The sequence below is a fragment of the Merops nubicus genome, unplaced genomic scaffold, assembly GCF_000691845.1.
Source record: "Merops nubicus isolate BGI_N331 unplaced genomic scaffold, ASM69184v1 scaffold1551, whole genome shotgun sequence".
NCBI classification, from domain to species: domain Eukaryota; kingdom Metazoa; phylum Chordata; class Aves; order Coraciiformes; family Meropidae; genus Merops; species Merops nubicus.
The window spans coordinates 8,809-80,897 of NW_008588784.1; the positions used below are offsets into that span (position 1 = coordinate 8,809).

Genomic DNA, 72,089 nt, shown 5'->3' on the forward strand with positions numbered 1-72,089 from the left:
GAGATCCCACTGAGAGGTGGCATTTGTGAACACCGTGCTCGTGCTTGCAAGCAGCTCCTCAGAGGAGTGGCTTTATGGAGAGAGAGGGAAAAAGTCACAGTCCTTTTGAAGATTGTGTCTCAATAGTTCAGGGCGTTGCTCAGGATGAGCTGAACAGCAGCACAAGCTACAAGGAAATGTTGTAGAGCTTTGTCTCCTAGGCTGTCACAGAGTGGCCAGGACAGGAGAGCCCACCAGGGTGTCAAATAGATGTGGCCCTCTCTTAGATTTACGTGGGAAGGTTTTGGTAGCCAGGGGACTATAGAGTTGGCTTCTGTGAGAAGCTGATAGAAGCTTCTCCTATGTGCAGTAAAGCCAATACCAGCCAGCTCCAAGGTGGACCCACCTCTGGCCAAGGCCACCAGCAATAGTGGGATAGAAATATTTAAGGGGAAAAAATATGTGGAACTATAGCTGGAAAAAAAAAAAGTGAGAAGGTGTGAAAGAAACAAGAAGTCTGCATACACCAAAGTCAGTGAAGAAAGAGGGGAGGAGGTGCTCCAGGTGCTGGAGCAGAGATTGCCCCACAACCCATGGAAGGTAACAGTGGAGCAGATATCCAGCTGAAGCCCAGGGAGGACCTCATGGCAGAGCAGGTGGATGCCCAAAGGAGGCTGTGACCCCATGGGAGGCCCATGCTGGAACAAGCTCCTGGCAGGACACGTGGACCCATGGGGAGAGGAGCCCACACTGGAGCAGGTTTGCTGGCAGGACTTGTGACCCGTGGGACATCCAAGCTGAGATGGTCTGTTCCTGAGGGACTGCTCCCTGTGGAAGCCACCCATGCAGGAGCAGTCTGTGAAGAACTGTGGCCTGTGGGAAGGACTCACACTGGAGCCAGGGAAGGGCGTGAGAAGTCCTCCCTCTGAGGAGGAAGGAGCAGCAAAAATAATATGTGATGAACTTACTGCAGCCTTGTTTCCCTGTCCCCTGCACTGCTGAGGGGGAGGAGGTAGAGAATTCAGGAGTGAAGTTGAGCCGGGGAAAAAAGGAGGGGTAGAGTGAAGGTGTTTTGAGATTTAGGTCTTTACTTCTCATTACCCTACTCTGATTTGATTGGCAATAAATTAAACTCATTTCCTCAAGTCGAGTTTGTTTTGCCCATGACAGTAATTGGTGAGTGATCTCTCCCTGTCCTTATCTCAACCCACGAGCCTTTCATTACATTTTCTCTCCCCTGTTCATCTGAGGGAAGTGACAGAGTGGCTTTGGGGGGCACGTGGCATTCAGCCAGGGTCAACCCACCACTGGCCGTTGAGCTGGGACAGCACTAAGTGGGTTGGCACTAACTGGGGAGGCTCCCAGAGCAACAGGGATCTTCGTTAGAAAAATTCCAGGCTTGAGGGTGTTGTGATTGAAAAATGGCAGTTGTTACATTAAGAAAGCATTTCTTTAATACAGGTATTTCTCAAAACATTTCAGTTATGTTTCACTCGGGTAGGAAGAATGTTTCTTCCTTTTTCATCCCCACTTTCAGTGGGTCAAGAGGAAGTAAAAAACGACTTTTGCTAATTATGAACAGGGCAAGGAAAAAGCTGAGAAAAGATTACAGAAAAATGTTCAAATGCCAAGTCCTCTTCAAAAATGGGACATCCAAAAAAAGCCAAGCAAGAACATTTTTGCGAAGTCTTTTAAACCAGCACTTGGACTAGGGGTGTCCTGATGCATAAAGGCCTGCAGGTATGTGCCAGAAACACTGGGGCAGACTATTAGCCACAGGTTGGTTAGGACCCTGCCACGGGCAGGTCCTACCTTTTCCAGCTGACATACCATGCCAGTAATAAGGCATCCTACAGTGCTGAAATAACCAGAACAGTGGAGACAAGGAAAGGAAGATGTTTCAGTGGCAGGATGCTTTCTATTTCATCTGAGCACTTAGTTCCAGATGCTTAACTGGGGTCCATCAGTACAGCACCACTGCAATCAGGAGAACAAACCCGATCAACAACATATGGAGAACCTAACAACAACTGACTTAAAAATACTCTTTAAGAGGAAAAGGAGGGTATTTTTGGCAGTAACTAAGCTCTTTTTGATTCTGGATAAAGTAACAAAGGAACCTATTCAAAACCCAAACATCTTAAGTCCAAACCCTTCAATAATGCTTAGCTGCTTTGTGCAGAAGCTGCATTGAACACCATTCCTCACGTGTCCTCACAAAACAGGGGCTGCACTTGTGGTCTTCTGCCATGCCACAGAGAACCAACAGGGCCAACCCCTGCCTAACTCTCAGTTAATCATGATTTAAGTCACTGACTGGGAAACTAGGCAGGAGGTTACATGTATACAAACATACAGTGGTTTAAACAAGGCAGGAACCAAGTCTGTTCTATAAAACCCTTCATCAGTTGAGCGTAATGGGAATTTTGCTGTGAATCATCCTATGTCTCAAGGAGAACTTGGTCAGGTCTTCTCTCCAGCGTGGTGGAGCAGAACTGACTCACCTCTACTGAATCATATATGTATATATCAATACTGAATTTTCTTGAAGCCAAAAGCAGGGGCAAGGCTAAGGAATCAGTTCCTCAGCACCTCAGTGATCACATGGCTGATACACTCTCCAGGTATGACTCAGCTGAAGAAGCAAGAGAACAATCTGCAACAAACCAATTGTATGGTAAAATCCTCATAATTTTTCTGTGTTTTGGCAACGCTCACGACAAATTTAGATTTTTCTTGACTTTCTCTTCATCTGAAATGAGTTGATGCATCTTTTCTCAGAAAATAATTTCTAGATTTTTGGATTGCTCATTGCACACCTTCAAAGCTCCACCTATGCAGCTTTCCTTCCATTTTGTACAGAGGGCTTTCTGCTTCTTGCCTGAGTGTGCAAGGGCTACAGATGTGGGAAGAGTGAAAAGCTTGCATTTCAAATCCAGAATTTGCTCTCTACAAATAGTCTTGATTGAACATTTCAAAAAGTGGTATTTTGGCAAGCATTAGTTCCCATAATTCTGTCCAGATGATTTTTGATCTGAACCTTAACAGAAGCATGTGAGATTATATTGTTTTGAGGCATCAGGAGAATGCTATTCAAAATGCCAAACTGCATCTGGGTGTATGCTGGTCTCAGTTCCTCAGCTGAGCTCTCGTGTTCACCTCTGCAGAAACAGCAACTGTCACTAGCAACAGTCACAGGAGATGCAACCCCCAGAGAGTCACACTGAGCAAAGAAGAATATCTAGGGCAGTGATGTAGCTTGTCTGGGTTGTGACGTTCCTCACAGATGCTTTAACATTGTTAAAAGGCCTCCTAAAGGAAGGTGACAGGCTATTCAGGTCTGCCATGAGTAAAATAGAGGAACAAGTAGCAATGGCAGGGAGGCTAATATAGTATTATATATTACAGTGACATGAAACACTCTAAGCAGGTCACTGGGAATGCTGGAACAGGAACATTCAACCTGAATTTTAGAAAATCATGTTCTGTGCTGTAATATGGGACAGAGCCACAAAACTGGCTTCAAACCAGTGAGGTGGAAAATGTTTTTGTGGTCTGGATGACAGTCTCATTTTCACAAGCTCATGGCTTGGTGGTCCCTCGGAGATGGGACATAGGAAACAAGGTCCATGAGATCAAAGGAGTGTCCATCTGAAGCCAGGGGTGGATTACTTTGAGCTGAGATAGAGATGTGATCCACTACTTAAAGTTTCTTAACAGAACTGCCAGGCCCTGTCTCTCTCAGAGGAAAAGAAGATGTATGCATGTGAACTTGTAAGGGGCAGCAGCAATCTGGCATTCTCTGAGCAAATTATACACACTGCAGGACTGCCAAATACAGATGGACCAAAGGGAGATGTCCAGATGTAGCTGCAGATGTCACAGGAAATTAAGCCATTCACTTGTGCTTGTGATTCAAGAGGTTCCATTTCTAGGTCAGATGACAGCTTAGTTGGCCATTACTGCAAACATCTCTGACTTTTCTTGAAGTTTTGTGCCTAGAACTCTTAAAAAAGGAAAGGACGAGTACCACTGTTATGGGAAGCACGTTGTAAAACCACGTGAAGAATTAACTTTATAAAGGTTAACGATGAACTGAGGCAGTAAGCTGTTAAAGGATGAGGTTCTCTAGTACTCAATAGAAAAGGTAAACTGAAGACAAGAGTTGCAACTATTTGTTGCCACTGTGAAAACCAATATTGCCAGTTTCGGGTACATAAAAATGTAAATATTTGTTCTAGTAGATACTATTACTATTTGTTGTCACTATGAAAGCCAATATTGCCAGTTTTGTGTATGTAAAAATGTAAATATTTGTTCTAGTAGATACTGTTATTATTGTTTGTGATGAATTAGATTTTTGAGTGAACCACCAGTAAAGTTTACTCATCTGTGCTGTTGTTGTGTTCTGTTAACAGTATCCTGGTATAGGTTTTAACTGTGGGTCACTGAGAGACAAAATGTTTGCTTAATAAATCAGATCAGCAAAGAATATAGAAACATTCTTTAATCAATGGTGCTGAAATGAATTTGTTTTAGAATTCAACCACCTCACTCTGTATAAATGTCTCTATTACTGCTTAAACTACTCAGTATGTCTCACGTGAGGACATTTCAAGTATATGGTAAAATCTGAAAGCTTAGAATGTGATATATTGGGGGAAAATTAGTATTTTAAATAAAAAAATGTTATCCATTTTCTGGCTATTTCAATACCAAAGAGAACAGTACTGCCCTCCAGAAGTAACATTACCTATTGCATTTATTTTAGTAGCTGGTTAACTAAGTATGGGTACAGAATGTGTGATAAGGTAGATCCCTAGGCAGTGAAAATGGACCTTTGATTTACTAGTGGAAAGAAAAAGAATCATTTTGTCAAAGCTTTGAAAAGGATGAGAGTAATTTTTAGGGAGAAATACTTGCACTTTTGTTAATTTTCTGCAAAGCTTCCATTTAGGTAAAAAATGATGAGTTTTCATCTTCTGAGTAAGCTTTTTGATCATTATTTGGTTAGTTGATAAAATCAGTCTATTGCCCATTTCCAGTTTTCTTTGTTTACTTGTGTCTATCTCTGTGTCTGGCATGAATCTAGTTCAACTCCTGCCAAAGAGTTGATCCTGATGAATGGCGTTTGTGCTGCTGTTTGGTCCAAACCCCCCTAACACATTTAGACTGATTACAGACTTCAGAGCCAAGAAATACTGATATATAGTCAGAACTGGAGAGAGAAGGGGGCAAAAGATTTTTGCTTGTACTTTGGAAATGTTGAAAAAGCTTTTCTAGCCTCATAACTTTGGCGAGAGAAATGTAGTGAAAGTGGGGGATGTTTACATCTCATTTTTGGAAGAGGTGAAGCTGATGAAGACTAATGGGGCTTCCCATGGCTGAGCTGATTAATCAGATGTCTGGAAGAATAGAAGCTGGGGTTCTTAATCTCTACTGCAAGTTTCTGTTTCTTCTGGAAATAACATTAAGCATAGTCTTGAAACATATCATCTGGAATAGCAAAAGCAGTGCCATGTTTTAGAAAGAAGCATCTTTTTTGAGAAATCTTATATTGATACTGGTCTCCTATAGAATTCTGTACTTCACTGGTATCACAACATGCATTTGTGATTGGTCCCTTAGGGGGATCTGCTCTCATGGGACAAACCCACCACAACAGCCTGAAACATGTGACACAGTTCTGCTTTCCCTGGCTTTCCACACACTCCTTGACTCTTCTGCTTGTGGGCCTTGGGGTGGCTTAAAAGAAAACAAGCTGGTAGGCACTGCTGTTTCTGGATGAGGCCACCACGGGTCTGAGGCTACGTGTCAGTCAAGGAAGGTTGCCAAGGCACTTTCTGGGAGGTGGTTTTGGGTAAACTCAAAAGGCTCTTGTTTAGTGATCTCCTTCTGTCTAGCTTTGGAACTGAACATGTTTCGAGGTTGCCCTTGCCCTGGGAGTGAATAACTGCTGAGGGTCAGAGGACAGTTAGCCACATTCTTTCCTGGGTCTCTGCGAGCAGTTCCTCATGCCATGAACTTTGGGCTTTCTGGCCACAGACCTTCAGTGTGTGACTGATACTGCTCCATAGTCTCCATGTCCAGAAGAGCTAAGGCATAAATCCCAGTGGTCAAACCTCTGCTCCAAGGTATTGGGAAGGGGAGAGTATATTTAATGACTCCTGGCTTTTCCTCTTAAAGGGGTATAAGTGACACAGTGCTGGTTTGGGATTTTGTTCTGGACTGGGTCACTTCTTGCTAACAGTTTCCTGTGCTGACTCAGGAGGCAGACTGCTTTGACAGGCCACCTTCACACCTTAACACTACTGCATCTGCCAACCAAGGGCAAGTGGTAGCCAGCAGTGGAGCACAGGAGTCTCCTCAGCAGCCCAAATGTAGCACAGGCTTTACCTAGTCAGGCTTCACTGGCTCAATTACACTAATCTGGTCCTGACCCAATATTCCCAACACTGCAGCTCAGTGTGTTTATTAGAAATGAGTTTTCAAAGGAATTTTATTGTTGCACTGAGACACAAAGAGGTGAAGATATGTGGCTTCTATTCTGCTCTCCATATCTGTGCCATAAAACATAGTGTTTGCTGTGCCTGTATTATTTGTGAGCTTGTAGTAGTACTTAGCTTCAGATTTGTTGAAATGTCCTGGAAATACAACTGCCTCATTAAGCTTTGGGGTAGATTTTTTATTTGTTGTTCCTGTTTTAAGTCAGAGGAGGCTTGAAGCAGCAAGGCTTGCCAAGGAACTAGGATTCCAATGCAACAAAAAGTCTCACTAAAGTGGCTGAGACAAAATGTAACTGGGAGAAATTTCCTAGTGGATGATCACTCCTGACATGAATCAACTTCTGTCTGAGGTCTGATGGGTTGGTCTGTTGTTTTCCATCTCAGGGAATTTTATACCTTCCTCAGAAGAAGATGGCACAGGTCGTTGTGGAGACAAGGGACTGGGCTGAGTGGACTCATATTGTGATGCAGCATAGGAAGTGCCACGTTTCAGCAGCAGAGAACTTTCTTTTACCAAAGGAGGATATTATTTGATGTTGATAAGGAGGAGAAATCTCTGCTTTCAAAGAACAATTCTTGAAAATGAATAAATATTGATTTTTAATTCTGTCTAAATATCTATAGTTAGACAAGGTAATCAATATAGGCTACTATGATATTAGCTTAATGAGCTAAAATTTGTTACTGCTGGGTTCATAAGGAAGACTTCATTTCTTTGGCAGAGGTGAGATGAATTAGCCTGAGAAAAATTATGCAGGAGTGAGTTTCTCACCTTAACCTGACAGAGGGAAAGACCTTTATAGCATTTCAATAAAAAGAGTGACCTATTCCAGGCTTTTAGGCTAAGCCCTCAGAAGAGACAGACTTTAAATCCCCCTCTCAATGAACCCAGCAATAGTTTGGTTCACCTAGCCCAAGGCACTGCACTGCTTTCCAGCAGTGAAGAAAAGGAGGCGTGCAGAGCCCATCCTCACAAGCTGGTGTTTTTTTCTTAAACACTGAATTAAATCTAAAAGTAATTTTCTACCTTAGCCAGTTTCAGCCACAACTACAGCTACTTCTGTATGCCAGGACAAAGTTTTAAATCATGGCCTGTATTTTTGGGTTGCTTGAAATTCAGACTGAAGCTAAGTTTGCTTCAGAGACTGCTGCCAGCTGACTGCTGGGCATCGATGATGGTTCATGTTCAGTTCCAGACATGAAAGTTCATGAAGTTTCTGACAGCTACTACCCTCCATGTCTAATGAAAACTGAGGAAGTAATCAGTCTTTTTTGTGATTCTGCTATCCTGCATTACCTAACCTGGATTTTAGGCAGCCTCATGATGAGTAACAGGGAAGAAAATAAATAATTTTTCAGCTTCTTGTTGTGCTTCACTTGAACACAAGCAGGACGGAGCACAAAGCCTCCTAACAGCTGCACAGCTCCGTCACCCTGAGGGGCAGGAGGCTGCCAAATCTGAGCCCTCTCCTCGCCCACTGCCTGCTGCACCCTCTGCTCCAGGGAGGTGCTCTGGGGTTTGGATCCCACAGGGCTCTGGTGCTGGCTCCTGCAGCAGCCTGTGCATGCTGCAGCAGCTGACAGCGAATCCCTGAGGCAGAAGGCTTCATTGCATCAAATACTGAAATGGAGACTGCAGCACGCCCTCCCTGCTTTGCTCCTGCCCAGATTTAACACCCAGAAAACCTCCTTCTCTGCCTCTTTGCTGCAGTCTTGGAAGTGGCACTCGCAGCAGAGCTGCTTACTGTGGAGACTGCAGCGCCTTCTGGTTTGCTGGAGCTTGGGGATGTTGCTGAGGATGAGGAGGTGACCACCTTGGAAAAAAGGATTTGTGGGTCCAGCTGTGAGTGGTGGGATAGGGGGAAGGCATCCCACTGATTCTGTTCTGGAGCAGGAGAACCCAGCAAGGGCTGTGGCAAGTGCTGCAGAAAACGTGAAGCTCACGATGGGTTTGCAATGGTCCCTCTGAGGAGGAAGGTGCTCCTTTCTCTGGCAGCCATCCAGCTCCAAAGTGTAATAAACCTCCAAAATGGATGATTTTTGTTTAAAAATAGAGCATGCCCCTCCCACAAGATCCTTAAATAAATCTCTTGCTCCTATTCTTTTCAGCTCAAGGTCACCTGGAAGTGCAGTTTTTTTCACTGGCTTTCTTGGTTGGCTGGTATTTCAGCACGTGAGGGAGGAGACCAGAGAGTGTGGGGGCTGTGACCACAGCAGTGCTTGCTGTCTTTGCCCATTGCAGGTTGTATCTGCACTAAGCCTGGGGCATTTTGGACAACAGTCTGGCTGTCAGTCACAGGCCTCCACGCTTACAGGGACTGAAATACAGTTACAAAGCTCTCTTAAGCCATTAACTAATTTAAGTGACATAAATATTCTTTATTTTTTTCCCTCAACAATGTTGTTTGGTTTCTGTTTTTTTTTTTTTTTTTTTTTTTTCATTTGCTTGAATAAGGAGCTTTTAGTCTACCAGATGTGTCCAGGGTAGATGTCCTTGATGTGCTCTTTAGCTGCATTTTCAAAGCTTAAAAGGGTAACTTTATGTAAATCTGTGGTCTTCAATTTACCCTTGGGTAAAGAGTGGAGGCAGCAGCTGCACTACTAGATCTCTTGCACTGCATGGATTTTCTGATGTGTGTCACTTGGTTTCATGAAGGAAGAGTCATCTCCTTCTTTTTATTCACTTATTGAGAAAAAAGTGTGAGCACCATGAAAGCAGTTCAGTCTGAAATAGCTGAACTGGGCAATGCTGCTTACAGAAAACAAATTCTGTATCAGGCATAGAATTGTTCCCACATTATTCTTAGGTCAAGGATGAAGACCTGCTGGTTCTTCATCCAGGAATTTAGATTACATAAAATGCACAAGAAAAAAAAATACTGCCTTAGATTTAAATTTGATTCAAGTGAAGTTCATGCCTCATCCTGCTGTCTTTACTTACAGGAGTAGTATTTATAAATATATAGTGAAGCATGTCAATATTCTTGATTGGAACTTATTTTACTAATGAATGACTTCGTTAGCAAGTATTGTTCTTGTCTTCAAAATATCCTCATTTCTAAAAATCCTCAAATGTACATTTGCAGGAGGGATAGAGGCAAGAGCTCTCCAAACTAAAACCAGCTGAAAAAATAAAGGGGTTTTGGCTGATATTGAAAGATCAGAGCATTTTTACCCAAACCTGAAAAGGTGGCTCTCTACTGAGGGGTCTCAGAGGAGAGACACATTTGCTGTTTCAACTCCAGCAAAACCCTTGGGTGCACCAGCTGCCTGAACACTGAGCACCTGGACACTTAAAAGTGTAAAAGCCCCTTGTAGGGTAGAGTTACCTGATGTTACAATGCCTGATTTCACAGGCCACAGTTTGGCCAACTCCTAACTCCTCATCTGGGGACATCACCAGAAGCGACCTACCACAGCTGAGCATGGCTTTTGGGAGGATGTCTGCTGCCATTCCTCTTCCTTAGGCACTTCTTCTGTGTCAGAGATCAGGCTGGGCCAAATGCACTCAGCATTATGAGCTGTGTGCCCCCAGCTCGGTCTCATCATGGGCTTTGCCCTGTGGTCCTTGTCATGCTGCAGCTTCATCAGTGACCATGCCTCTTGCTCCTGCTCTGCTGGGGTCTGAGTCTGGGTGACTCATCTCTGCAATGCTCTGGAGGCAGCACTGCTGATAGTCACTTGTCCTTGGGACAAGTTGTGCTTCCCTACGTGCTTCCATACACAGGACTGGAAGAGCAGACTGTCTCAGCTGAAACACTGAGTTTCTCTGGATTTGTGCTCAGGTGAATGGAAGCAAATGTGCCAAAATAAATGAGATCCTTGTGAAAGTAGAGGTTGGAAGCCAAATCCTGGGTTTCTGATGTAAATTGAGTACTGTTTTGATATTTAGAAGAATCAAATTGGCTGTCACTATTCATCCACTGCAAGGATTATTTTATTCCTTCAGTTTGGCATGGCTCTTTATGAAGCTTCTAGTCTTAAAGGCCCAAAGTCGTCCCATGTAGGTCCCAGAGATGGCAGAAAAAAAGCTTAGGGATTTAAATGAAAAAAGAATTAGAGCTTTCACCACCAGGCAGTGAGGCAAAATCCCCCTGCCTTCGGCTGTGTAGCCCACACTCTGCTCCCCAGCTTGGAATCTGGAGCCACAGGATATTGACAGTGAGACTGTGGGAATATCCAAGCACAGTTCTGGGGAAATCCTCTGTTTGCTGAATTCTGAAACTTGTTCCTGACCAGACTGTGATTGCTCTCAAACACCAGCTATTAATTGTTTGTTGGTTTGTTTGTTTGGGTTTTTTTACACATGCTGTAGCCAAAGAAGCCTCTTGGCCGTGCTGTGTGTAGACTTTGACATGTGATCCTCAACCTACGTAGCTCCAGGTGTGCTTTTGTGCCTTAGATAAATATAAGGCAACCTGGGTTTATGCTTTTGTTTAGGGTTTTTTTTCTGAGTCCTGTTCTCTCCAACAGAAACGCTCCTGTGCTACAATAATGAACGTGCCCTTTTGCTGTTGGCAGTGGTTGTACCTGTGTACCTCAGAGATCTGTGCATTAAGTATCCAGACTTTCAGTAGGAATCCCCATATAGCTCTGTGTTGCAAATCGTTAGCACCTCAGCTTCCCAGCAGCCAGGCTGCTGAGCCCTAGAACCAGTCGGTTGTCATCTGTTTTATTTACATGATCAAATTTAATCTCGAGTTTTAGTGCTCAGCAGAGCTCTGTAAATCTCATGTAGCTCCACAGGAGTGCCCCCCACAACACACTACCCCACCCCAGCTCATGTCTTTCCTGAACCTTTCCCTTATGGATTATATCACAGCCTATTTCAGTAAACCCCTCCCTTAAGGAAAATGTGAAGAGCAGCAAGGAAAAGGGGGAGCTTTAGCAAAATGCTTTAACTTTTGGCTTTTCATCTGTGGATTGCTGGGATTCAACCACGAACGAAGCAACTAACACCCAGGGAAGGGGCAACATTCCCACAAGGAACTGGAAAACTTTCTGCTCCCAAGGGAATGGTTAGAAAGCAAACCAGCCCACTTTACGTGCCCTTGCAGGCTTTAATTCCTTCACAAACACGCTCAAACTGAATAAAAAGAACTAGCTAAATAAAAATCCCTGCGCAGAGAGAAAGATTTTGATCCTCTGTTAAAACAGTTTGAGCGGAAAGGATTTTGCAGCCTCTCTGTTAATCTGCTGCTCACGTGGTTGAAAGCGATGCCCTTGAGGCACCATCTCCCCTGTTGTTGAAGTGATTGGTCAACAAAAAAAGAAAGGAGGAAAAAAAAGAATAGAAGTTGTGCTCTTGTATTAGTACAGCTAAATCCTCGCCTGCAAGTCTGGGTAATCTTCACTGGAGGAGCGTGGTGGGGTCTTTCTTCATCAGCCTGTGAAGGCTGAAATGGACTTCAGAAGGAAGGGAGGTTTCTAAGGCAGCTTTGTGAGCCTGTAATAAATAATGAGGAGTTCTCATACCCTGCACCAGGGAAAGCCAGTGTGCATGTGTGCCCTTGGCCTCTTCAACTTTATATTACTGAGTCCTGGGAAGTGAGTAGCAGCCAGGAATTAGTTGTAGGTGTGAATCAGAAAGCAGCAGTGGCCTTTGAAAATGAGTGAATAAGTTTTGCATATCCGTGGGGTGCTATTATGTATTCCTGTGGCTAATATAATTTGTTACTTAGCCTAGAAATGTCAGATGCTTTCAATATCTCACTTGCACAACTCTAAGTGCATTGTAAATTTACATCTTAAACAGTTGTTCCAAATGTATTGGTTTTGGTATAAACACTCACCAGTAAATGAATAGTGGATATGACACTAGGATCTCCCCATTTAATCTCCCAGTTGTGCCCAGTGAAGGGAGGATCCAGATCCTCTCCACTGTCTGCAGTACTGAAGGGTTTTTGGGGGTGGGTCTGGGCTGGCCAAGGGTCCAGCCTTATTTCAGAGAGATGAGCTGTTTAGTAGCAGCAGAATTTTTTGTTGTTGTAACTCTGTAAAGGAGCCTTGAAATAATAAAATTTAGATCTGTAAAAGTTTTATTGGCTTAAAATGGGGTTCTAAGGCCCTTCTGCATTTTCAAAACCTGCTCTGCTGTGTCCTTGTATTGTGCCAGCTGCATTTTACCTACTGACACGTGTATCACCTATATATAGACAGAGAAGGAGGGTAGATAAAAGCTAAGTAGGGTCCTTTCTTTTTATAATGTGGCTGTAGTTATTTATTTTTCTTTCTTGAAGGAAAGTAACTTTTTCAAAGCTCATGGACTTTCTTCAGCTTGAAATCCTACTTCCACAGTTTAAGTTCCCAGAGGAGACTAAAGCTCAGAGTAGAGCTGAGTGGAGCTGGGGGTAGGGCTGGGCTGCCTTGGATGTGGCAGAAAGTGAGCCCTGAGCCAAGAGCATGGCTGTTGGTCTGCAAAACACAAGACATCCCCAGGGGTAACCCAGAGCAGTCTTGGAAAGGTCAAACCTATTTTTTTATGCTTGTCCATTATTAAAGCTCCATTGCCTTAGCAAAGATCCATTGGCAGTAGTGGGGAGGTACGGATGGTCTCCTCAGCTCCCTTCAGACACATTTTGGATACAAGTTCCTTGAGCTGATGGGGCTTTGGCTCAGGTCTATGATCTCTTGTGCCTTTTCTGTTTTACTTACGGTGATACATTTCCACCTGACATTGCCCTCACCACAAATTGCTGCATACACAAGGGAAAAACCTGATGCTGGCAAGCTCCCTTCCTTCTAACTACCCACTTCCAATGCCGTATGATTTAATGGACAGAAGGATAGACAGACAGACAGGTTGATATATGGATAATGAAATTGTTTCTTTACAGATAAGGCTCTCTAATTTTAAAAAGAAAATAATGTGAATAATCAGTGATAACCACGACTCTCAAAGACAATGAGATCTTTTCCTTAACATATATTTTCCTGCACCTCAAAGCTGAAAAAAAATCACCCTTCTTCAGTTAAAATTCCCATTCTACAAATAAGAGCACCAGCCCAGTTTCATAACGCTTATGTTTTGTCAGCTGCTGATTTGACTCTGGCGACTTAGTTAAAGAAGATTTCTGCTAAAAATATATCAGTCCATTCTCTGAAACACAGCCAGACTTTCCCCATCAGGCAGCAATGGAAGGAAAGGATATTAGAAATATAAGGAATTGCTTTGTTTACTGCAAATACTTGTCAATAGGGGAAAGTTCTCTATTTACATTCCTAACACTCTCATGATCACAGCGCATAGAATTTTGTTCCTCTATTTAGATGTTTATAAGTAGTAATGGCTGCATTAATTGTCCTGCGTTAATTGTCTTGCATTAATTTCTGTTAAAGTCACAGCTGCATAAACCAGAAGCTACACTGCCAACTGTTGCTGGGAGGAAGTGTCCTTTGGCATTGCACCTGTGCCTCAGTGCCCACACAAATGCACTGAAAGCCACTAAGACCTGCCCACAAAAGCCACAGAGAAGCCACAGCCCTTTGGCCCAGGAGCCAAGTGTGTGCATTCTCCTCTGCCAAAGCAACTCTGCACTTACAAGGTGTCAGTGCTGGTGTAAGGGCAAAAAGAGCATGGAACTAAGGCTGAATGCTGGACTGCAAGGAAATCTTGCAAATACAAACCACGCAGAAGGAAATGAAATGTTGTCTGGTTCAGTCTTCTGACAGCCCATGACAAACACCACCAGGGGAACACATTATTCCTGCCTATTGCTTTGCAATCAAAGCTACTGCAGCATTGATGTCAATGGTGTTAACTGTGTCACTGCCAATCTTTTAAACTAAAATATTGAGTGATTTGTTCTTCTGCCACAAAATCTGTTTCCATATTTGCTCGTCCACCAAAGTCATCACCATACTAAGTTTGTAAAAGTGCTAATTACACCCACAGCTTTTCCTACCCAGTCCTAAAAGCATCAGAATTAGTAAAGGATGGCACCTATTTTTAACAGGACACTGAGGAATTTCATAGCTGTTTTAATGACCGAGTTACTAATTTCTCCATTCAATTAATTTAAAAGGTAATTTTCAAATTAAATAAAGCTACCACAAAATTTCACCCTGACTTGCAAAATTCCACAAAATGGAGCAGAAATTAGCTCTACTTTGTGACAGAGGCCAGTACAAACATGGTCTCTTTTCTTCTTGTAATCTTCGTGGGTTTCCTTTCAGTCATCCATTTAGCCTAAAAAAAAAGCTTTCTCTAGTTTGTGGGTTTCCTTTTCATCATCCATTTAGCTAAAAAAAGCCTTTCTTCAGTTGTCTGTCTGCTTTCTTGGATCATTATAAGAAATCTGAGGATGATCTCTATTGGCTTGCTTTTTCTGTTGTTGATTTGATCTGCATGTGATAAATGTGTGTAACTCTTCTGAAGCAATGATGTTTTGCATTGACTTTGCAAAGGCAGAGAAGACATAGAAAGGGTTGAGGCAATGTGAAGTGAGGCCTTTTGGACAACTACTCATGTTGTCCAAACTAAGAGTGAAAGAATGAGCAGACAGGGCTGAGTTACTGTAATTTTCTCATGCTGCATTACCTACTATGTAGCTGAAACACTCCTGACTCACAGGCACTAGCTGCAGCACCGGCGGGTAGTTAACAGGTACAGGCACAGTTCATCTTCTGTATTACAGAGACTTTATAAGGATGAATCAGATTGATCCAGCCTCTGTGGGAGAGACATGAGTGAACAGGCTGTTGCTTTCCACCCACTGGCTTCCCAGGCTAGGACTGACCCCTTTCCTAGAGCCCACCTGCAAAACCTCAACACTTCACAGTCGTGGTCCATAAGCAGCTCTTAAACAGTGAGGAGAAGGAGCAATAATGCTTTGGAGCAGACAGATGCTGAACACTTCTGGTGCTATGAGTCAATGGTTGACGCAGGTCCCACGCAGCTTCCTGGGAAAAATGTGCCTGCCTTTACCCCAGACTGGTTTCCCCATCACTGCCCAGGTTTGATTCCAGACCTCACCCCAAACGATTATTTTGGTTTGGGATGCTCAGCAGAGATGACAATTAGCTTAAGCCAGGAGACGTGGAAGAGGCTTGGATGTGGACCAAGAGCTCTGTGCACTCTTGAGAAGACTGTGCAGAGGGAAGATTATCTTTCTACAAACCTAGAAAGAGCAAATGCAACAAGCCTCCTGCAGCCTGGTGAGACTGCCCTTTATTTTCCCCAGGAAAATCTGCCATGGACTTTTCCTATTCCTTGCTGTCTCCTGAATCTCTGAATAAATGTCTTGCAACAATTCAATTTAATATATTTATATTTAAATTATTTTGTATTATATCTATCTAGATGATATCTAGATATTTATATTTAAATTAATTTCTATTACATCTCTCTAGATTAGATGGTCCTGCTCTGGCAGGGTGGTTGGACTTGATGATCTCCAAAGGTTCCTTCCAACCCCTAAGATTCTGTGATTCTGTGCTCTCTCTGTCTGTCTGTCTATCTATCTATCTATCTACCTACCTACCTATCTATCTATCTATTCAACTATCTATCTATTCACCTAAGAGAAACAGAGGGGAACAGGTAAAGCCCCAGGAAAATCTGGCACAAAAACATTTAAGATGCCAAGCACTCCTGTGTTATGTTGGCACACGGACCCTCCCACCCTGACATGCTCTGCTGTTCTCCCTCCACACACTGCTGGCATCTCCCAGGACATTGCTGGCTGATAGTCTCACCTGCAAGCCTGACCCTGCTAATGGCCATGGTGAAACTTCCTCCAACTTGAAATGGGGCGTGACTTTCACCCTTAGCTTCTAAAATTGGCCATTAATCAGATTTACTGGCTTAGGAGCAGCATAAAGAAACAGAAGTTGGAATATAATCAAAGAGAAGAGAGGCTGACTGCTTGTCATTCTTGCAGTGAAGGCAAGTGAATATTTTGAGGAAGACCTGAATGAATTCAGGGTGTGTGTTTCACTGAAAATTGTGACACAGTCAGAAATCTCCTCTAGCTAAGCAGATACCTTTTGTTTTCCTCCCAGATTCTGGCTGCAGAATGTAAATAGCTATGTCACAAGTCAAGACATTTTGTTTAATCCTTTCTACTAATACCTGGATTTCATGTCCTGAGCCACCAAGATCCAGCTATGCAAATGGCAAGTGAGGTTGCAGGATATTTTGGAGCAGGTATCTCCTGGAGGGACAGGGAAGCACTAAGCCCTTTGAGCAAAGCCTGTATCCTCATTTAAAATACCCTGTGAAATTCCAGCCATCCTTTCACAGAGAAAACTTATCCAAAGTGGAACCAGCATAACCAACAGCTGCTCGAGTGATCAGGGCAAACAACAGTCCACCCACCAAGAAAGAACTAAAAATCTGATCTTTCATGTCACAGGAAATGCTGAGAAAGGTAATGACTGATGTTTGTGCACCTCAGAGAGAGAGAAGGAGAGAGCAGGGAAGGAGAGAAGCTATTTAAGCCACAGGACAAGATCGGTGCAGGAACAAGATGCTATTTTCTGCTTGTGGATTAATTTGTGCCCGAAGCAAAATATTTTCTGGCTATCAGACAAATGAGGGTCTGGACTCTGAAGTGGTGGGAACATAATAAACTTAGGACATTGCTTGCTAAATTATAAATGAAGCTGTATGAGAGAACTACATGTGAGATCAGGGAATTAGAGCAGCCTGTTCAGTTCAGGTCTCTGTTCAGTGTCCTCTGTGCTGCTGGCAGGTGCCTCTGGACAAGGTGCCCACTCCTGGTACGTGGGTTTATTGCTTCACCTTCCACCTTTCTGTCTGGTCTCTCTCTTAGACAAACATTTTTGCCTGCAATGTTTTTCTGTTGCTGTTGGAAAGGAAAAAAAAAGAAAGGAAAATGGTGTGGGTACATAGCTGTAGACTGCAAAGAGATAACAGATTGAAAGGTTTATTTTCCGAAGTGGTTTTGTTAGCAGTAAAATGGACAGAAAGTGAAGTTGTTGTTACTCTAAAGTGAAATTATTACAAAATGGCTGCTCTGTGCTTTGCTTTTTTTTTGCTGCAGGAGCCTGATAAAGTGAAACGCACACGCTGGAGCCTCATAAAACAGTCAATGTTGTCTGAAAACTGATGGGACAACAATGACTTGCTTTGTATTGGGGTGGGGTGGCTCCAGGCTTTTCTTTTATGACTGCCTGTTATTCTCTGAGATCTCAAGAGCAACTTTTTCCCCTTGCCATCGCCCCTGGCTGCAACGCCTGGAGGGAAGCGTGGGATGTATTGCTCACAACCTCCCTGTCTGCAGAAACCGGAGGCACGGAGCGGTTGTGTCAAGCAACTGTTTCTGCTGCACTGCGACTGTGTCACCCTCATCTGCCCACCAGCCACCAGGGCTTTGCCAGGGGGAGAGACACCCACCTTCACAGGGAGCAGCCTTTCCTCTGGTAGCACATTTATGTTGGGCCATTCCATTCACACTAAGAGGTTTTTTGCAACTGTTTTCTCCAATGTATTCAACAAATGGTCAGAAGTCATATTTTTGTCTAATTATACTTCAAGAGCTTCATTTTGGCCTCTGACTGGAGCTTTCTCATTCCAGATAGATACAGGTTCTGACACAGAGAGTACAACGTCGTGCTCACTAGCATTTATCTAAAAGCCCTCATTGTTCTGCACTACATACATCCCTGAACCGAGTGCCAGTCCATGCCCTGAAACACCTGCAATTTAAGTAGGAAAAACAATGAAAAGGACAAGATAGAAAGGAAAAGAAGCAGCTTATCGATATTGTGTAGGTGGGAGACAGATTCAGCTGTTGAACACAGACAAGCAGTCCCATCAGAAGGTATGTCCATGCCATGAAACACCTGCAATTTAAGTAGGAACAACAATGAAAAGGACAAGATAGAAGCAGCTTATTGATATTGTGTAGGTGGGAGACAGATTCAGCTGTTGAACACAGACAAGCAGTCCCATCAGAAGGTATCCAAGACATCTGCATGATGCTGACAGGTACAGCCAGCAGCAGGAAAATGAGTATCTACAGCATCTCACATAGCTCCAGAGACCTATCTTCAGGCATCACAAGCAAGCCCTGAGAGTCAAATAAGTTGCCTAAGGTGATGCAGGAAGACAGCGACAGACTAGGAATTGCCTACTGAAAGAATCCAGATTTGCAATGCTGCAGGGCCTGTCTTTCTTAAAGGGGCTCCTTGGCAAGCCCTCGCCAGCAGTCGTTATTCTTGATATTCTTTGAATATCAAGGAAACATCAGAGTGAAATCAGTTTTTGCCAGACTCCCTTGGCTTGGGCTGTGGAGCTGGGCCCAAAGGCTTTGCCAGCAGCTCGCCATGGGACAGCAACAGAAGAGAGATGAGGCATCTGGGCCACGGGTTAATGCTCACATACCCTGTGGAAACACAGAGGCAGCTTTTTGGCTTCATCAGTGACACCAACATAACAAAGGTGTTGCTTTGGAAATGAAAATTTTGTGATTAAGTTACAGCCAGGCAATAGGCTATGCAGGTTTCCCTCAAGATTTTATTTCAGAGCTATTTTGAAATTTAAACCTAAATGACAATTTAGAGTAGTTTTTAATTGTTATGTTTTTTGCAATAACATAAAATCTTTAAATAGGATTTTTCATTACAAAATGAGCTGATTTGTGCCTCAAGTGCTTTCAGATCAATTAAAATACAATAAGAGCAAAAGTGGGAAATGTTTTTGTTATAGGCAGTATTAATTGTGGGGAGCTCTAGGTCAAATGGAGATGACAGAAGTCAAAAACCACAAGAGTTAAAGCTTGTGAGGGCTGTTGCTGAGAGCCCATGATCTATAAAAACTGTGGTCCCAACTCCCTTGGATAATTTCTCAGCAGCTGCTGTTTGTCACATGGACTGTAGGCAGCACACAGATGCCTTTCTTGGCTTTCTTTGGGATCTGCCTTCAAATGCTACATCTTCAACACAGCTTCAAGGAGAACCTGCTGGTGTCAGCAACACACACGAGTATTGGTATCTAAGCCTCCTTTTGCAGCAGGCTCTCAGTTCCCATGTCATTTCAGTGCCTACTGGTGTTGGGCAGTTTCTGGTCTAGATTGAACTTTGGGGTTAATGCCAGTGAATTTCTTATAACCCAGCTGCAAAAAGTCCATCTAGGGAGGGCTGATGAAGGTGGTGAAAGATGCGGTGAGTGTGCTGTGCAGCTGAGCTCTAGACAGCTCCCCACGGGGCAGTGGTAGCTGTCAGGGAGGTGCAGCAGGGAAAAGGATCCTATACAGCCCCAGTGCCTGGCCCTGGCACTGCTGTGGCTGAGCACGCTTTGCACAGCACTCGGGGAGCCAACAGAATGGCTGTGAGGCAACAATGGGGAGAAAGGATGACCCCCTTCATCTCTAGCTGAACTTCATCTCCCCCTTTCACAGGGTGTGCTCTTCTTCTACCAACAACCGGATTAAAAACTGGAAGGAGAAGAGTTGCAACCCATCTTTCAGCTTTAAATGGCTCAACGCCCATCCTGAGATGCTTGATCCAAAGTCTCTTTCTGGGTTTTCTGCAGCTCTACTAATGCCACAGCACTGTGGTAACACTTTTTCAATCCTACAAGAAAGAAGCATAAAGTGTGGTATTGACAGAATGACTTCTTTGGTAGAATATGCCAATGAGGTCATCCTCTGGCTACAAATATCCTCGGGAAGAATAGATGTGTCCTTTAATAACAGGGAGAGTCCTTAAAAAGGAACATTTTATTGCAGTGTTGCTGTCATCACAGTGAATTGCAGCATTTTCATTTTCCTGTATTTATTGCATTGAAGTGTTTAGATCACTGTGAAGCAAATATTTGCTTTCAAAGGTCACTCATTGTATCTCTCTTCCTCTGAGGAGATATGGAGGTCTCTCTTAGACTTTAGTATAACTCCATAAGGATATCTAATGTTCTAACTGTGAGATTCTTTATTGCATCTGAGCACTACTAAAATAGCAGATGCAGAATTCAAAGTATGAATGTGTTTCCATTAGCCAGTCTCTCTTTGTATTCTTCTTTAACCCTTTGAGGCTGTTGTGCTCCTGTACCAGCAGTGGCTCTCTATAAGGTCAGCTCTCTGGGAGTTTGATGTAAGTCACCCAAGTCCCTGGAGTTACTTGTGCTGTCTAGAAGACACAGAGCACATGACATACAGGATTTTGTAGCAAGGTTTGGACTTTGAGTACTGTGTATGCTTGTGTGTGAACCCACAGGATTTTCTTTCCCTTTCCTGAAATGTCTTTGTAAAATTTTGAGCTTGCATTTTCATATACAGTTATTGCCAGTACAAACACAAATTCACTGAGTGATTGCAAGTAGCTGCAACCTCTGTAGCAATTATTTATTTTTTATTCAAAGTTTTAATTCTAAAGACCTTAACAAATTATGTCACAACTTTGGTTTTCTGATCTGTCATCTCTGCAATGACTGCAGGCAAAATAAAATGTAGTTTCTGTTGAAAGTAGAGGGTACTTTTTGAAGAGTTTATTTCCAGTTATATTAGAGGTTCCTAAGGCAATTATAAGATTTGGATACTTGCTTAAAATCAGCTTGAATGAGAACAGAATGAAAGACACCAGCCATTATTAAAAAAATAATTTCCACGAGGAATTTATTACCTGAAGTCCTCAATAGTATCTTTGGCCTGTTCTGATTCTACTAAAACAAGAGCAAATTTCAGTGGGCCCAAGACAGACTAATACTTTATGCTTTTGGAAGACTGTCTAGTAACTAGTGAAAGCAAACCTGTCATGGTTTACATTTTCTGGGCCATTTCTGTAACCATTCCATTTCAATTTTTTAATACAGCAAGAGGTCTTCGTTAGAAATATCATAGAGGCAAAATTGTTAATTTTTGCTGTAGAAAAAGAATTCCTTTTAAAACATAAATCTTCTCTTTACCAGATTTTATTGATAAGAGGGTTTGCTCTTGGAAGTTTATGATACTGGAATGGAATTTCAGCCTAAATGGGGATTTTCAAGGAAAATCTCATCTCCAATCTGTCCTGTTCCACATTTTAAGTGGCAAAATCTGCAAAAAAAGTTAAACTCATTCCAGCCATCTGCAAAATATATGTAGTTTATCATACTGTGTGCAAATTGGCAACCTTTATTGATTCTTGTGCACGGTTTTCTATTAAATAAAGTTGAATCAGCACTGCTGCAGGGCACTTTTGTTTATGACTAAAACTTGATGTAAAATGACTTGTCTGGAAGAATGCTTTTTGCTATTTCTCAATCCATTCTAAGTGCTTTACGAATACCAAACAATCTCAATAAACCTGTCAGGTTCAATCACTTGCTACAGAACATCTCTCTGGGTACAACCTCTGACATTTTTTTTTAACAGGATGCAAAATAGGATGTGTTTGTCACTAAGATGCCAACTGATGGTTCTGACTAAACGGGAAGGATAACTACAGAAAAATCACAAAGTTTCTCCACTTTGTTTCTCTTTATGCACCACCCAGCATCACCGCTGTCTCAAGATCAAAACTAAATACATAAAACATCAAAAGTCAGGCTGGAATCTGAGAACTGAAATTTTTGTGCAATTTTTATCTGCAGTGACTGACAGACTTCTGTTTGTTATTATTTGTTATTGTCAGCAGAAGCACCCATTTCACCTCCACTCATTTACAGCCCTGTAATTATTCAGCTCACACTAGATATGCTTAAAGACTAAATCAAATCCCTTGTTAGCATCCCATCCTCTCACTGATGCATCACCTCCCACTTTACAGCTAGTAAGATGCCACCAGATAGACATAACACAAGCCACTTTCCTGCCCCTCTCAGCTATATGTAAATACCAATTAGATCAGTCCCAAAGTCATGTCTAAATTGTCCTGATTTTTGCTAGAACTCAGTGCTGTTGTTCTGCCAGCACAAGTGTAGCCAGGGATCCAGGCAGAGGAGAATATTTTAACCAGATATTCTAAAACTAGGTCCACAGACTTAATCCTGGTACTCTGTCACAGGGGCTGTGCCAGAAATATTTAGATGCTGAATTTTGCCTTGATCTAGGAAAACACACAATATGTGAAGCAGTGACCAGTGCTAGTGTCAGACTGTGCCAAGTGGGACAGGAGAGCAGTTCTTTTACCAAAGTTACTGCTTTTTATCCTGGCTGAGCATGCTCCATTTGCTGGTCAGGAGCAGTGTCCTCCTAGAGCTGCCTGATGTGCTACAAAGGACAACATGAGTGGAACAACAGGGAGGGAAGGTTGGGGTGGCCTTGAGAGTATCCCCACACTTTCACATGCCCTTTAGGAGGAGACCTGTTCCTGGTTCCTCCTTTCTTCCTAAACCTCAGAATGCGCCATTTTTGTAAAGCTTATTTACTGTTGTTTGTGAGCATCCTTGAATTATCTGATATCACCCTGAATATTAGCCGTGAAATTAAACTCTGTTTGCATCAGCTGGGGCTGAAGATGAGTTGCTTAAGCTTGGTCCTTTGCACCGCTGTGACCATGCAGCTGGCAGAACCAGCTTCTCTAGCACACAGTTGGGCTCCTAAACGTTGTGTGGCCCATCACAAAATGTCAGTCCCCCTCTGACAAGGATGTGGCAACATGCTCAGTGATGAAAGCAGGACGCTGTGCCAGTAGCTTCAGGGCTGACTCTTCGAGATGGATTTCTTCCTGCTGTAGCTTGAAAGAGGAAAAGCAGCCATGAGTGAGGGCACAGCTAATGTGAAAGCATGAAGGTCACATATTCCCTGTTAGATAAGAAAAACATCAAATCTGTTGCTGAAGCTGCAGAGGAAATGCAAGGAGCTGTCTGCTTTCCTTATACATTTCTAAGTAGACAGGGTGTGATCCAGGATCTATCCAGCCAGCCTGCTGTACCTGTTCAGCCCCTGCTCCTGATGGAGAGCACTGTCAAAAGTGAGGAACGAATTAATCTCTGATAAATAACAACTTCCATTTAAACAGAGTTACTATGGTTAAATTTTTAGAGCCAAGCTCTGCTCTGATTTATCTTGTTTCATAAAGGCTGAATGTATCACAAAGACAGGACAGAAAATAGCCCCTGGGATTCTGTCTTCTTAGAGCAGCTTGGCTGAAAGGGGCTCCTTTTGTCCCCTTTTTATAATTGAGCATGATGGCATGTGCTTTATGGCTGTTTATTTGCAGTCTCCCACAACTTCCCCACCTCCTCTGCACCTGGGATTAGGTTTTCCTGCAACGAACAAACCCAACATTCAGTGAGCAGTAATTTGCAACGTGCCATGCTTGAATCAAGCAAAGAAATAAGCCAGTTGTTATAAAGACCTGACAGATGGTAGGAGGACCCGCCTTTCTTAATCAAGTCATGCTCAGTAATCAGAGCTAGCTCGAGTATATAAGAAAAAAGAAACCCTACCCAAATGGGGATTAATGGGCTGCATCCTGGTCCCTGGTTAGAATGACTTCAGTGGTGTTATTCCCTGTTGAGAGGGATAACTAAGATCAGAATTTGACCCATTTTGGGAAGAAGTTGAAAATATCAGTTAGGCCCTGCTGTCATTTCCCCTGAAATAAAGAATTTTCCCAGTTAAACAACAACTTGCAGTCCAGCTATAAACATTATTTCAGAGTCTGAGCTGTAGCATGGTGGACAAGTTATTAGCTGATAAAAATCTGCAAAGTTCCATTGTTTTTAATTTCATTGCAGATGTATTAGCCGAGCATCCAGCTCTCCAGGTGATGCAGCTGAAATATAGGACATGAGGGGTATAGGCTTGACCTTGACTTCTTTTATGTTAAGGTTTTAATTCTAGAGAAGAATGAATGGATCTCAAGATTGTTTCTGGTAAAAAATAACACCTCCTGAATCTCCAGCTTTGATGTGATAGCATTTGAAAGGTGAAGAAAAAAGGAAAGACTTTCCTCAAAGAACATGACAAGGGTATAACCTTGTTCTTTGAATGTGCTTAATAATACAGGATGAAAGCACCACCTTGAAAAACTCCTGTGTGCTCTCTACTATATAGGAATTTCTATCCAGAACAACAGAGTTTGGGTGAGGGCACTCATGTAATGAAATCCCCTTTGAGGGAGCGACATTTAAGCACAATCTAGTGAGCTGGGGAGCCTAACCACAGTGTTTCTTTCCCTTTTTGCTGTCTTCCAGGCTCGTGAGCAGCTGAGCACACACCCTTGATCTGCAGCTTCCAGAACCCCCCCCCCAGCTAAGATGGCAGAAGACGCTGACATGCGCAATGAGTTGGAAGAAATGCAGCGGCGTGCCGACCAGCTCGCTGATGAAGTGAGACCCATAGCTAAGCTCCAGACTGGGGGCTGGGTGTGTTGGGAGGGGCACAGCCATACAGAGGAGTTGAGCCAGCAAAGGGTTTCTCCAGCAGGTTCTGTTTTCTATCAGCTTTACATTGAAAGCAGAATTGGAAATGAAATGAGCCAGGGTAAAATTTAATGTTCTGTTTAGTCTAGATTAAGGCGTTTATCGATTGTGAGTTTGGTTTAGGTATTAGAGCCTGCATCAGTTTGGCCTCAGAGCAAAAAGGAGCAATTTAATATTTTCTGAGGATTCCTTCCATTTGCCAAACTTATTAAACGTTCAAAGGCGCCAATTAGGTCTCTGAAAAGTCTTAGCTGAAAACCACAGACTTTATTTTTCAAGCGTCAGAGCAGCTGCTCTGAGCAGCTCTGCCACAACGCGTGAGCAAGGGCAGCACCAGGGGCCTGAAGATGAAGACATCTCCAGTACCCTGCTGATAGCCTGATTTAGAGGGAAGGCAAAGAGCGTAGGAAAAATGTACTGTCAGCATGAGCCTGCACATTAGTGTTGGAAATTGTACCTTGCCAAATACGAGTGGTTTTTTCTCTCTTTTTTTCCAGTCCCTTGAGAGCACCCGTCGAATGCTGCAGCTTGTTGAAGAGGTAAGGATTTGCATTTGATTTGCACTTCTGTTGTGAGCAAGAGTGATGGAGAGTCTGGCCCTGGAAATGTTTTTATTTTAACTCACACTGCTAGGGCACGGCTATGAGTTGATGTCCATCCCTCCTTATCCTCATCTCTTACAAGGGTCATTCAAGACACAGTGTCCTAGTTGCCAAGTGTCCCACTGCAGACCAGCTGCTGAGGCAGTTTTGCCCATACCTGAGTATCCATTGAGACAAGCTACTCGAGATAAACTGAGGAAACAGCCTCTGGAGGTGACCTGGAGTCAGGGACAAGTGGCTGAGTTTGCTGCAGAGCCTCGTGCTGGCACCACTCTGATGTCCTTGTCATAACACTGCAAGTGAGAAAGGCCCTCAGTCTGTGTGCCCTGTTGTCTCCAAATATCTCCCTTTCCATAAACACTTGCAGCTATTTATAGAGCATCGGTCACCACAGCACTTAAATACCATTTCTTTATGTATCTCTGAAACATTGATTGGGATTTCAAGGCTTGTGAGATGTCCTAGATGGACAGCTTTGGAAAAGAAGGTTCTTTTATTTTCAGCAGTGCTAAGGAAGAGGACCTGGGCTCGATCCTCGTGGCTAATACAGTTTATACCCCCATGGAGGAGTCACTCTGAGAAGGGAATAAAAAGTTCAGTCAGGTTTAATTTCATCCTCTTCATAACAAAGGGGTTAACAAAGTCAAAATTCCCAAACTCTAGTTTAGTGTTCAGCCATCAGGTGGTGGAAAACTTTGTTCTTGCCTGACAGGATGTATTATTTTCAGACACCAGGCGAGCTTTGGCTCTGGGACTGGTGACATTTTTAATCAGGGTCATCAGCACTGACAGTCCCAGTACTGCTGACAACCAGAGGAGTCTCCAGCAGAGACAATGGGAAGAAAATTACATCAGGTCCCACGTTCGGGAACAAGCACAAGCCCAGCCGTAGGCTCCGTGGCCTTGAAATCAATCACGACTCTGGAGATCAATGGAGTCCAGTGGAGACAAAATTAAATTTCCCTGTTCAGATAGACAGACAGATGGGTCATTGAGCAGAGTCAGCATCACTCCTCCTCCACAAACACTTCAGATGCGGGCCCCTTGCAGCCAAAACATGCTCTCTCTTGTCTCACGAGCAATCTGTCCCTTTTTGCTGCTCAGTTCCCTGGACATGCCATTTCTAACCATCACTTCATATCAACTCTATGCTGGATGCAGCTCCTGTTGAAATCAGTTTGGTGACATGGAAGAGAGTCTCACATGAGTATCTCCACAAACGCAAGGCAGGGGAGGCTGCTGCCCTGAAGTGCCTATGATCTAAATAGAAGAGGCAGATGATGAGTGGGAAGAGAGGCACAGGAAAGGGAAGTGATTTGCTTAGGGCCAAGCTATCAGTAAATATCAGCCCTGTCTCTCCTGAGCCATATTTGTGTGACCTATGCACTGCTTGAGTCTTCCTAACATATTGAACCAGCATATTGTGAATGCCACTGGAATTTCAGTATTAAAACATGGCAAATGGCAAAGTGGGAGGAGAACTGGGACTGTTGAATTTACGCAGGACTCTGGTGCTTCTTGGAAGAGCTCAGCCTCTCTCTGGACCTGGCTTTTATTCAGATGCTACAATATCTTCCTGTCCAAATAGAGAAGTTTCTAAAACTAGCACTGAGGAGTCAAGGGAATTCTTCTACAATGAGCTGAATATTATTTTCACTAATGTGTCTATAAAAGACCTTTAAAATTCTTCTGTGGTTTAGATAGTTGGTTGATTACTCCAAGCCCATTTCCTGAAGTACCTGCTTTTAAAAGAATGCAGTGTCTAGGGAATGAGAGATTTTATCCTGAAAAGACAAACGGTGAGTATCTTTGAAATCGAACTTGTGCTGCTCTGATTTAATAGACCCCAAAAATCCAATCAGACTCCCTTGCTTAGCAGAGCCTGTCTAGTGAGTAGAGAGATGAAATATTCTTTCACTGTGAAAGAATGCATTTTACTCTGTTCTCTTGATACAGCAAATCTGTTACTCCTTACTCAGGAAAGGATGCCTCCGTGTTTAAGCATTATTACTGCGTACATATGTATGGATTCCTGTCATGGTTGGCTCTGCTCTGTTAGATATTAGGAAAATACAAAATAAACAGACTGACTTGGCTCCACTCTGGAGCCAGAAGAGTGGTAGCCACCCAGGAAAGCCCTACAGCAGTATGAGGCATCCTTAATTCTGAAGTCCAGGCCACAGCCTGAGGGACAAAACCGATGTCCCCAAAGGACGGGACCGTGCCCTCCTCGCCCAGGAAGACTAGGCTGAGTTTGGAGACTCAGCCCTGGTGCTGTTCCCAGGGAACATCAGCAAGGAAAACCAAACCTGGTACTGCTTCTTATTTCTATAACCCAGCTGTGCAAGAAGCTGATGGACTCACTCCTTGTGCCACAGGGGAAGCAAGGACAAGTGAAGTGGCTGTTGCAAAGGCACCACTGCCTTGTCCCCAGGCAGCTGCACGCTGGGATGGCAGGTGACAAAAATGGGTTTGCTCTGTGGTGCTCAGCATACTCGTGCAACACAGTCACATCTACACTGACCACTGCTCATTTGAGCTACTCACTGCTATAAACATCTGTGTTTTATGGTCATGCTGTGCACCGTTTGGGCCAAAACATAAAACAGAAATGAACTGAGGCAAAAGAAGTGCTACTAAATAAACAGCTTGTAGCTGACCTTATTTTCTTGTTCAAGCTTTTTACTGCTGAGCCACCTTTATGAAATGTAGAATAACACATGCACAGGGAAAAGCCACAAGTCTACTAGCATCTTCCAGTGGAACCACTATGGCCTTGAAAAAAAATCAATTGTTGTAGAGTGGAAAAAAAAAGATGGTTTCTAGCTGTGATGCAGCAAGGGAAAAAAATATCAACAGGATCAGTACTGCAGAAAGCCCAGCAAGAGAGCACTTAGCAACACGTACAGACCAAAGGGCTGTTTTGTACACTTAAATTCAGACAGGACTATCTTCTCCTCTCGTGTGCTGGGGGGTTAGAGTGAGGTTTACTAACATATCAGAGCTGAAATGGTAACCTGTATGTGTTTGAGAAGCTCATTGATGCTGCTCTACGCAGGACGCTGAACACATAGTATGTCATTTTACTGATTTCCTTCATTCATGACTGGGAAAGGAGTTTCCCCAACATTATTTTTGTGGTCAAATATTCCTTAGTCTGAAGAAGAAAATAATAATAAAAAAAAATTCTATTAATTTAGAATTTGGTCCAAAGCTCATCAAAGCTAAATGGAAAAATCCCTTTGACATCATCAGCTATTGGGACAGTTCTACTCAGAAAAATGTTTAATCTGTGTAATTCCACAGAAATACATATTTGGCACAAGGAAATGTGATCCATATTTCTGGTCTCAGGTTTTCCCATGGGATTAGACTCCTTTGTCTATGTAAACCAGTGGAGTAGCACTGGGGTCGGGGTCATTGCACTGGGACCGGGGTCACTGCACTGGATAAAAACCAGGTCCAGAGGATTTAAGGGCGGGCCCACAGGTTCGTACTGGCTGAGGATCTGATCCACAGGATGGATTAAGGGGCTGAGAAGTAGCGTGGCTCTCTAATCAGGCACGGAAGACACTGAAGCATTAACAGGGTGACAGTGAACTCGGAGTGGGAGCTGAGGAAATGCATTGCTACGGGTGACTAAAAACCATTTCTTCGACCACATTTGTGTCTTTAGGATGTTGACACTTCTCTTTAGTGTCTCTGGGAACTGACAGCAATGTCAGCCTGTCCTGGTGCATAATGCTTTAATTTATGTCCTTATTAATTGATTCAAACCCAGTTCTATAATCCATATCGATTAAAGCAAAATTCTGCATTGAAGTGGAAGTTTCTGTATTCTCCATGTAGCTGAGAGTGTATGTCTGTTCCTCAGAGTATCTCCTGAAGTGCAGAGAAAGTGATTTCTAGAATTTGGATTCTCTATCAGATACATTATTTCCTTAGACCATTACAAATATTACCCCTTAGGCTAAACCAGATTTGGAGTAGCTGCCTTTTGTAGCAGATGTGGATAAGACACAACACCTTGTGTTCCTGGAGGGGCTGATGGGCCCTTTGAAAAGTCATCCCAATTCTCTTGGCTTTATTCCCACCTTGGGAAACTAAGTGACATAACAACAACAATAAAAAATGATACAGCAATGCCTTTCCCCTCCAAAGTGCTGGACAAATTTCAGTGAATGTTTTGTTGCTGACTTGCTCTGAATGAGATCCTCAGAAAAAACATGTTAAAAATCTGTTATAGAAAATTGAAGATAATGTATATTAAATCCTCAAAAGGGTTCCCAGTTACACTGTTAAACTGGATTCACTGAAGCACTGACAGACTTAGAAACCTAAGAGCTGAATTAAGCCCAGAGTTTTCCAGTCACATATTTCTGGATCAGTGGCTTAGCCTGTGTTCCAGTGAAGAACATGGGCATGTGCCTCATAGAAAGCATGTTGAACCCAATCCAGTACTATTTGTTGGTTTGCTTTTACCTGAACACTAGAGCTTAGTGCTACCTACACACTGAAGGACATTGACCTTCATGAACTTTATGTGATCTATATTCATGATACGGTTTCACCTCATGTGACTAGTTTTTAAGTCAAAAATTATGGTCTTCTGCTCTGAGGGGCCATCTTGTGAGCAAAACTGGGCAGATATGGGCAGACAAATGGTTGAAACCTACAGCAGTCTCCAAGTTTTGGAGGACACACTGGTCAACCTGTTCATTCCTAGAGTAAGAGCTGAGTATATTCGAGGGCTGTGTGGAAAAGATTATAGATTGTACTGCCTGGGGCATACCTGCTTTGTGGATAAACAGAGAAACTCCAGAAGTGTCAGTTTAATGCCTCAACAAAAGCAATTCATGCTGCACCATTTTCTTCTAAAGGATGAAAGTGTGAGCTATTTGCTCTACCATGGCAAAATCCAGCAGTCCAAATTCTCCTCTCAAGTGCCACAAGAAGACAAGGAGAGTCAGAAGTAACTCTGGAGAGAGAAGGCTGTTACATACTGAAGAGCTGGATTAGAGTGGCATGTGCTCCATGAGATCTGCAGGATCCTATCAAAGATTACTTTTTTTCTTCTCTCTGGCCTCAACTATCCTAAAAATCCCATTTTTTTGTGAGAATTCTTATTTTGCTGCAAACTAGAGGATTGACTGGAGGTTCTGAAGTAATTCCTCCACTGCCCAGGAAGAAAGGCAGGCTCTAATCCTGGGGAAAATGTACCATTAACACACATTTTGGTTACAAGAGAGACTTCTCTAGTTCTACCCATTCATGGCTTCCCATGTAGGATCTCACTGATGTTGGTGAGCACTGGCTGTGGGTGGGAACCCTTCCTGAGCCCTTAGGACCACAAAAATCAAAGCATGCTCACCAGGATCCTACATTCTTCTGGGGTGGCACTTTGCAAACACACCTTTCACCACCTTCTGTTACACACTCTAAGCAACCAGTCTGAGTGTCTACCTGAAAGATCAGCCACAATGGAAATACTGAACTTTTAAAAAAGTCTGGATCTGTTTTAAATGCACAAATGTGTATTTTTTTTTAATTGGCTTTGCACTGTTATTTTTTTTTTTTTTGTGAAAAAATTAATGCTTAATAGAAACTTGGAACAGGAGGAGATTGTCACTTGATGTCTGAATCACCTCTCATCTTTGTCAGTGAGCATCTTTTTATTAGCTTCAATATGCTTTGGATTAGACCTCAGATGCAGACAAGTATATTCAATGCACACCCTTTATTATTTCCACGTTAGTATTAATGCTGTGGCAGGCTGCTCTTAAGAGATACAGTCTTGCCTGATAAAATGAAATGACACTGATGGTCAGGTAAGTAAAAGAAATTTGCACCTCTTTCACTCTGTGCAAGGATTTAATATGATACACAAGCCATAAGGTCCAACTGCTGAGTTCATCTCTCAGCACAGGTCTTATTCAGGTCACTAGACATCTTAACATCTGAGCAAACTGCCTTTATGCAGCTAAAACCAGCAGGAAAATAAACTCAGAGGGTTAAGGAGCAGAAAATATTTCTCAGCCTATGTTTGACTCACTGAAAGCCAACAGCTATCACACCACCAGCTGCAGTTTTCTGAGTCAAATATTTAGAAGGGTCCCATGTCAGATTGCACCATATCTACTCAAACACAAGATGACTCAGGACTCAAGCAGCTTTCTAGCTTTTGCATGAGGTATGTTTTTTAACATACATATAAATCTTTTGGGGTAGGACATCCCAGGGTACCAAGAGCATGGAAAGAGCACAATAAAAAGTTAGTGCACATCTAGTGCTTAGCAGATCTGACACCAGCCCTGCAGAAAGCATAAAGTTTCCTTACTCTAAATAGGCAAATCTAAGATAACCCTTGGACCTTAAGTTTCTAAAGGCTGCATAAATAAAAGGTGTCTGGGATCCAAGTAAATGCAGGATGAGCTTGAAGGGAGAGAAAGCAGCAGAAGGTAGGTGGTAGATAGCTGCCCCGGGGGCAGCAGGGCACACAGACCATGGGCAGAGGCAGGAGGCTGTTTCTCCTCACCTAGTAACTCAAGCAGGGTTTGTAAAATAGGGAGCAAACCAGGCTGCACACATCTGATGTTTTTCCCAGTTTTTACAGTGATGTAGACATTAAAGACAAGAATGGGAGTTCAGGGTGAGGCAGATGAGGGTGCAACAAGAGGCATCCTTCTTGTACCAAGCAGGATCCTTTTGAAGCAAAGCAGAGAAGCACCAGCTGCACCAGCCAGCCCTCGAGCATGGCAGAATCAGGCCTGTAGCTGAGCCCATGTGGGCAGTGTGCTCCTGGCCTGTCTGGAAGCACCCTGCAGCTGCTGGCCAGAGACATTTCACTGCTCCCAGAAAGAGAGGAGTGAGTGGCAGTGAGCAGGGGAGTCAGGAGGAAGAATAAGACAAAGTCCTTAATCTGCCTCAAGAATGGCCTGAAAAACAAGAGGGATCATCAGGACTCCAGGTTTCTGTTCCTCTCGTTCCTGTGCAGCTGTGGGTACCTCTCCTGCCCTTTGCAAAATTGACATCAACTTGAGCTGCTTCACAGGGGTATGGATGGCTTTATGTTCATGGAAGCAGCCAAATTACTGCTGCACGTGCCCAGGTAACTCTGCTGGCAAGCTGTCAGCCTGCAGAGGATTCACTTTGTCTTTTATTGAAATGCAAGAGTCAGGAGATCATTTAGGCCATTAATTATTCACAGACCTTACCACTGCTCCAAGCAGAATGGAGCTAGTTGCCCCTTTGTAATTAAAAAGGAGTTAATGTGACCTGTGATAGGGCTCAGTATCCCAGCACCCAGAAACCTGAGACACCTGATCACATCCCAGAGTGATGATAACGCCTGCAAAAATTGTACTTGTGAAAGGTGCCCTGCTGCTGGTTTAGGCAGGTGGGAGCTCTGAACTGCTCAGCTTTGCCCAAACCCTGTACTCAGCAAAGGCAATGCTAAAACTCCCACTAGCCTCTGGGAGCAGAGCCAGATTCAGCGTGTAGGTGCTTTAAAAATCCTACCTTCAAGCTCAATCCAAAGTCCATTGATGCTAAAGGTGTCTGTTGGCTGAAACTTGGCTCAAATCCATATCTATTAGATCTCTGAGCCAAAAAATATGGCTTAATCCTATTAAATATTAGCCTGCTTTAAAATGGATTTCCTAAGTAGGTAAGCTTCCTGACTCCTGTGTTGCAAGGGCTGTGCACAAACCACCATGCCTCCTTCCCAAACATGATTGTGCCATATCTGTTTTCCTAGGGAATTTCTCCTGTGGGATGAACATACCCTTACAATGTCAGCACCCCCTTCTTCCTTTCTCCTGCTTCAGAGATTTTGGAGAAGAACCCTCTCTATGGAGAAATTGATCTTGTGTAAAGTGTTTATTTTAATCTCAAGGTCCAGGACTTTGTGTTTTCTGCAGTAGTTCAGACTGGTGGTACATTTTGAGAGTAACCAGATCCTTACACAGAGTCCAGACACATGAAGTCTTTGGACTGTGCCACCAGCCCCTTATGACCTTGTCATTCCTGTCACTGTTTTTCTTTTGTCTCCCTATGTCCAGTACCTAGGGCTGAGTGTTCCCTCACTGATTTCTCTTTCTCTCTCTCTCCCTCCCTCTTTCTTCTCCCCCTCTCTCTCCTCACCTTGCTACCACTATTGGGATGTAGAGTAAAGATGCTGGTATCAGGACTTTGGTTATGTTGGATGAGCAAGGAGGTAAGTTCAGATTGTTTCAGTAAGGAAGTATAAGCATTCCCAAAGTGTTGTATTAACTGTGTGCAATCCTGAAAATGAGGGCCATAAAATACGGTGGTTGTGCATGAGTGTCCCAAAATTTCTTTGCCTTTAGCTTTGTTGTCTGACAGAGGAATGTACAAAATCTGTGTAAGAGTCTGTACTTCTTTCAATCTGTTTCCTGCTAATGTCAGAGAGAGCTGCAGGCTGAACTCATCTAAACCATCATTTTTTTTCAGCAAGCTTTTGGTCAAGATCCAGCTACACAATGAGAAGATTTGCCTCCATAAGTGTAAAATACAACATTATTTATGCAGGTGCTATGCTATTTTCCTCACTTGTTCTAGCCACAAGTGAAAGGGGTACAATAAATGCATCCCAAGAGAAGTTAAAACCAGTTTGGTTTGTGTATAGAAATGTCAGTGAGGCTAACAGAAATTTAACATAAAAGCTATGACATGATCAGCTTATTACAATTGACCATACAGGGGCTTTCAAACTTAGATAAATTCTTGGCTGTGGATGACAGTGACAAAGACCAAGCCAGATATATTCAATACATTCCAGGAAATTACATTTTTGCCTTTCATAACATTACAAAAAAGTAGGTAGCTTTGCTCCAACAAAACTAGTAAGTCTTCATTCACTGCAGATCCACAGCACCAGCAAAATGGTGCCTCCAAAAAGGATTTAAATCCTCTTGAAATGAAATGTAGCAACAGGACCTAAACAGAAGGTATTGTCTCCTATTTCCTTTTTAATGTACATCTTGTTCCTTCCCCCCACCTCCTCCTTTAGGCAAAAGAGTTTAACCTAGCCAAATTTTCTCAGATCAATTTGTCTTGACAAGAAAAATATTACAGAGAATATTTTGTTGTCTTTGAAAAACTTTTTCCTGAGTAACAACAGTAAAAGGACTATCACTGAATACAAAAAAAAAACAAACCAGAAATTGCTTGTGTTGAAACAGATATGGCACCTGTCTAAATAATGTGTTTTGTTTCAGAAGTTATACAGCTAAAATAAATGAAAAATATTGTCAAAGAAAGGCTGTAAGCACCCAGGTGTGCCTTGCAATGTAATTCAGAGGCAAATAGCAGAAACTTTAGTGGTTCCTGTAACTTCCCTTGTGCTTAGTCTTGGGAAAGTATGTTTCTGTTCTTTAACTGTTATTTTTCCACAGATTGTTAGGTGGGTTTAATTTGGTTTTAACCCTGAATTTTGTTTTTTTCCTTTGGAGTTCTACTATTGCTAAAAGTAGAAATGCAAAAGTGGTCCAACTGACTGTACTCACGCTAAGAAGGACAGTCTGTGTGAGCCAAGGAGCTGAGACTGGACCCACTGACCTCTTTGGAGTCCAGGGAACTCACCATTAATCTCTTATTGACAGTGAAACCTGAAATGTATATTGTATGGCCAGAGACAGAGTTAATCTATACTTACAGGAAAGAATCAGACAATTTAAAAGCCTCTTGAAATTGGTTGTGGTCATGCCTTAAGTGGTTCACTAAATTTAGCTCATGACTATACAGCATGAGATTCTCAAGGAAAAGAGCCCAACAATGCTACAAACCCTGGCAATATTGTAACCACTGTACTGTGCTAACTATTTAATTAAGTGTTGTCCATTTTAGCTACATGTAGCTGTAGTAATTCTTGTTTGGTTGGTTTTTAGTTGATTTTAGCAATAAAAGCCCTACTATATTACTGGGCAAAATACGCTAATGATGCCTTTGAACCCTCTGTAATTAGTGTGATGTGTGCAACTCACAAATGTCTCTGCAGATTATCAGATTAAGGAAATAATTTCCTAACACTGCCATGTGACCTCTTTTCAGCTGACTGCACAAGTCACTTAAGATTATTAGGTGTTAAACACACAAAAACCATGACATTGATCTTTCCAGTGGGTGGCAAGCAGAATATCTAATCTCTGTGGTTGCTCGAAGCTCTATTTCTAGCTTTCCTTACCAAATTGCTTGCTTTGAAGTTAAACAGACCTTACAAGGAAAACTTCTTTGAGCTGATCCCAATCTAAATAACACAAGGCAGAACTCATTTTCTGACATGGGTAAGCAGAAGCCTTTGGGATCATAAAATGAAATAAGTCAATATAATTTTACAGTGCAAGGTGTTTATATGCCAAATCCAGTCTGCCCAGCTCCTGCTGCCCAACCATGGAGCACAGGCAGCTGCAGAGCAGACCACAGAGCCTGTTATGACCCTACAGAGATGTGGGGCTTCACAAGAGCTTCCATTACTCCTTTTTCACAGAGGATGGGACTGCTATAAAAACTAGAGACCTCCTCCAGTGCTCTTTGAAGTCACTGGGAATCTGAGTGGGCTTTTGGAGTAATCCCTCTGCCATAGCAAGAGTTATCAGTTTTTGAGGCAGGTATTCTCACACAAACCAATTCAACACAGGTCTTCCATTGGGGAGCCCACAGGAAGGAGCTAAGAGGTTAGATTCTCCTTGCTGAGATTTTTTCCATCAGTGAGAAAGGGCCTTTCCCAGGCACTCCATGCAACCATAATGCTTACATTTTTTTAAGCCTGCTCTTGAGTCAAGCTCTTGTAGTTGATTATTTAAATATAAAAAAAAATCCAGTATTTTAAATGAAAATCTTTACATTTTACACTAAGAATATCATGCTGCAAAGGATTAGTGAGCAGTGACAATCACCCTGCTTCATTAATATGTCTTTGCAACATGCTAACTTAGAAAAATCATACTATTTGAATGAATATTGGTTAACAGATTGTAGAAATGAAGCTATGTACAAAGTGGGGATGTGAAGATAGACCTGAACTAATAGCAGAGGAGGAGTCCCTGTGTGATAGCTCCTTCCTCCAAAGGAAACTCCCATTACCTGGGAGTATCAGGAGGCTGAGAGGCACCTTCAAGGACATTTTTTTTTGTGTGTGTAGTTTGTCTTCATGCAGTTTATCATCAAAGAATTTTGTACTTGAAATGGGATGGAGGGGAGAAGCTTTTCCAATAACAACATTAACAGCACAGCTATTTTTCATCCAAGACAAGCTAGAGGAATAGCCACAACTTTGATAAGCCACAAAAAAAACATCAGTGCAATTGAAATTTTCTCCCTGCATCATAGCAATAGCAAATGCACGATCAGCAACGGCAGTGAACATGGGGAGCAACTTCATCAACCCAGCAGATCTGTACTCCAAGTTGAAATATGGAGATAAAACTTTGGAATAACTGAACAGCCCCATGAGCACAAGTGTTGGCAGCAAATGATTGTACCCATGCTAGCTACTGGTTTTGCAGGAGCTCAGAGCTTTGTGTGAGTTATGGCTCATCTGTTTCTACAGCACTGGAGAAACAACTGCAGTAAAATACAAAGATATTTACCATTCCTTTCCACCACAGAGCTGAAATACAGCCTCCTGTGAGGCCCCTCCCCCAGCTTATCTCCTACAAAACCTTGATAGGTGGTGAGATGCCAAGAGCAGAGTTGCTAGAGGTCTTCAGCAACACCTTTGAGCTGAGATAATCACAGTCAGAAATTATCTGCTAATTAGCAAAAAAAAAAAAAAAAGGGTAACTAACAACTCTTCCAGGTTCTACAGGGAAAATGGCATTAATTATGTTGAAAGTGTAGTGCAGAGGAAAAGAGAAATGAACCCCTCTCCCAGCAGGTTGTGCCTTGTCTACTGTTATTTTTAACACAGCTATACGTGGGCTCACAAGCATGACCCACCAGCTTTTTTCCACTTGTACCTGTGCTCAGTGCTGCCTTTCAGAGCAGCACTAAGTCAAGACTCAGAATTTCTGAAAAGGTTGTCCTAGAAATGTATTGTGCTCAAATATGATTCTCCTTTATGGAAAATGGGATCACCAAGTATCACTGGAAATAGTTAATCTGCTGCCTCACTGTTAGATTCAGACCTTTTGTATGCAATTATGATTACAATGTATTCTTAGATGTCTTTTTTTTTTCCCCTCTAATTAAAATTGTCCTTGGTGGAAATTGCTTCATTGCACAACACTCCAGGCAAAGGAGCAAGTTCCCTTCTCCACAGGCATTTAACTGACATTCAAGCACAGGCCCCAGATCTTGGACACAAGTCAAGGAACATTTGTTATAAATTACAGATGGGGATGCAAATGTGAAGCACCACACACTTGTCCTGTCCTGCTCCTGCCTGCAATGCTGTGTTAAGATGCTTTTGCAGCTGTGTTTGCTCAAGAGACCAGTGGAGCAGCTGAGGGATGCCCTGGCTTCCATCTCTCAGCCATTCCTCCAGATCAGGCACAGAGTGGGGCTTTGCCAGGCTGTTACAGAAGATCCTGGCAAGGAACCACTGGCAAAGGGCCACAATGCTACAGTAAAACTAACAAGACTAGCTTATGGTCCCTCAGTTGCCTGTGGTTTTAATACAGAAGTAATTCATAACTATAATGATACTGATAAAGTATCCCTGTTTCTACCCTAAGATATGCCTTTAGTTTACTGTAAGACCTGGAAGATGTGAGGCCACTGTTTGAATCCAAGTGACATTCTCAGACATGTAAGGGTATCAATATACAAAAACTACTAATAATTAGCAGAGCCTTGCAGAAAAAAAAACAAAATGAAGGAAATATCCATCAAACACTGACACGTATTTTGCTTCCAGACAACACCTGTTCTGTTATATACCATAGATGATACAGGAATGTATATAGAGCTGTAGCATATTCAAAGAATACTGCCACACACTCTCAAAAGCTGTCTAAACTCTGACCTTGAAGAGCTTCTCTGAATGGAGATAAAGGCCATGACCCTTTCTTGGTGTGAACTGGCGTAGGCTGATGGCCGCATACACCAGCAGATTGTCTGCCCTAAAACCTTTAATGCAATACGTGGAGCTGGAATAGGGAAGATCTATGAAAACAGACATTAAATTAACCTTTTGATAGCCACCTGATTTCTTACTGGAAGTGATTCATTCTGGGGCAGATATTCATATCAGTTATATCAAAACAAATTCAGAGTGACCCCATTAAGTTAATTCCTCTATAATATTTATGCCTCAATAATTGTGGTTAGACTCATGAATCTATTTCCTTGCCTGTGGGACCAGAACTTTGACAGGTATAAACTGGTGTTGCTCCATGAAGCCAGCATAACTATGCCAAATTAAACCAGTTAACAATCCAGCCCACGACATTAACAACTCGCAAATGGTTTTCAGACCAGCAGCCAGCTGTCTAGACTTCAGGGCTGCAAATATGACATGGGCTTTTTACACTGATGAGGTTTCTTTTAATGGAAGATAAATTAGTTGTGGGTCTCCTTTCTATTCAGAAGTAGCAGAGGCATCACACACAAATCCTGAAGCAGGATAAATTAAGTCAGGTTCCTAGAGAGAGCTATGATTTAAATGAAACTGTTTGAGTCATGTCAAATATACTCTTCAATCAGCACTCATCTGTTCAGGCATAATGAAAAACAGGGAAAGAAGGTTCAAAAGGCCCTACTATATACCTGGCTTCAGAGAATGTGCATGTGGGCAAGGAAACATGCTTAGGCTGAAAGCCACCAGTGGTACCAGAGCTAGGATTGGCCCCTGCAGTCTTACCTGGCATTTTCCACTGTCCAGCCAAGGTTAGAGCAGTGCAGACAGCAAAACCAGTGGAAGAAAGGTCAGTACCTCTTGTCCCTCCCAGTGTCAAAATGCACATGTGGAAATAGCTCCTTTCAGCTGAGAGCCCTGAAAACCAGCCAGGCTTTGCAAACACAGCTCTCACAAGCAGGAGGTGGGAAGTTGTGACAGAAATGTAGCAATTCCCATCATGCTGCATGCACCAGCATAAAAGCCAGCTCACACTCCCACAGCTCCATCCCAGAGCAAGAGTTGCCCAGCTTGCAGGAGCAGACAGGACTCTCAGTTAGCTGGAGCAGGAGCCCTTAGAGGAGTATCAACTTCTACCACATACTCACATTTCTGATGAGGTTGACAATCCATGGCTACAAACATGAACCAAAACTTCTGATAAAGTCTCCCAGCCAAAATGTAAAACTGCAACGGGCATTAAAACAATCCAACCTAGTATTTCTGGCTCTTGGCTCAGCAGTTTATCTGGCAGAACTTGTGCAGTGCCTATCTCAGGTTTCCTTATTAGTTTCCCAATTCTTTGCTCACATTATTGTGTCCCTTTTAGAGGACAGTGCCAGGCAACTCTGATCCTCTAAATGTACCCTTGGATTTGGGACCAATATCTCCTGTGGTATCAGGAGACAGGCACATCCAGCTCAGGAAAATGACAACTGACAGCTGAAGAGGAGATGCAGCTGGCAGTGTTGACAGGGCACCTCTCCTTCTCAAAGCCCAGCCTCATGCAAGAATTAAACAAAGAGTGCAACTTCAATATTGGAATTATTTCAGCTTGAATAATTTAGGCCAGGATTTTCAAGGACCTCTAGGGGTGAGATACCCATGCCCATTTCCCATTCAAATTAATTAAATAAAATTAATTTTAATGGGAGCTGGGTATCCAAATCCCTTAGAAAGCTTTGAGAATCTAAACCTCAATTGCTGTTAGAAACCCAAGCAAGAAATTAAGCCTATTCATGTTGCCAAAGAAGCCAAGAGGAGTTTTTTACTGACGTCAGTAGGCACATGATCTTTTTTTTTTTCTAAAATGTCCTTTTTTTAAAAAAAAAAATTCTTCTGGATAGGACTCAATTAATTGTCAGGAATGACATTAAATTCCTCTTGTAATAACCGCTTTCTTAGTTCCTTTCCTCTCAGGTCTAATTCTGTGTTTATACTTTTTTCTATTCAATATGGGGAACAGAGATGTATTTGTGTTTTACTGGGATTGCTTTGCCTCTTTAGGTACAGTTACAATTTTTAATGGCTTTAAATGCCACTCTGGGTAACTATGTCATCTCATGTAATACTTGCTTGGGTTTATCCTTCATGAAACAAATGGTGAGGTTGTCTACCCATGTAAAATGCTGTTGTTATCACAGACTCCACATGAGACCCCTCATCCTACCGGATCCATATCTGTTTACATCAGTGGAGGATCCATTCCTACAGTTTTACATTGTGGCATTCTGTTCCTCTAGGCCATTTTCCCCAGCGTTAATAGTGGAGAAATGAACACATTAAATTACTCTGAGCTACCAAGTCACTGAAAAAACCCTACAGCATTGTCAGCCTTAGGCAGAAATAAGCCAAATTCTGTCTGATGCCAGCAGAGAAACAGTGTCTATATATATGGCCGGTTACTGGGCTTAGTGCTTCATAACTTGCCCTGGAGCAAGGCAGAAGTCACCCCACTGAAAATATGAGTCTTCGCCCAGTGCTTGTTGTCATAAGGTCCTTTAGGGACAGAGACAACAAATGTCACAGCCAGTGGTCCTCTTCAGTGGCCATCAGGGTCCTGGAGTGGTTGCGACTGCTCTGTGTTCACTGGGGTTACTCCTGATTTGCAGCATCCATACCAAAAAGAAAACCAGCCCTGAGGCCATACTCAGACTGGAGATTAACATCCCATGCCAATCAAAGTGGTAGGTCTCAGTATCCTCAGCCTCTGGAAAAAGGAGTAACTTGGACATGGCTCTTTACAGCTCACTCCATCTCTGGTGCTGTTACCACCAGCTCCCTCACTTGCTAATCAAAGCAATTGCACTGCCCCAAATCACCTAACTCCAAGGCCTTTGGAAGTGTAAGTAACCGACTTTCCACGGGAGGACATCTTCTCTCTTGTGTTAACATAGACAAATGTGAAATAATAACACTTTCTTTCTTTCTCTTGGATGTCATTGGTGTCTTAGTAAGTGGATGTATTGTATTATGTTTCTAGACCTTGAACTTTATAACCTCGCCTTTCTACATCATTACATCTTGTTTAAATTAATATATTCCAAACAAATTCCTCCTTTGTTTTACTCTTCTCATACTAGTAAGACACATCTTCAGCATCCAGTGCGACGTATGTCCTCTCAACAATGCATCATCAGCTCAGATTAATGCATTGTAACACCATTACTAATTCAGTTCTACATGGTCATTTCTCATGTTCTGTTGAAGACAAAAGCAAACAAACAAAAATACAATTCATTCCACACTGTCATCCCTTTGTCCTGACCAGAACAACTCGATCGTGTTGAAGAAGGCATGAACCATATCAACCAAGACATGAAGGAGGCCGAGAAAAATTTAAAAGATTTAGGGAAATGCTGTGGCCTTTTCATATGTCCTTGTAACAAGTAGGTACTGGGTACCGGCTCTGCTATGTGGTGTCCAGTTCTTTTTTTTTTTTTTTGTCACAGTGAATGTCTGAAGTTTTTGTCTTTTTTTTCTTTGTCCTTTTCCATCCGCTTCATTCTGTGGGGATAAAATACTTGTGTTTAATCAGAACAACTGGAACGCATCGAAGAGGGAATGGACCAAATCAATAAGGACATGAAAGAAGCAGAAAAGAATTTGACGGACCTAGGAAAATTCTGTGGTCTTTGTGTCTGTCCATGTAACAAGTAGGTGCTGCCTGCCTCATCTCTTTGAGCACTTAAGGCTGATCCCAAAGGCCTTGTGAAGCTCATCCTTGCTAGGCACATGGACAGGATGAGCATGTGGCATGCAGAAAGAACGATTCTGGTTCAAATGCATTCATCTCATAGCATAGACAACGGACTGGGAATTACTGTAGATGCATTAAAATCAGGCATACTGCAGTGAAAGCTTCACTGTTGACACCTTTTAACGGTAAAAGTTTCAACATTTTACACAAAGTGTACTCAGTGGTTCCATTTTCCAGTGAACAAAAACACTGGGGCTACCTTATTCCTGGAGATTCTAAATTTTGAAACTTATTTTCACAAATAAGTTTAATAAAGAAACCAAAAGAGCTGGAAAAAAAAAATGCAGAAGAGGTCATTATAAACATAAAACTGTGGATGAAAACCACAACTTTTTTTCACTGTCCTTGATGAGATCTTGAAAGGGACAAGATGTTTCACAATCGGAACCTAGATTGAAAAGGTTTTCATCCTGCCATAGGCAACAAATTGGAGAAAACCTGAATGTAGCAAATTTCTCTTCTCTGGGTAGCACGTACACTAAGCAGAAATGTTGAAATGCATCGACTTTGCTTGCATGCCATCACACTTGAACGAAACCGTCCTCCGAGTAACGCAAAGCTTGTTTCAAATGCCAAATGAAAATGTGACGTGCGGCTCTGTGGGCGGAGGAAACCGGGGACAAAGTGGACCAAGCAGGACTCCTTGAGGAATGGCAAATCCAGCATGCAGTGAGTAGGCATGCGGACAGGTTGCAGGGAAAACGTTCATAAATGGCTGGCCAGAGATTGTGCAGGACATAAAGCAGAGGTTCTGGAGTATTATCCTCCATTTCTGCATGGCACAGATTGTTCACAGCCAGAATCTGATCCTACCACAATTATCAAGACCAAAGGGAAGAGAGCTGTCATGGAGTTTAGTGGGTGTTTTGCCAGAAAATCAGACTGGTAGAATGGGGCTTCTGCCTTATCATTCACCGTTTATTTTGAAGTTAATTCCCTTGGGACACAACACAGATCCCTTGCGGTGCAACACAGATATCACCTCAGCTTTAAAAAAAAAAACAAACAAAAAAACAAACAAGCAATTTTGCACCTGTGTGCCAAGCCACAAGTTTTACCACTTTGCTAGGGTAAACATTTTGCCCGGAATACACATACTACTGTCCTGGTTTGCACACCTGGAGAGAGGCAAGAAGGAATGGAAGGAGCTACACACACACACAGCCTTTGTCTGTAGGACTGCCTGTGACTGGCACCAGCTTTGGTACAGGCTTCAGCCCTGCGCCAGAGGAGCCAGTACCGAAGAGTCTTCTGAGCAGTATATAAGTATATAGGGCACTATATAAGTATACAAGGCAGTATTCTGACCTTTACAGCCTGCAGTCAGATTTCATAAATGAACATTGCTAATAAGATGATGTGTTCAGAAACAGAGTACGGGTCAATGCTGCTTCTAGAGGCTGTTCCTTGAATCACTGCACCAGGCCTCAACTGGTAGGAATCAGATGATATTCTGAGATGTGGAATGTAGGAGGGAGAGAAATCCATATAGTTCTGGGTATTAGTATCACCCTGATCCCCTAATGCTCTTCTAGCTGGTGGTAGATTAATGGAATAGATTTTAAAAAGATTAACCATTTCACAGATAACTGTACTCTGATATACAGAATAAACACAGCTCCATGAGCCTTACCAAAATAGAAGGCTTAATTCTACATTCTTACGAGACCCAAAATGTCCACAGCATGAAACTTTGCCCAGACTGCATTCAAAAGGGCAATTGCTATTGACCCAGAGCAGACCCAGACTCCACCTGTTGACTTTAATGGGTAGTCCACAAGAAAACAGAGATCAGGTTCTGGGTTTATAAAATCATTCACCTCAAATACAGAGACTGTCTCACTCTCAAAGCTGCACAGGTCTAAAGAACATGCAAAAACCTCTAACTGAATGTGCAGCAAGAGAACTATCTTCCCTTATTTCTAGAACCACCAAAGCTGATGCATAGTTTCAGAGAACTAGGAACAAACCATCGTCTTTCTAAGTCTTCACGATCTTTAATAGGAAATAAGCAATAAAACAGATGAGCAGAAAAGGTCCTTCTTTGACCTACATGTTAACTGTACATTGGAGTTTGCAATACATCTTCAGGCTCAATAGAAGCTGAGCTGCTTCAGGGGGCACGGAGAGAACACAACACAGAGATGGGTTTGTTGTGCCCTTTCCCAAATCCCCCCAAAGTATGTTCAGTCTCTTCCCCAAAATCCAAGCCACAGGGCTGTTAAATGACTGATCAGAGCTGACCAAAGAACAGGGAAACCACAGAGATTTGCAATTCCCAACAGCTTTTGTTGGAAACTGCTACATTTCCAGGATAAAATGAAGAAGTTATACCTACAGACCCCAAACAGTCACACTCTCAGATGACTCCAATGACAGCAACCCTAAATATGCTGCACAGGCTAGTATGCCACTGAAGGTATGCCTGGGTTTTAAGTTTTTATCCAGGGCAGCTCAGTCAAAAATGGCTCTCTGAAAGCTGATATAAACGTCATAAATAACAGATATAACAACTCGCTAGGCTATTTTAAAGTCCTGTGGTTTAAAGCTCCTGAAGGAAGCGATGATCCATTTTTGCCTGTGTCTTGCTTACTGTGAAGGCTGTTACTGCTGATGCATTAAGAGTATGATGAACTATTGGGGCAACTGTGCTTAGTGAAAATGCTTCTCTTTTTATTCATGCCTGTAGCTGGTGCATGAAGAAAAATGTAGAAAGATTTCCCTTTCTGATGCTAGATTGCTTGTATCTTCTCTTTCCTCCTGCACTCATTTCACTTCTGCCTATTTTACTTTTTGTCTCTGTGGACAAAGGTTTGTACATCAACTGTCGATGTATGATTACTATTTCCAAGTACCGATATATTATCTGAAAAATCTAACAAAGCCTATGAATTTTATGACCAAATTATCCCCAATTCACCTTGGATGAGGTTAGTGGCTTTAAATGCCTATTATGCCACATACAAGTTAAAAAATACCAACAGAAGCCCAATCTTCTGCACAGTAAAATGCTCAAGTCTAGCCAAAGCCATTTTTCTTTGAAAGGGTGTGTTGCTGTGATGTGATGTACACACTATACTTGGCAGTTCTGTTTTTATGTCTGTCTGCCAGTATGTTCTCTGTGTTTGATGTCAAAACGTGTGTCACTGAAATGAAACAATGTTTTCTACTTATCTGTATTTCTTCTCTTATTTTTTTCTTTTTTTCTTTTTTTTTTCCCTTTTCTTTCTGGAAGCTAAGTCAAAAACCTGTGTGCAGTGTTGTAGACTTGATGGTTGCAATTCACCCTATTGGAAACAAAAGCTCTGACCATCATGGTTGTTGTGGCAGTAGAGTAAAAAAAAAACAACCCCCTAAACCCTCCTTTTATTCAGGGTTATGATATATCGGTATACAACCAATGACCCTCTACCTGAAAACTCATTTGCTTGATTCAGCTTTTAGCTTGGAGTAATAACGAGTTTTGCATTGGTCTTGTCCACTTGATGCTTTGTTACTCATCATCTTTTTTGCATAGGCTTAAATCAAGTGATGCTTACAAAAAAGCCTGGGGCAATAATCAGGATGGTGTTGTAGCCAGCCAGCCTGCACGTGTGGTAGATGAACGGGAGCAGATGGCCATCAGTGGTGGCTTTATCCGCAGGTGAGCCTTTTCAGCCACTCTTTTCTCTCTATTCTCCTCCTCACTGATATATTTAGATTTCTTCCATATGGTCATGAGTTCTGTGATGCTCATTAACTCCTTCAGTGGTGCTGGGTAATGGGATGGAGCCAGTGTTTTCCACTGTGGTGGGTGCTCAGGTTTGGGTTGATGGTGATTAAGGCAGGTACTAAAGGCTTCCTGTGTCTGCTGGCTCCCCCCTGGCCCTGTGGGTGCTTGCCTGAGCTAGTGCAAAGGATCATTATGTTGCTGGAAGTCCTAGAAGTCAGGTTCTTAGCCCTGAGAGCCAGAAGAAGCTTGAAAACACGTCCCTCAAGACTGCCCCTATTTGTGTTATGATAAAATAGAAATAATATCTATTTATTTACTTCACAGTAGGATGTGAGGTTGCAGATTGTCACGGCCAGTCGACATTGTCCTCTGCACTCCAGATCCCTGGCATGGTGAATGCACCTTTCCTGGGGGCCTTATTAGAGGTCTCATTAATGACAGTTGTCAAATACCTTCAAGATGAAGTGTCAGACAAATGCTAGTTTATTATTTTCATGTCTCAAGATATGTAGTGCTCATTATCCATCCTTGCCAGGAGATGTACCAAAGCACCAAACACCCCTTCCTTTCTTTTTAAAAAGAGAAGAGCCTCAGGCTCCCTGCCAAAGCACAGAGCCAAGTGCAGAACCTGAGCACACATTTAATTTGAGGTACCCTGCTTCCCTCTATCCAGAAAACCTCACTGAAAGGGGAACAATGCCCCATTCCTCAGCTGCTGTAAAGCCACAACTATGGAGAAACGTTGATGCTTTAATGGCAACCCCTGTGCACCCAGATGAAAGCCAGTTTGAAACACACAGCTATGCTAATGGCAACCCAACTGCAAACTTTCGGCAACACGCAGGGATCCAGCAATAAGTACACACTGATTACAGTGCTTAGAGAGTGTGTATTTAGATGACAATGCTATCAGCTGAATGGATAGAGGCACACCAGTAGGCAAAGCTTTGATCTCTGAAGATTAAGGACACTGGATTAATAAGTAATTATCTTTCCAAAAACTATTATCCACTTATTTTTTTGGCTGCTGTGATACAGGGAAATCAGTGTGATCAGAAACAATGCTGTCATGCAATCTGGAGCGTGGGATGGAGTTGCCATTTAAGTTTGCTGGGTCTGCCATTCACTTTTTTTTTTACATTATTTCTGGATGGCAGCCCCACCAAAACGACGGCTGGGGCACAATAGCAGAATAGCAGTGGAGACGGTTATGCTACACCATAATCTAATCCTTATGCAAATCATCTGTAGCACCCTTTTGGCACCTCCACGAACACACAAATTGCACGAGAGGCTCAAAGTAGTGATTTTCTGAGTGGGACCCATGGACTTCGCTTTTCCCAGTGTCAGTCACGAAAAGTCTTTGCAGTTACTGGAGTGTTGCACTGGGCCTTAATTCAAGTGCAATTTTTTCTTCTAAAAACCAAGAAACTCTAAAACACAAAACAGTGCTAAGAATGGAGACAAAAGATCTTTATTAAAGCCAGCAAAACTGAGAGAAGCTGCTTCTGTCATTTACTGGAAACACATTTAATTAAATAGAAAGTTAGGCCAGGATTTTTGCAGCTGCAGAAGCTCTTCCCCAATTTTCAGTGAGCCCCAAGCATACAAGGGCTGGACAGTACCCACTGGCTATGTGTAGTTCAAGGAGGGGAGCAGGTGCAGCTTCAACTCCACCACCCTTCGGCACTTCCCACAAACTCTAACCACACACAGGTCCAAACAGAACACCCTTCATTCTCCATTTGAGAAGGACCAGCACTAGCAGAGAGGTGCAGTGTGTGGTGCAACAAGCTCAGACAGCAACACTTCCAGGAGCAGCAGACACAAGCAGCACAAATGGAGCAGTGATGAACCCAGACAATTAATACCAACAACAACAACAAAAAAATAAGCATGTAATGTTTTTTTAAGGCTAGCTACTTACTAATCTCTTTTCTTTCCAGCTAAGCACAGCAGCACGCTCCTCAGGTGACAAGGAAAGGAGGATGTAGGGGAGGCTTTGGGTGAATCAAAGTTACAGGGAGAACCTCTTCTGGCTCTAACTCAAGGAATTGTTTCTTTGCTCCCAGGGTAACAAACGATGCCCGGGAAAATGAAATGGATGAGAACCTCGAGCAGGTCAGCGGCATCATTGGCAACTTACGTCACATGGCCCTGGACATGGGCAACGAGATCGACACACAGAACCGCCAGATTGACAGGATCATGGAGAAGGTAAGAGATGTCACTGACCCTGAAAGGGGTTCTGCTTTGCCTGCTGCAAGCACAGGCTGTGCATGCTGCAGTTTTCCTTCAGCTCAAAGAACGAGAGACAGAAATAGCTGCTAGAATTCCTCTCTCTTTGCCCTTCAAATCACTGGGCCACAGAAGAGCTTGTTGCTGTGGATCTTTAGTAACCTTCAATGCAGGTTAGGTTGAACCCAACACTGCTGGGTTTGCAAGAGAGTATCTGGCAAGCAGACCCCTTTGCAAAAATTAAGGCTCCTTATGCAGCAGTTTTGGGAAAGGAGAAGTGCCCTGAGCTGTGCAGAACCGCAGGGCTTGGGTCTGAATGCCTTGGCACTTCCTGGCAAATTTTAAACTATCCTGGAGTTTCCTTCCCTTGGAAAGTTCATGAGAAAATGAGAATTGGATCACTTGTTTGGAGGACCAGTCCCAAAAAGAAGATGGGGATTTATTAAGCAAGGCTTTGCTGTGTGGTAGCAGTACAGGCCAGTCTTGTCGTGCTACCTGCTTATAACCACATTAGGACAGAGACCAGCTGTCTCAGGGTATGTGTGTCTGTATATATACAGCCATATAAAATAACTGAGGCTCAGCATTCCTGTTACAAAATCACCATCTAAAAGGACAGAGAGCACCGTTCCAGTGCCAGACCTGCATTGCAGATTTCTGAAGCAGATAGCAGCACCCTCCAAACCTGGCTGGGAACTCGCTGCCATCCTCAGAGCCCAAGATCTGCAAGCCATCTGCATTCATGCTGGCAGAGCTCCAGGCACAGCCAGGCTGAAGCGACATAAGAGGCTCGATCTTCATTGGGTGTAAAATCAGTACAACACTCAACTTCAGCTGAGATTTACACAACCTGAGGATCTTACCGAAGGACTTACATCTGCTGCTTAGAGTTAATGCTGACCTTAAGTGGTAGAGCTCGTACTCTTGAGCCTTTTTACACGTGCCAGCCTTCTCACACCAGCAAGATGCCCATGCCTATTTCTCAGGCCAACTAACTACATCAGAGCCTAGTGAAAAAAATTAAAGAAAATGACTGCACTGAAGGATTACACTCAAATAGCTTTCCTTACTGGAGTTTGATTCCAGAGAGCAAGTTGTATACGTTGTCCTAAAGGTGAGGAGTGTTTTTCTGAGAGGGACAGTCATGCAACACAGTAGAGCCTGTGGCTTTGTGTTGGTCAAAAGTTTTACTTTATAAAGCTGCACCTGGCTGTACTGGAAAATGCACAGTATTATTGTGATACCATTCTGCAGTATTTCAGATTTCTGGGAAAAATAGGAACGGGGGGGGGGGAAAGATTTACTGCTGTTACTCATATAAAAAGCACTAGAAAGCAGCACATCTACACTGAGAGAAGGACCTGAGAGGTTGTACAGCCTACATCATAACTACTATTAAATAAGAAGCCTATGACATACATTTTTTTTGTCAGAGCAGGTACAGGGACACATGCTGTTACATGTTGCCAGCCACTCTACTCATGACATAGTGGCAGGAGACATGCCCTGTGAACAGAAATCAGTTGTGCCCTGGCCGTGCCTGCAGGATGCTGTCACAAAGAACAGCAAACCTAACAAGGCACTGCTCTCCTATTGGTTTTGGCTTAGTAGATGTCTGGAGTTTGGAAATATTGACCAGCTCCTTTGTGCACAAGAGCCAAATCTCTAGGCGGTGCTTGCTGAGAGCAGTTGGCTAACTGAGCTACTGGTCTTCCGTGTCTTCTGTGGTCATCTTACAGAGTGAGGCATTTCAGACAGCAGTAGAAAAACAACACTGCAAGCGAATGGAATTAATTAAATCCAGCCCCACAGGCAGGGCTCATCAGGCAGAGCCCTTGGCTAAAGAACAGGGACACATTCCTGAAAGAAGGACTTGCCGTGTACACTGAGGAGCTGTCATGAAAGCAGGCTTCAGTTTGAGTGAAAATCTTCCAAATTTCTCAGAATAAGGACACACGGCAATGAGATACTAGGAAAAGAAGCACAAAATATTAGGGAAAAAAAACCTCTATAAAACCCAGAAATGACAGTTAGCTGGATAATGCTGAAATCACAAAAAAACCTCTATAAAACCCAGAAATGTCAGTTAGCTGGATAATGCTGAAATCACAAACACATACGCATTCATTTTGCAAAGAAATATGCCAATAGACTGCATACACATCCATTTTGCAAAGAAATATGCCAATAGACCATCCTCTCTAGCTGGTGGTGGCCACAGAGCATTGCTGGAGTTGTGTTCTTTTCCTGACCAGCTGGAGCACCGTGCTTTTGATCATTAGGTAAACCCTTGGCTGGCACTTTGCAAAGGCTGGGCTTTGTCACAAAGCTAACCCAAATGCTCCTAAAGCTTTTATGTTAAACTGGATGTACACATCCAAACCAAACCTCATAATGCAGAGACATAATTTGATTGAACCACGGTAATTGGGACAGCAATGAATAAAAGGCTTTATCCTTCCTTCAGATCAGAGAGAAAAAGACAAAACCAAAAATGACAATGAGTAGGTCAAATGGCCCAGACATCATCACCAGAAGACCCTGGCCCTAAAATGAGCCACAAATAGGAGGTTGGGAGGAAAGTAACAAGGGCTCAAAGCTTTCTGTCTTGACCTAGGTGGGAAGGTCTGTACAAAGACTCCTACTGACTTCAATGCTACGTTGTCCACCAGAGTTAAACCTTAGTATTCCTATTTAGAAACATCATGTTTCATCAATATTCATGTATTTAATGACAAATGTAACTACTATGAAACCCACGAAATAGGAGGTTGGGAGGAAAGTAAGAAGGGCTCAAAGCTTTCTGTCTTGACCTAGGTGGGAAGGTCTGTACAAAGACTCCTACTGACTTCAATGCTACGTTGTCCACCAGAGTTAAACCTTAGTATTCCTATTTAGAAACATCATGTTTCATCAATATTCATGTATTTAATGACAAATGTAACTACTATGAAACCCACTAACTTATTTTTTAGGTAGCCTTTTGGCCAAAGCACACAAAAATCTACTGTAGTAGACAAGGTCAAGCTCACAGCTAAAATAAAAAAGTGTGGCTTACAATTATCCTGATTTATGCTTGTTGAGGATCTGGCACATGCCTGTGTACTAAAAATACATATCTACACAGCATTTGCCAAAACAATTATGGAGAAAAGCCCAAGATATTTAAGAACAATTTATTGCACATCACTGTAACTATTTTTCAAAGGATTTTTAAGTGTATGTGGGAAAGTTGCTTCACCATTCTGTCTTTGCAAATTGGAGATTTAAAATAAATCTGTATGATTTGGATACACCCCAGAGAGGTGGGAACAATCATCAAAGCTAAGAAAATGCAGACGTCAAACTACTGAAAAGAGTTTGCTGTTTGAATTTATGCTTTTAAAGCAGTAAGACAATTCTTGCCTTTCCCACAGGTCTGATTTCAGAAATTGGAAACATTCTCTCTCTAGTCCCTCTGGTAGCATATGTCAGCATAGCAACATGAGCTTGAACTCTTTGCCAAATTTCGCAGCCTAAAACAATGTCTTTTGGTCTCCAAAACTAACTTCTGCAGAGCTACAGATAGCCATGGTTGGTCAAAGTGTCTTCCCACTGAAAGAAAACTGCTAAACCTCCCAAGTGGTACTATTTTATTAATGGCATTGTATAGCAAGTGTTACTCCATGGAACACAGTGATTTTAAAGGTTCAGCCTACCCTGGGCTAAATTTGAGTTTGATTGCTTTAAATAGTGACAGGATCCTTGTTTTTTCTGGATTCCTGTTTATGCTGCTGCCCAATGGCAGAAGTTATTCTGACTTACAGCTACACTGATGAACTTTGTTGAGAGAAAGAACAGCATCACTCCACTCCTACTTGTGACTGTTCCCCCCCTCTCACACATAGAACAGAGATCCAGACTGATATATTTGAGGAAATGTATTTTGCCAGCATTCCCTACTCCAGATAATCTCGCTTCCCTGCTCCAGCAATTTTCTACACTGGCCAAAATTTTAGTTTTGACTGCATGCCTGGTGACCTAAATTAGGACAGAGTCCAGGTCTGTTGAATCTTAGAGAGCACTTTTCCCCAGTGAAACCCACATGCACATGGTCCTTCCTCATCCTGTCACCCGTGACCATCAGCAGCGCCAGCACTATCAGTATCAGCAGCTACAGATCTGGCGCAGCACCTACAAGAGTTCAGCAAAGCTGAACACAAACATAACAGCCCTGCTCGAAAGCTACCTGGAGTGTCACAGAGCCAGCAAACCTGTAAACTCCTCTTGGTTCACTAATGGCACTGGAAAAAAAACAAGCTTCTTTTTTTTCCCCTGAACTAGCCAAAACTAGAGAAATGCCTATGAAGCCTTGCAGATGTTCTCTTTCTGCCCTTCACTCCTCTGTACTCATCTGTTTCTTTCCTTTGTGTTTCCCTAGGCCGATTCCAACAAAACCAGGATTGATGAAGCCAACCAGCGTGCAACAAAGATGCTGGGCAGTGGTTAAATGCAGTCAAGTGCATTTCCTTTTACTGCTGTCCAACAGAGCAGCACCTTCATGCTTTTATCATGGTATTTACCTACTAGGTTTGCACACATGCACATATCAGCCCCATTGTAAATGTTGTCCTGTGTAGTTTGTCAGCTTTCCAAAAATGATACTTGTAATTATTTTTTTCTAGATATCTTTCTTTCCAAAGGTTGTACATAGTGCTGATTTGATGGCTATAGCTCACTATGATGTTTTTTGGGATTTTTCCTTTCCTTGTTTCTGTTTTGGATACCTTTCCTTTTTTTTCCCCCCCCTTATCCTCATTTGTTTTTGTTTTGTTTTGTTTTTTAAATGATGTTTGCTGAATGACAACACTGTTGGAATGCTAAACGTGCTGTTAACCTTTAAATATACAGTATTGTTCTTGTAAAACTGTGACATTCCACAGAGCTACTGCCATGCTCCTGTCTTTGGGTATCATGATGTTTAAGCACTTACACCTGCTGTCTTCAGTTCTTCATTGCCATTATCTGTTGTTATGATTTCATGATTAGACAATGTGGAATTATATTACTATAACAAGCATTGCACTAAAAAGTGATGTGATTTATGCATTTATGCATGAGGAATAAATAGACTTTTAGACTCCTACTTAAACAAGAATTTTCCCATGGCAGTAGCACACCAACAATGACAACAAAAGCATGCTCAGTATTCGGACTCTTTTGGGACTATGTTATACCAGCAAGTTTGCAGTTGTGCCACTTTTTTCTTGTTGATATATATATAGTTATTAATCATGATCATTTTTTTTTAATTAAGAAATAAAGAGGGATTTGGCACTCACCATTTAGCCATTGCCAGCAAAATAAAAGCTTGGCTGAAACTATGTCAAAGACAAAAAGAAATAAGTGTAATATATTGGGTTTGTCTGCTGCTTTTGAAGACTATCTTTTGGAGGAAACGACTACCATATGAAATGGTGCAAAGAAATGTAATTTTTATAAGGCTCTCTCTTACTAGTCGCTATCCCCATGTGGTTTGTTATCAGTACAGTTCTCTGTTGCTTACCTAGAGCTATGCACACCAAATCGCTGAGATGTTTAGTAGCTGACTTAATTAAAAAAAATAATAAAAAAACCTAAATGAATGAACTCTAGATAAACTGTGAGATAAATATAATTTACAGCATGTAATATGAAATTCCTTATGTCTCCTGTCAGTTTGTGAAGTGATTGACATTTTGTAGCTAGTTTAAAGATTATTAAAAATTATAGATCTCAGAATCCACGCTTGCTTTATCCATTTGTTGCCAGATGTGTCAGTGACAATCAGTTATTTGCCACTTACCTGGGAAGAGAAGTGCAAAGTCTGAAGACTCTTTACAGACTGGTTCTTTATCACATGTGGGAAACTAAAGATTTCTGTTTCCAGTACTGTATAAAAGTAACTACTCTAAAAATAGCAGTTTACACTCAGCACGTTCCAAGGGAATATTATTTTAAATAATCTGCTTGGATTGCCAAACACCAAGTCAAGAGATATTCTCTTGTTCAAGGGAATGGAAAAAATGAAATAAATGCTTTGATACAGAAGGACAAAGTTCCTTAGTCAATAAAATCTACTCCTGCAGTGGATCTGGCCATGTGCTAACACACCTCTCTTCAGGGAACAGGTTGAAATTTGTTGAGTTTGTATAGTCTACTAAGAATAATTTTTTCAAATGAATAACAGCTAGTGCTTACTACCAATAAAAAGTGTTATCATATTTTCCAAGGTTTTTTTTTCCCCCTATATGGACAAATTATAATTAACTCTGCATGAGTGACAGTTCACTCATGTGTCTCACATGGCCCCAAGTCAAAGTACACAAAGAACATAAATGCTTGCATAATTAAAATCGCGTGATAATGCAGACAAACTATATTTTCTTTAGCAGCTTTTTATTTCTAGCATCTATTAAAAATTCATTTATGCAAATATTTTCCCCCATTGCTTCAAACCCAAGACTAAACTTCAAGCAAACATTTTTAATCTGCTGACCATTTCCAATCCTGTTCATTCAGGGATTCTAGTATTTGTGACAGCACTGTCATTCTGCAATGTCAAAGCCTGCTGAAGGAGGGCAAGAATCGAGCTGGAAACTGCAGCAAAATGGGAACATTCAAACAAGGATATTTGAGAAGGCAAAGAAATACATAAGAAAGTAAGGAGGATATTAACAGAGGTGTTATTCTCATCTGTTTGACAAGAATGCACCCTATCTGAAGATGCTCATACTTCCCAAAGACAGAAAGCTGATCAAAAATACAAGTGTTTGCTGTGAAGGAAGTCAACATGTTTTGACAGCTGTTTTTGTCTTGAACAAATACTGAACACCAATCTATTGGAATTTTATTTTTTGCCAAATGGGAAGCTTAAAGGATAGAAATATTGAAAAGTTTCATTGCATTTGTCTTTGTAACCTCCTCCACTGTATGATGCAGGGTCTCTTAGGAGCTGGCTGAAAATGAGTAAAGTAAATAAGTTCGATATATTGCATTTCTGCAATATATTATGTGTTTGTAACACAGCAAGATCCTCATGTTGGTGTTGGTTTGAGGTGGTCATAGGGAAAATACTCTCAAGTGCCGTAGCTGAATTTACTACCCAGCTGGATTACTTAAAATTTTGCTTAAAACCTGAAGTCTATCTAAAAGACAAACTTCTGTTGAGCTCTACAAATCCCCAATTAATGAATTCTTTCATATCATACATTCTCTTCCTTTCTTAGTCTGGGCTGGAAATGGAAATCTCAAAATAACCCCAAAGAAGAATATTTGAATGTTATTCCTCAACAGAACAAAGTTGTATAATCTTGTGCTAAAAATAAAAAAGAATCCCCTTCATTAAAAACACGGCATAATTTCAACGGTGAGAAACTAAGAAAACTGTAAAAGCTAAGTGAAAATCAAGGTGGTTTATCTCAAAGAAACCTTAAACTTTTAGGATGTTAATGATTCCCAACCCTAGCATAAAGACACAGCTTCTAAACTCAAAAGAGACCATTACAGCTTTCCAGATTGACACAACTGCAAGAAAAGAAACTACAGAACACACAGAGCACCTTGAGGCTTGATAGAGCACAACCTATGAAGAGCAGATGGACTTGACGTACAGGTACACAGTGAAAAGTCATTGATTACTATCCCTTTGAGATTTGGTGGTATTACCATATACAACAGAAAATGCTAACTTTAAAAAAAAGCTGAGTATTTTTTACTTCTGCCAAAATGTAATTTTTTTAGCTTACGTGGGTTAAATAAAATGCAGCCTTCATTTCTGAAGAAAACTAGATATGGCAGAGTTTGTGTGGCAAACTGTAAAGCACCCCCTTGGAGAGACACCTATGCTACAGGTACACTGGTAACTGATAACCTCCACAGGACTCGAGGCTGGATTTGCTCCTGAAACAGGAGAGATTGCTCAAGACTTGAGGGATCTATAGGCAGACAAATCAATACCTGCACTTTTTTTTCCTCCTTATTTCTTCTCATGTGTGAACATGTGCACATATAAATCTTTTCTTTTAAAGACATACAGAAAGGAAGAGAAGAGTACTTAATAATAAGGAAAATTGTGTTAGAGACAGCTTAAGTATATATGCTGTTGCTGTGTGTGCCTGTGGGCGTAGGTGTGCAAGATGTGACTGCTGTCTTCTGAGCCATTTTGTTGTCTTTCTAGAGAGGGATGAGGACAGTTTGTTTGGAAGTTAGTAGAACATAAATAGAGTCTTTTTAAACCTGCAAAGAGCTACAAGATATGTAGGCATGGGAGATAAACCCTGCTGAGAAATCAGGGCGTTGGGCTGGTTTGATGAGGGTGAAGGGGGCAGGTTCTAGGTGATTTATTTTGTAAAGCACTTGCCAAATTGTGTTGGAACCCCTCTATAGCAGTATTCAGGGATTGTGCTGCAAAACACCAGCCACTTTGAATGTGTTTAGCTGCAAACGTTACTGTATAATTTAAAAAAAAACACTTCCCCCCAAAAAAATTCCTCCCCAAACAACAAAACCCAAAAAAACCCAAATGAGATGGCAGGAAGAGAAATAAAAATAAATCATTATGTGGGACTGTGCTGATTCTCACATACTCAGAATCTATTCTGAGATCACTGCTGCCCATGCAAAGCCAGCACATAATGCTGTCCTCAGTCCTGTCCACTTATTTCACATTCCTTCACCTGCATGTTTTTCATGCATGGTAAAAAGCCTCTCCTCACCTTCCATCCCAAATTTCATTCATTAAAACTACCAAGGTTTTAGTGTTGAAGCTTTTAAAACCTGTGCTTTTAAAATGCAGATCTTCCTCACCTCACTTAAGATAACTATCCAGTGCTGAGTTATTTAATCCAAAATGCGGAACAGCTCAGGTTGGCATCAGGCAGTTAAAATGAAATACTACATTGGAAATAGTTTAATAAACTATGCTATAGGCAGTCCTAAGTTAATTTGCTAAGCATTAAATATGGGCAGCTGGAAGTTCCACTTACAGCACAGTAGGTTTTCCATCTAAATTCTGATCAAAAGTTCGTTAAAAGGAAAAAAAAGTTTCATTCCCAAATTTGCAGGGGGTCGATTAGACCTCCAAAGCATGAATATGCATAAATCCCACTGCACTAAGGGATTCTTGGCTATCAAAACCAACAGTATGCAAACATGAGAAAAATCTCTGTAAGCAACATTACCTATTTTGACTTTACTGTACAGTACTCCCAGACTTTACTGTATCAACAATAATAAATCCAGCTGATGACAGTACTTCATTGACTATACTGATGCTCTGCAGGACCCCTGAAAGTCAAGGTGGCTCCACTATCAGTTTATAAACCCCATGAAAACACAAGCTGAAAAGTGAATTTTGAAGAAACAGAAGCTATAATTCTGACATTCAGCCCTAAGCCCTTATCTTAAAACATATTTTCAGTGTTCACTGCACATTTCTGTTTCTTGGATTAAATTAGAATATGAAGGGAAACTAGCCAGAAACATAAAATTTAATGAAGAGCTGCTTCTTTCAGGCAATCCTTACAGCCTTACCCTCAGAAGTCAACCCATATTCACCAAGCCTTGCTTGGGCCTCGAGGTGAAAAAGAGAGAAAGCCTGTTTGCCCTCAAACTAAAGTGTAATTAGGTTTTAAACCCCTAAATACGCAACAGAAGCGCTGGTAAGTAAGGCAGCCAAGGAGATGAAAGGGCTGAGGCCAGAGGAGGGTGCAGAGGACAAGGAATCAAAGCTGGAAATGGAGACAATAAAACACACGCCGTGAAGCAGAGCTGCTGTGGTGGATGTGAGGACACGGTGGGAACTGAAGCCACAGCCCTGCAGTAGGGTTCTGCTCCATGGTGACCTCAAGAAAGCTAACAGACAGCAAAAACCCGATAGTGGACATCACTGTAAACATGGGGAGTTACTTGCATGAGCAAAAACTTGTAAGATCAGGGGCTCAGTTGATATTAAGTTGGAAATCTATCTACTGTATTATGAAATCACTCTAGAATAATTCTGGTTATGCTCGATAGTAAAAGCTGAACCAAGAAAAGCAATCTGGGAGAGAAAGAAAACTAACAAAGTATCTTGGTAACTTATTAAAAATATGTGCTTAGAATTCTTTAAAATATTTCTGGTTAAAGCCAAGGAGGAGAAATAAAAAAAACCTTACTTCAACTTAAGTCAGTAGCATTTTTTTACAGGAAAGGGTCTGACTTGTTAGGCATTAGGTGCCAGCCAGATGTTCTCCCTGCCCATCAAACCCTCTGCACCAACAGGACTTGTGTCACAGCAGCACCTCGAGGCTCCTGAGGGCAGCATCCCTCTGGTACAGGCACGTAGAGCCCATTGCTGCCCCAGTGGCAGCTGGTAAGACAGGCAAAGGTTTAGTCAGAAAAAAAGGGACTGTATGTAGGTTGTTTGCTCCAAAGCCAATACCCATACATTGGAAGGAGACACTGAACAGGCACCAGGCCCTCTTCTCTCCATCATCTCTGCTGATAAAGGTTCAGCGTAGCTGAGTCTGGCTGGTAAATGGGTTGACAGTGCAGAGGTCACAGTGAACACTTTTTTCATCTCTATCTAAAGACTCTGCCATGACACAGGTCATCCTACACTAATCAAAATCTACCTGCTATGCATGGTCCAAGACAAAGCATGTTTCTGCAGAGTTTTAAAAGTGAGAATGGCTGCTGAAAACTGATTTCATTATTAAAGGTCTAGCATAACTAAAAAATATCATTGCTATGTACCAGCTTCGATTTTTCACCCCTTATTTAACTGTCCAAAATGACAAATCCTTTGAAATACAGAAAATCTTTTGAATGTAGAGAAAATGTAATATGAGGGTGGCAGGACTAGAAATTTTATGGGGCTTATGAGACTGTGACAGAGCACTAAGCAGAACATTTTTTCTCCTTTATTTCCCAAGTCTTCTGTCAGTGACTGCTAGTCAAGTATTCAATCCTAAACCAGCATGGCAAACTAGCTATTTTCACTATTAAGTCTGGAATTTAATTCCCCAGTCCTGTTTTACTTAAAGTGAAACTGGGACATATGACTTCAATGAGGTGACACAGGTAATAATAAAATTAATCTGAAGGAGGTGGTGCAGGTCCATAGCAGCCCTGTAACACTCACTTCTCCTCAAACAAAAATACTCTGAAGAACTGCCACTGTCCTGTGAAAACTCTCTAGGATTAAGAATTCACTTTGTCCTGTAGAACATTGTGATAAAATCAGCTTTTTATGGGGTTAGCGATTCACAAAGCACCAAAAATCAACATATCATGGAAGTTGCAAGAATTAAATAGTATAGAAATGTACAAATAAATGGTTGAATGATACAGAAAGATGCTGATTTGCTGCTAACATGTCACACAAACACAGAAAATATTAATACCTGAGGCAAAGAAAAAAATCCCAAAGTAAAAACAGAACGCAAGGTGAGGAAGAGACAGTTGTCTAATCAAGCCCTGTCCTTCCTCTCACTGAGAGCTGACTGGCGGAACTTTAGTCTCAGTTGAACATTTAAGGGAAAACATAAAACCTCCAAACTTCTTGGTTGGGGTACAGTATTTGGGTTTGGCCCATCTCTTACAGAATATCCTTGGAGGCATTTTTGCCCCCTTGTGGGTGGTACTTCCTGTAACAGCTCTTCCTACTTTCTAGAATGACCAGCCACATGAAATCTATTTTTACACTAAAGAAACTAAATCTTCTGAGTAATTTCTTTTTCTTGTATGAAGTGTCTCCCCATAAAGAATTTTTACTGTTTTATTAAAAAAACAACCACCACCACCAAAACGCAATCAAAATTCACTTTGTTTAGGCATAAAACAAAAAAAAGCCTAAAACAAAGTCTAGTGATTTCAAAACTAAGAAGTATCACCACTGGTTCCTTCGTCTGAGCTGAATTTCAGTGCTGACAGAGGATATAGTGAAGCATTGGTGCAATCATAAGTGATAGAGATTCTTGCAGGACAAGGAAGGAAGATTGCCTGGGGGAGTAGTGGTGATGTGACAAATAAGACACAAACAACCCCCCCAAAAAAAACCAAAAGAAAACAATCCAAAAAACCAAAAACTACCAAAACCACAACAAACCCCCCCAAATCACAAAGTGCACAAAAAACCAGCAACTTTTGTTCAACAAAACAGGAGGATTTTTAGGCCAAATTTCATCGTTGTGTTTTGGAGGTTTTTTCCTCTGTAAATTTTATCTTGGTTTCTAAGTGAACTACATTTTGGGTTTTTTTCTTTTAAATTTTTGGATTTTTGGCAGGAAAACAATTTTTTCAAAGCGTCCCTCCATTTTGCAATCCTCTCTGCCTCTTTGAAGAAACACCCAACACCTGCAAAGGCATAAACTGCAGCATTTGATTACCACAGCTGAGAGGAACTTTGGCAAAAAGGTTATTTTGCAGCTCAGAGTAAAGAAAATATGCTGTCAAGACAAACTACAGCTGTTTAAATCATTCCTCTGTGAAGCAATGGTTTCCTGCAGGGAGAAGTCCCAGAAGTGTATTTTTGCATCTGCAAATGCCTCCGCTGCTCTTCTGCCCAGCACAGCATGGAGGAAACCAAAAAGATGAAGTCATGTTTCTACAGCTTTGTGGTTTTGGTGGTTTGCTGTTGCTGGGTTTTGAACAAATTCTTCAGAAGAAGGAAGGACATTTCTCCTAGTCTCAATTAGGCCTACTAAAACCCATGTGGAAGTATATTAAGTGTTAAGCAGAGGACTTGCTGGCTGTCAGTGGGTTTCTGGTGTTGACTGCCAAATGCTACAAGCATATCACAACTGTAGGGGTGTAAGGACAGCACAGGGAAAACACTTAGGGGTATTCCATCTAGTTTTGTCCAAAGGACTTAGGTGCCTGAATCAGGGATGCCTTCAGGAGATCCTTACAGCTCTGGTCCAAATGCTATCCTAAAACACCAGAGTGACCTGGAACTGCTCCTGACAGCAGAGTGCAGGGTAGTGACTGCTTCTGCACATCCCTATGTGTGGCATGGCTTTATGCCAGGCTGTGCTCTCTTGACTCTGGAGACAGAAGATTGTGCCATCATCTCAGACCTAAACTTCTGTATTTGCAAAAAAAAAAAAGGTGGAAATAAAATAAGCTCCGTTTATCTTTTCAGCCAGGGGCAAGATACACAGAGCCTATACCAAGGAAGTAAAACCATGAAAATACATAGGTAAAAAAGAAAAATTCAGCTCAAAAAGGAAAAAAAAAAAAAAACCAACAAAGCAAAAAGCAAACAAAAATCCCCTCAACCTTCACCACCATCTCCCCAAACTATGCTCTTTCCCATCTGCAAGAATTACTGTGACCCCTCACTCAGCTCAGGGAACCAAGCAGGCTCTCTGGGTAGGCACTGGATTTGGCCGTGCAGGGATGCCAGGACACACACCACAAACAGCACTCCCTCCGAGATACACTCGTCAGGATTTGTTTTAGAAGTCACTGATGCAGAAGTTACTGTCTTGGCACATCAGCTCTTTGCTTTCAGTGCTGGCTCTCCCAGGCACCACGTCGAGTTGTGCTGCTGTAGCCTCTGCAGGCTGAGGAGCAAGTCCAGCAGTGCACCCCTCGGCTTTCTGCTCCAGCCTTGCCCTGGGGGCTGCAGTCATCAGGGATGAACAGAGGCTGGTGGCTCTGCACACCCTGGCTTGACCTCCCCCGAGCCCTGTGTGCCGCACACCCTCCAGGGCACCGCTGGCTGCTAATGGCTGAGCTGGAAACGCTGCAGCAAGATTTGTTAATGCAGCTCTTCAGGGAAGTGCTGGATTAGCCCGGATTAGCGTCTGACATTGTGGCTGCACATAATGAATTATGTAAAACGGTCCTGTTGGTGTAAAGCAGATGTACTACCACATGACTTCAGCTGCAGGCACAGACAGGAATAAAACAGAGTGGATTCAGTTAGAAGGAGGATTAAAAAACAAAAAATAATTTAAAAAAGAGATTTCATATGCTTCCCAACATGCACCACGTCATACTGCTTGTTCCAACAATATTTGAAAACAACACAATTCAGTGATTGCAGCACGGGAAGCAAGACAGTTCACCACCTACAACTCAGGGAAACCATTTCCCTTTGCCTCTCTGTTCACAGTTACATGACTCAGGAAACCGTATGAGCCTCCAGGAGCAGCTATCAGCTTTACTCTTGAAAAGATGCTGAAGATACAGTCTAATCATTTCCCATTTAAACAAAAATGCTTTCCCCTAATAAGATCAGTCTATGCATTTTGTTAACGTTTCCCTTCGTAGTTAGGTCTTCCATCAATTTAAATGAACCCAGCTGCCAATTAGACAACTAGCACAGAGACATTCATTAGCCAGCAAGAATACACATGAGAAAATTAACCACCAAGAAGAAGGAAAGACAAGGCAGTTAATGTTTTCAAAACAAACATAAATGAGATTAATTTAGATTGAAATGTGGTCAACATCCCCTTTAGATATTACACTCGATAATGCTATTATTGGAGAATATGACCCCGCAGCTGAGCGGTGTCACACAGTTCTTACCATAAGCAAACTTCACAGGAGCAAGTGCTAATTGATGTAAAAATATATTGTGAATAATCTGTCTGCAGTGACTAGATAAAAAGGTACAGTTAGCCAGATACTCTGTACAGTCAGTGAGGGTAAAAATCATGTGATTTAAACATTCAGAGAACAGCCCTTCTCTCCTACAGTTTTGGTAGATGGACCAGTCAGAGGAACCTCCAGTTTCTGACTACTACCAAGATTTCTATTCCTGAGCAACCTCAAATGATCTTGCCAAACCACAGCCACCCTCTAAAGCTTATTCTTTAGGTCTAGGTTTGGGCTGAGACACAGAACTGAAAACACATTAATATCATTCATGCTTGATGTGCTGTCCAAGCAAACAGACACTCACCTTCTGCCATGCTGCTGCACTACCTAGGCAGCAGGAAAAGTGAGAACCTGCTGTGTGCTTGCCACATAAGTGGCAGGGCTTTAGGGGAACGTACTGAAGTGTCTCTAGCCCTTCTGGAGAAAGATTCCTCCCTGGGAAAAGGATGTAAACCCTCCACTGGGAAATTCACTTCCAGATTATACCCAGAATCAAACCTCTTCCTTCTCTTTCACCACTAGATGAGCTGCACAGACAGACTCCACTGCCAGTCATAGGCACACATCATTCTCCTATTCCTCCACGTTATACCATGCATTACTAACTCAGTCTTTTAGATAAGATCAGCTTGTGGATGAACAGCCAAAAAATCTGAGGCTGGTACAAAAGGAATAAAGACTTGATGCTTGCTTTGTCCTGTCTGCACTTCATGTCAATGGAAGGTATCAGTGGAAAAATCCATGAGAGGCTCTAGAGAGTCCAGCCCAGCTGATGATTTAGACTTCATCACAGATACTTTGCAGTATCTTTATGAACTGATGGCTAGCTAGCCTGGGGAACAATGCCAACATCTATGTGGCAGTTGTTAACCAGCCAGAAGGCTGGTTAACCAGCAATAACCCTTTATTGCTATCTCACATCTGTGATGGGTTTGGCACTTGCAAAAAAAAAAACAAAAAAAAGGGAAAAAGAGAATGCTCAGTCTGAGCGAGACAAAATCTTCATATTTGTCTTCTAAAATATATTGTGACAATAAACTATTTTTTCTACTCCTTCAAAACCATAGCCTTTGGAATATTTTTTGTCTTTTAAATTGACTGTTTTCAGAAGAACATATTTTATATTTTCAGAGTAATTGTCATCCCCTGTATGGGTATGGAAGAGGAAATAGAGTTTTATTAATGCTGCTCAGTTCAGAATCTAGATATTCATCTGAAAAAGATAATAGTATTTTGATTGAGAAAAGATTTATGAACAAGCAAATCAAAAAGCATGAAGTTGCCTAGAAATGTATGCTGCAGCATTTTGTATTGCAGCATTCTGAGCTGCCTAGGAGCTCTGTAGATTTGGGTGATTTTCATTGAAATTCAGCACACTATGTGGCAGGCAAGGAAACCAGCCAACGATTTTATTTTTAAGATGCAGCAGCTACATGACCCATTTATGCCTTTGACAACCAGCAAATTCTCCCTCAAAGAAAAAGAAAAACAAAAAACAAAACAACAAACCCCAAAACAATTAAAGAAACCCTAAACTACTGCAGATTTTAGTACCTTCCTGTGTTTTGCTTTCTACCCTTGCTGCATAGATGATGTGGAAAACCAGCAAGGATTGACACTGGACAGCTACTGAGATTTGGCTGGTTTTCCCCTCTTCATTCTTCTGGTTTTAATCTCATGTCCAGGAGAAGTAATAGAAGAATCTACTTTGTTAACTGCCAAATAAATGAGCATGTGCCTATTATTTGATGAAGCTCTAACAAAACCAGAGATCTTGTTTTTGGTACAAGATAAGGATGGCATTTGCCATCCCCCCAAAAACATCAGGGTTCCTCCCAGTTACTGCTTTGGCTGCGTGTCAGTCAGCTGGTCCTCTCACTGCAGAGATGGCAGAGGTCTCAGGAGGCTGGTATTTATATAACACTACAGTGGAGGAGAACAGGCTGTTCCTTAGGCTGCCCATGGCTCACGCTGCCAGGAAGACTTGCACTCTCTGCCCACAGGAAAGAAGAAAGGTGGTTTGTCCAGTTCCTCATGCTGGGATGGACATCAAGACAGAAAGTGCGAGGCCTATAGATGGAAAAATAATACATTTAACCCCCACAGCAGCTACAGAGCTAACAGACACGACCAACTGTGCTATGGGAAAGCAGGTCTCACTATGCACACCGTGGGGAAAGCAAACATGCTCCTTATGCATCTCTGGGACAAAATTCCTTACGACTCCCCACTAGAGTCCCCTAGTACTTACAGTTATCTACCCCACATTTTTAAAATCAATATTAGTAATATCAAACCTTTAAACCCCCTTCAGTACTCCTCCTCTTTAATAAGGTAGAACAAAAGATCGGTTTTATTATTTACCTGCTTGGAAACAGTTTGATTCAGATTTTCAAACTTCTTTGCACTGCAATCAGTACAAAAATTATTTTTTTAACTGAGAGCTGTGACTCCAAGTATTTGTAACTGCAGGAAGAAGCCAAGCTCATGGAATTTTTTTTCAGGAAGTACAGGTATGCCTCTTTCCATTGGTTCAAGGCAATTCTCAAGAGTTAAATTTTGTGTCTCTGCCAAATGAAATCATTGTATCTGATTATTTAACAGGGCAGTAGAGTACTCCAGTCTTCCTCCACAAGAGAGTGGGAACCTACACTGTGATTTACAAGGAATTAACCAGAAACAGAAAAACTCCTGCTAAAGGGTGGCACTGCTAGTGGCTGTTCAAGCATGCTCAAAAAACCCAGAGGACACTCAAGATCAGTAAACAAGCATAAATGTAAGAATATTTTAGCAGAAATTAAAGATACAGATTATCCCCAAACTAGGGATTTGAGACAGGTTCCTCACTTTACAATGCCTGCATTTGCTCTCTGTTGCACATAAAATACCCTCACTATAACTGTATTAGCTGCACAAGCACACATAGAAAGGAAAAACTAGGCTTTATGATCCAAATATGTCAAAAATAATATCATCTTTTTGAGCAGATTAACAGAATAGCATTCACTTGATTTTCCACTGTACTTCTGTAGAGATGATTCAGACTTAACTTGAGATTAACATGATGGCCACTTGGCCTGACCACAGCTCCAAGCAAGAACTCAATATACACACATGTATATATTCACATGTATGAGAACATATTAAACCATAAAAATTAGGAAGGCCATTGCAGTGGGTGACTTCCCAGGAATGCGTTTTGTTGATTTTGTGAAAACTGACAGTACAAGATGAAATAAAGCTAAAGCAAAGCAGACCAACTAAAATGGAGAGAACACTCCTAACTGAGAAGGATCTGAATTAATTCACCTGGAGATTGATTTGGATCTTTACCATTAGCTCCTATCATTTAAACAACCAGGTTGGTAGTTTTGTTTGTTTGTTTGTTTTGTTTTTAATTTAGCCTCATAGTACAGCAACAATTTTTTTTTTTCAAAAGGGAACTTGGGAACTTTAAGAATTTTTTTTTCTAAACTAATAATAAAATATTTCATCCAAATTCAAACTTCCCCATTTCTTGATATAGATCTCAGATTCAGTGTTCATCCTCTATTCTAACTCTTAGGGCAATCATGTTCAGAGGCCTTCTGGTGGTCCACCCTCTGCAGTTGCAGTTGTGAAAAGTCACTTACTGCCTTAAACGTTGCTATGTATAAAATGAAAATCACCTTGCAGGTTCCCTTTCTATCACTTTTCCAGGAACTTTCTGCTGTTTGCCACTACAATGGTTAAGAGGCAGCCTTCCTAGGAGCAACAATACACATGCACGATGGGTGTCTATGAATTCAGAGAGACTGAACGTCACTTGAAGCAGTTCTCTAAAAAGATCAAGGGACAAAAAGATCTGTACAACAGGGCTTGGACTAATAATAGTCAATCCACTACTGAGATGAAGTGAATCAGATCTTCAGAGAGCGTTAACAGTTTTTTCCTCAGGCTTTCTATTGCTGCTGAATGCCTTTCTCAAAGTCAGAATAATGCAAGGAGGAAAAGGAGGACACTGACTTTGGAACTACCAAAGTCCCAACACGCAGACAAAACACTTCAGTCACTTTAGACAAGAAAGTGTAGGATTTAAAAATGTGTGTCTAAATTCACAGTTTTGCTGACATTTTTAAGTTTTTCAAGTAAACTTTTCTAAAACACGAGTTTAATCTGGATTGAAAGCAGAAGCAACATAGGAAAACAGTTATAAGAAACAAAGGCTGAAGAACACAACAGCCATTTCTGCAACAAATTAATGGATCAGAAATTCTGATCATTTATTCAGTGAGCGCCCATGAGTTTGTGTCACTGGGGATGTAAGTCAGTGAACTTTGGGGTCTCTGTGCATAGCACCCAGAACAACGAATCCCCTTTGTGAGAGTGCTTGCTGCTTTTATTTGCTGGTTAGAGGTAGAAGAACACAAAGCTGGTGACACAGACTGTGGCACAAATTATTTTGCTAAATTGTCTCCAGCAAACCCATCCTTGCTTTGCCTGGCTAAGCTTAGAAATCCTTCATCAGCTACTGGACCAAGCACACTAAGGAGTCCTGTGAACAGCAAAATGAAGCTAACTATGTGTCCTGCAGTCTCTGACTATTCCTTCTATTCCTGCACAATCTGTTCTCCACAAATTTCTTGCCTGACTTTTAAACAGAATTATACCCAGACTTTCAATTCAATTGAAATATACATGTGAAATTTCTTTAAAAAAAAGAAATCCTTGTAATTGCTATATAATAACTTAAGTCAGACACAATACTTGCTTTTATTGAGTAACCTTTCATTTAATGAGCCCATTTCAAGTGTCTCAACACTCAAATTGCAGAGCACCAGTTCTTTTCCTCAAAAACCCTGCAGGAATCTTATTTTCTTCATATCCTTAGGTGATCAAGTAACAGGTCATTGTATTTTAACCTAAAATACACTCTGAAAAGGAAGATATCACAAAGCAATAGTCTCAAATGGATTCAATCAAGTTCCTGCAGTGAAACTAGTTTAGTTAATGATTACTTCAATCTCATCTGCATTTCCTTTCATGTTAAACATTCATTTGCTCTGTAATACTAAAAACAGTGACAAGGAGGACTTTTGTATTTTGCTCTACTTTTCTTCTATGTGCATAACTCCCATATTATTACAGGAACACTTCAGCAACAGAAGAACCCCACATTTTATTCCCCAGAATGCTTTCAGTGCTGAATTCTGAAAGCTGTAGTGGTTTACCTCTGCCAGTTCTGTCAAGATTCCCACATTCCATTAAGTAAGCTGGTGGAATGAGATTTCCAGGTAAAATGTAAAGACACTTTTTTTTTTGTAAAGATATTCTGCTGACACAATTCACAGATACAGGAGACATCCAAGCACTGATCAGCTACAAAGATAAGGCACCCTGGGATGACTGGAAAATAAGAAATGCACACAAAAAAAATATGCAAGAAATTGGAGAGTAAGAGTTTGTTTGTTTGTTTTTAATCCAGAAGCAGCAGTCTGTAAGAGAACGGAGAGGTCAGCAAGGACAGCCTGTCAGCAAGCAAAGAGGCTGGGAGTACACAGGATGCTCACTAAGCACTTACCAGCCAACACCTTCCTGTTCACAGTAAGCTCAGGACAAGCACAAGCCTGTGCAGAGCTTCACTAGCTTGCCCTACTCAGAGCTCGCAGCATGTAATCAGAATACATCAGAACAGCCGCGATGTGATTGACAAAACACAATGACTAGCACAGCCCCAGGCCAGCTCCAGAAGTGCAGCAGCACTCCTGCTGCTGAGTCATAGCAACAGGGAGTTGTGAGGAGGTGTGAAGCAGTTAGAAAGCCACAAACCTGTCACAGGATGACGATTGTCACAGATGAGTCATGATTTTTTGCTCCAAAACAGTTTGTGACCAGTGCAAAAACCTCAGCTCTGCCTTTCTTCCAACACGTTAATGCTTGGCACCTTTTGGAGATGGGTCCCTTTGGCTATGGCAGGTGACTATAAAGTCAACCACTTCACCTGTGACACAGCGGGTCAAGATCACCCAGTGCAAGAGGTTTTAACAAGTCTAGCTCCTGAGCAGCTGCTTCCTTTGTAATGAATATCCAAATCTAAGTGTTAAACCACAGTAACAAGAACCTATAGAAGCGACCTAAAACTTTCTAGTATGGGAAGATTCCATTTTAAAACAGCAAACAAATGATGGGCTCCATGGAGGGGGTGTGCTTGGGCCATGACAACAGCACGTAGTGAGAAGATGCATGTTGTATGGCACTGCTCCAAGACACTGATTATCCTTAACACGACAGGAGTATTGAACACAGTCTTCAGTCACAATACTCCTGGCTGCACAATTCAAGCAAGTACCAACAGGCAAGCATTAAGGGAATAAGTCTTAATTTCTCCAGTTTCACAAACTGCATCCCTGGATTTTTGCTGTTGATCACCACTTCTACTAATCTCATGGAAAATAGTCATTCCTCACTCTGCCCACATGCTGTCAAATTAAGACAGACCACAGGTGAACGTAGCAAATATTAGAAAACAAAATAATTGGATCAGAGCAATTTTGGACTTAGTCCAGGACACATTTTCTTGTACAAGGAAAGTAAGTTTAAAATTGTCTTAAATGTCTTAAAGCAGAAATCGTGACAGACAGTCATAGTCAGATGTTGAGAGGAAACTGATGTGCTTGGTGGAAGGTTTTTTCCCCTACAATTTATAAAACAAGTCAAACCCATTAGATACTCATTTTAAATATAAAGTTTACTGTACATACCAAAAGAGCGCTTGGCACCCCAAAACAATGCAGCAGTGTGTCCTTATGAAAAAGATAAATAGAATTCATACCCAATTCCTTCCTTATGGAAAGAGCTATTTCCATTTATCCTGGACACACAGTAAAGTGGAAAATTCAAACCAACTTGAACCTCTAGCTTTTCAGTTTTTAAAAGCACAGAACAACTAGGGTTTTTAGACAGATGTTGGAAAAACTGTAGCATCTGGATATACTTCATATAATGCTTTTACCCACCAAGCAGACAAAGAAAGACTATAGACATTTCATAAAATGCTTTTTAGCCATCAAGAATAGCTTAATGCTAGATTTGTTGAAACATATGGCATAACAGTGCTGCCTAAACAGAGGCATTTATTAAAGAAAGTGGTTATAAATATAGAACCAAGAAACACTTTCAACATGAAAAATCTCTCCAACTTCAGCTCCTGTGTCTGCCCAGGCCAGCTCTTCCTTGGAGCACTGGATACCACACTAACAGCTACTGGCTGAATGCAGATCATTACAGAGCACCATTACAGTTATCTTAAAACTGACTTTACACTTCTGCCTACTGCTATTTCCTTTGGTTCCATTTTTCAAGAACAGTTCCCAAGGGGACAGTGAGAAAGAGGAAGGACAGACTGACTGCTGGCATGGGCAATGGCCTGAAGATGCCTGTTCAGTGAGCAGACATGGCAGAGTGGCCACAGCTAGCAACAGCAACTGCTTGATGCAGACCTACTACACAATGGGCTGAAGCATCTACAAACCACCTGTTGAAACCCTCAACTTATAGTGCAGTATTGTTTTAGTGTCAATCACTGATCTGTATTAAAAGCCCAAATTTTACAAGCATTTTGAGTAAACAAAAACAAAGGATTGAGAGTAAGGTGTCTGCCTAACCACAGCAGCCTGCCTGCAGTCCCATGACAGCATTGCAGCAAGCCAGAGGAATGGATGACTTATCATAGCAACCAAGATTTTTTTTTTTTTTTTTTTTTTTTTAAATTTTGCTAAAATAAGGTTGGGTTTGGAAGGATTGGACTCTTGCCATTTTCTCTGTCCTTCACTTATTGCCCATCCACAGCTGACTAAAGTGTTAAAGTGTACAAATAGTAGTGGGAAGAAAAGCAGCAAAAGCAGAGCAGCAAATCTTTTCTTTGATTTGCATAGTTACAAATTCAGCAAAAGGTGCAGAATTCCTCCCTCTTATGGTTTCCCTAGTCTAATAATTTGCAAAAGAGCTAATTCTAGGAGAATGGAGCTTCTCATCCTCGATTTCAAGGGCATCTCAAAGGTTTCAATCTTTAATGCAACGTGAACTTCAGTAGTAACTTCACACACAGGTATAGGAGAACTGTGCTATAAAGCTTCAAACTCCCAAATGCCCAGATCAAACGAACACTTAGTCTTTAATTCATAAGGATGTGGATGTAAAGCAGAAAATCTCAGGCCCTCTGTAGGCAAGACATGAGTTTAGGACTCATGAGACAAAAGATCAAATACCACCTCTTCTTACCTCAGGTGTGACCTACAGCATCTTAAATGAGGTCTCCTATCTGGAAGCTGCATCTTGCTCTGTTGTAAGGGTTACCGAACAGAGCCTCACTCCACCCTTTATTTTATATGCAGACAGTTCTGACTGAAAATTTGTTTGTTTGCTTTTTAAAGAAAAATAAAACCAGGAAATACACTTTTTTTTTTCCTCTCAGAAGACTCATCCTGGTAGTTAGGGCACTCCCATGGACTACGGGATGCTGCCACACCACACAAGGGTTTAAACCAGATTCTCAGGTGAACGCCTTCATCGGTTAAATATTGACTGCACTCAAGTGGGCCTTTCCTAACTCCCTTCAACCCCATTTAAAAAAAGCAAACAAGGCTTATTTTACTGGATTTATTATCACAACAGGAAACAAGCCCAAAGTGAAGCCCCCATGTATATTCAAACACCTGTCAAATTCACCTTGTGGTCTCTTACTACGAGCACTTACATTCTGAATAATTGAAGGCTGCTCCCACTGCAGAGGAATGTCCTCCATCAGAGGTGTTTGTCCAGCCTGCACTGGACTTTGCAGCTCTGTTTTTCAATCTGTCTTGCATTGCATGCTTGTAACAACTTAATGCATTGGTTTAATTAGAGCAAAATGACCATTTAGACATCAAGAATCAAATAAATCTGTCCAGGTTTTAAGCTCAGCCCTTCTGCTCTGTCCCCAAAATAGATAAAAGCGACCTCCATGATCTCATGATTCTTACGACCAAAGCAGAGCCTGAAAACATCACTACAGCATGCCCCATGGCCTCAGAGAGGGGCCATGTAAACACTTCCATATCTCATCCTGCCATTTCAGTGTTTTCACTGTGGCTTTTAGGTACTGGTGTTAGTCAGAGCCAGCCCAAGCAAGGCTCAGCCCCAGACACACTCCTTTGCCCAGCTGAAATGTCAGTTGTGCACTTGCTTGCTTTGTCCCCTTATTTTTTTTTTTTTTTTAACCAGATTTTTAAATAACTGCTCTAAATATGGACACATCTGAAGAATTTAGGCATAACT

The 72,089-nt window shown here is 41.9% G+C and overlaps 1 protein-coding gene across 2 annotated transcripts; it reads left to right on the forward strand.

Moving 5' to 3' along the window:
• Positions 1 to 24,603: 24,603 nt before the first annotated feature.
• On the forward strand, positions 24,604 to 54,213 carry SNAP25 (synaptosomal-associated protein, 25kDa). 2 transcript variants are annotated; one of them, XM_008949348.1, is made up of 7 exons: positions 24,604 to 24,702; positions 25,293 to 25,334; positions 33,564 to 33,612; positions 42,011 to 42,128; positions 45,750 to 45,875; positions 48,017 to 48,161; positions 52,603 to 54,213. In XM_008949348.1, the coding sequence occupies exons 1-7, from the start codon at positions 24,631 to 24,633 to the stop codon at positions 52,669 to 52,671; spliced, it is 621 nt and encodes a 206-aa protein (XP_008947596.1). In that variant the 5' UTR covers positions 24,604 to 24,630; the 3' UTR covers positions 52,672 to 54,213. The 2 variants fall into 2 exon arrangements, with proteins under 2 accessions (XP_008947596.1, XP_008947597.1); XM_008949349.1 differs by lacking the exon at positions 42,011 to 42,128 and adding an exon at positions 41,744 to 41,861 and having other exon boundaries at positions 24,631 to 24,702.
• The last annotated feature ends 17,876 nt before the right edge of the window (positions 54,214 to 72,089 follow it).

What these genes read in the sequence shown, in the direction of transcription:
- SNAP25 (XM_008949348.1), top strand. Translation starts at nt 24,631, where the DNA reads ATGGCAGAAGACGCTGACATGCGCAATGAGTTGGAAGAAATGCAGCGG. An exon ending in TATGTTGGATGAGCAAGGAG is followed by an intron (nt 33,613 to 42,010) that starts GTAAGTTCAGAT and finishes GTGTTTAATCAG; the next exon opens with AACAACTGGAACGCATCGAA. An exon ending in TTGACAGGATCATGGAGAAG is followed by an intron (nt 48,162 to 52,602) that starts GTAAGAGATGTC and finishes GTGTTTCCCTAG; the next exon opens with GCCGATTCCAACAAAACCAG.